Source organism: Eleutherodactylus coqui, chromosome 6, assembly GCF_035609145.1.
Source record: "Eleutherodactylus coqui strain aEleCoq1 chromosome 6, aEleCoq1.hap1, whole genome shotgun sequence".
NCBI lineage: Eukaryota > Metazoa > Chordata > Amphibia > Anura > Eleutherodactylidae > Eleutherodactylus > Eleutherodactylus coqui.
The window spans coordinates 68,155,572-68,219,134 of record NC_089842.1 but is presented as its reverse complement, the minus strand read 5'-3'; the positions used below and the strand labels follow the sequence as shown (position 1 = coordinate 68,219,134).

General features: G+C 47.0%; 1 protein-coding gene across 2 annotated transcripts; it reads right to left on the bottom strand.

Moving 5' to 3' along the window:
• Positions 1-5,707: 5,707 nt before the first annotated feature.
• On the bottom strand, positions 5,708-61,194 carry LOC136631331 (indolethylamine N-methyltransferase-like). 2 transcript variants are annotated; one of them, XM_066605591.1, is made up of 4 exons: positions 60,979-61,194; positions 11,509-11,706; positions 8,808-9,015; positions 5,708-6,431 (listed from the first exon to the last, which is right to left on the bottom strand). In XM_066605591.1, exons 2-4 carry the CDS (start codon positions 11,654-11,656, stop codon positions 6,002-6,004), a joined length of 786 nt encoding a protein of 261 aa, XP_066461688.1. In that variant the 5' UTR covers positions 11,657-11,706; positions 60,979-61,194; the 3' UTR covers positions 5,708-6,001. The 2 variants fall into 2 exon arrangements, with proteins under 2 accessions (XP_066461688.1, XP_066461687.1); XM_066605590.1 differs by lacking the exon at positions 60,979-61,194 and adding an exon at positions 48,723-48,938.
• Between the last annotated feature and the right edge of the window lie 2,369 nt (positions 61,195-63,563).

The window sequence follows — 63,563 nt, the reverse complement described above, 5'->3', positions numbered from 1 at the left end:
CAGTGGGTGAGGATGATGATGAGACACAGTTGTCTGTCAGTGAGTTAGTAGTAAGGGCAGTAAGTCCAAGGGAGGAGCGCACTGAGGATTCGGAGGAAGAGCAGCTGGACGATGAGGTGACTGACCCCACCTGGTTTGCTAAGCCTGCTGAGGACAGGGCTTCAGAGGGGGAGGCAAGTGCAGCAGCAGGACAGGTTGGAAAAGGCAGTGGAGTGGCCAGGGGTAGAGGCAGGGCCAGAGCAAAGAATCCCCCAACTGTTTCCCAAATTACCCCCTGGCCGCAAGCCTCCGTACAGAGGGCTAGGTGTTCAAAGGTGTGGATGTTTTTTTGTGAGAGCGTGGAAGACCAACAAACAGTGGTGTGCAACCTGTGTTGCACCAAGATCAGCCGGGGAGCCACCCCTACCAGCCTCACCACCACCAGCATGCGCAGGCATATGATGGCCAAGCACCCCGCAAGGTGGAACAAAGGCCATTCACCGCCTCCGAGTCACACCACTCCCTCTTCCCCTGTGCCCCAACCTGCCACACAGATCCAATCCCCCTCCCAGGACATAGGCACGAGCGCCTCCCGGCCTGCACCCACACCCTCACCTCCACTGTCCTCCACTCCATCCAGCAATGTCTCTCAGCGCAGCGTTCAGCTGTCACTAACACAAGCATTGGAGCGAAAGCGCAAATACACCGCCACCCACCCGCACGCACGAGCTTTAAACATGCACATTGCCAAAATGTGCCGTCCTAGCCCTACACCAGCACGTCTCCCGCAACATAACTCGTGCCCTCACCAACGTGGTTAATGGGAAGGTCCACTTAACCACGGACACGTGGACAAGTACTGGCGGGCAGGACCACTATATCTCCCTGACGGTACATTGCGTGAATTTGTTGGAGGCTGGGACCGAGTCAGAGCCTGAGACCTCTCACGTCCTACCCACAACCAGAATGCCTCTGTTCTGGTATCTGTGGCGTTTTATGCCACCTCCTCCAAACCCTCCCCCTCCTCCTACTCCGCCACCTCTAGCTCTCAATTAAGAAGTGTGAGCACGTCGCCAGCAGTCGGTAGCGCGCGGCAGCACAGCGGTGGGCAAGCGTCAGCAAGCCGTGCTGAAACTAATCAGCTTAGGTGAAGAGGCACACGGCCCCCGAGCTGTTGCAGGGTCTGACAGAGCAGACCGACCTCTGGCTTTCGCTGCTGAGCCTCCAACCGGGCATAATTGTGTTTGACAATGACTGTAACCTGGTGGCGGCTCTACAGCCTCACACACGTGCCATGCCTGGCCCACGTCTTCAATCTGGTGGTTCAGCGGTTTCTGAAAAACTACCCCCACATGTATGACCTGCTCAGCAAGGTGTGCAGCATCTGCGCACATTTCCGCAAGTCCACCACGGACGCTGCCACCCTGCAACATTGGTTTAATCTGCCAGGGCATCGGCTGCTGTGCGACATGCCCACACGGGCATACGTTCTACGCTCCACATGTTGGCCAGGCTGTATGAGCAGCGTAGAGCAATAGTGGAATACCAGCTGCAACATGGGCGGCGTAATGGTAGTCAGCCTCCCCAATTCTTTACTGAGGAGTGGGCCTGGATGGCAGATATCTGCCAGGTCCTCGGAAACTTTGAGGTGTCTACCCCGATGGTGAGCGGCGATGCTGCAATCATTAGCGTTACCATCCCGCTGCTTTGCTTGCTGAGAAGTTCGCTGCAAAGCATAAAGGTCGTCAATTTGCAAGTGGAACAGGAGACGGGGGATGAGAGTATGTCACTTGATAGCCAGACCACTCTCATGTTTATAGCTCAGCGTGTGGGAGGAGGAGGGGGAAGAGACTGCTGGGCACACTGCAGAGAGTACCCATGCTGCTTGCCTCTCATCTGTTCAGTGTGTATGGGCTGTAGAGGAGGAGGATCCTGAAAGTCATCTTCTTAGTGAAGACAGCGATGTACTGGTACCCTGGCACACATGGCTGACTTCATGTTAGGCTGCCTTTCTCGTGACCCTCGCGTTAGACGCATTCTGGCCAACACTGATTACTGGGTACCCACCCTTCTCGACCCACGGTATAACAAGAACCTTTCCACTCTCATTCCCAAAGAGGAAAGGGGTACAAGAGTGATACAATACCATAGGGCCCTGGTGGAAAAAGTATTGCTAAAGTTCCCATCTGACAGTGCTAGTGGCAGAAGACACATTTCTGAGGGCCTAGTAGCAGGGGGAGGCACGGAGATCAGGCAGCATGTCCAGCGCAGGCAGGGGAACGCTCTCCAAGGCCTTTGCCAGCTTTATGGCTCCCCAGCAAAACTGTGTCACCACTCCCCAGTCAAGGCTGAGTCAGAGGGAGCACTGTAAAAAGATGGTGAGGGAGTACGTAGCCGATCGTACCACCGTCCTCCGTGATACTTCTGCTCCATACAACTATTTGGTATCAAACTGGACACGTGGCACGAACTTGCGCTGTACGCCCTGGAGGTGCTGGCCTGCCCTGCCGCTAGCATCTTGTCAGAGAGGGTGTTTAGTGCAGCGGGGGGGGGGGGGGGGGGGGGGGGGGGGATCATCACGGACAAGCGTTCCCGCCTGTCAACTGCCAGTGCCGACATGCTTTCACTCAAAGATGAGCAAAGCCTGGATTTCCCCAGACTTCTTTTCTCCACCAGTGGAGAGCAGCAGAACCTAATGATTCTTTTCGCTGCAACCAGATGGGTGGGTGGGGGGGTGGGGGGTGGGGGAGTGGAATTAGCTATGTCAATCACTCAGATATTACTCCTCCTCCTCCTAAAACAGCATGTCATCACACTGAACTGCAAATTTTTCTGCGGCCCAAAAGGCTCTGCTTACAATTTTTTTTACAATTTTTCAAATTTCCAAAGTATTGTATTGATAGAGCAAGCTGTATCTTTAAAAATTTTTCGGCCTTCGCCTACACTAATGGTACACCAATGTAACTGGGGGGGGGGGGGGGGTCTGCCAATTCTTCTGGTACACAAATGTTACTGGGGGGGGGGGGTCTGCCTATTCTTCTGGTACACCAATGTTACTGGGGGGGGGGGGGGTCTGCCTATTCTTCTGGTACACCAATGTCACTGGGGGGGGGGTCTGCCTATTCTTCTGGTACACCAATGTTACTGGGGGGGGTCTGCCTATTCTTCTGGTACACCAATGTTACTGGGGGGGGGGGGGGGGTCTGCCTATTCTTCTGGTACACCAATGTTACTGGGGGGGAGGGGGGGGGGTCTGCCTATTCTTCTGGTACACCAATGTTACTGGGGGGGGTCTGCCTATTCTTCTGGTACACCAATGTTACTGGGGGGGAGGGGGGGGGGGTCTGCCTATTCTTCCGGTACACCAATGTTACTGGGGGGGAGGGGGGGTCTGCCTATTCTTCCGGTACACCAATGTTACTGGGGGGGAGGGGGGGGGTCTGCCTATTCTTCTGCTACAGGAAGGTTACTGGGGGGGGGGGGGGGGGGATCTGCCTATTCTTCTGCTACAGGGATGCTACTGGGGGGGGGGGGGGGTCTGCCTATTCTCCTGCTACAGGAATGTTACTGGGGGGGGGGGGGGGGGGTCTGCCTATTCTTCTGCTACAGGAATGTCACTGGGGGGGGGGGGGGTCTGCCTATTCTTCTGGTACACCAATGTTACTGGGGGGGGGGGGGGGTCTGCCTATTCTTCTGGTACACCAATGTTACTGGGGGGGGGGGGTCTGCCTATTCTTCTGGTACACCAATGTTACTGGGGGGGAGGGGGGGTCTGCCTATTCTTCTGGTACACCAATGTTACGGGGGGGAGGGGGGGGGGGGGTCTGCCTATTCTTCTGGTACACCAATGCTACGGGGGGGGGGGGGTCTGCCTATTCTTCTGGTACACCAATGTTACTGGGGGAGGGGGGGGGGGGTCTGCCTATTCTTCTGGTACACCAATGTTACTGGGGGGGGGGGGGGGGGTCTGCCTATTCTTCTGGTACACCAATGTTACTGGGGGGGGGGGGGGGGGGTCTGCCTTTTCTTCTGGTACACCAATGTTACTGGGGGGGGGGGGGGGTCTGCCTATTCTTCTGGTACACCAATGTTACTGGGGGGGGGGGGGGGGTCTGCCTATTCTTCTGGTACACCAATGTTACTGGGGGGGGGGGGGTCTGCCTATTCTTCTGGTACACCAATGTTACTGGGGGGGGGGGTCTGCCTATTCTTCTGGTACACCAATGTTACTTGGGGGGGGGGGGGGTCTGCCTATTCTGCTACAGGAATGTTACTGGGGGAGGGGGGGGGGGGGGTCTGCCTATTCTTCTGCTACAGGAATGTTACTGGGGGTCTGCCTATTCTTCTGCTACAGGAATGTTACTGGGGGTTTGCCTATTCTTCTGCTACAGGAATGTTACTGGGGGTTTGCCTATTCTTCTGCTACAGGAATGTTACTGGGGGGGGGGGGGTCTGCCTATTCTTCTGCTACTGGAATGTTACTGGGGGGGGGGGGGGGGGGGTCTGCCTATTCTTCTGCTGCTGGAATGTTACTGGGGGGGGGGGGGGGGGTCTGCCTATTCTTCTGCTGCTGGAATGTTACTGGGGGGGGGGGGTGGTCTGCCTACTCTTCTGCTACAGGAATGTTACTGGGGGGGGGTCTGCCATTCTTCTGCTACAGGAATGTTCCTGGGGGGGGGGGGGGTTCTGCCTATTCTGCTACAGGAATGTTACTGGGGGGGGGGGGGAAGGGGGGTCTGCCTATTCTGCTACAGGAATGTTACTGGGGGGGGGGGGGGGGGGACTGCCTATTCTTCTGCTACAGGAATGTTACTGGGGTCTGCCTATTCTATGGGTGCGCAAAGACTTCCCATAGCGGTGTTTTACCTGTCTGGCACAAATACACTGACTGACTTGGGTAGGGTGCAGATGGCTTTCCCCTTGCGGTCTTGATTGAGCTATCTGACACCTACACAGAATGAAGTGTGGGGCACCTGGATTCCCCATTGCTATGTCACTCGCGGACCCTTGGGTCACACAAGGTGTTTGCTGGGACCGAGCCTGACCCAGGACCCGCTCACATACTTCCCACACAGACTATAGCGGGTGCTGGTCTTGTTTATCATTTTTTTAATTCCACCTCCCCCTTTTTTAGCTTAGGGGATTAGCACTGGGTAACATGTATTTTCTCTCGTGTTACCACAGTTGGGCTTGTCCGAAGTAAAAATTGTTGTGGTTTAGTGGGAACTGGGAGCCTCAGATGCAGCCATGCATGCTGCCCCTGCCCTTCCCTATCCGTTTCTGTGGTGTTTCCATGACTTGCTGATGTTTTCCAGAGTTTCACAAGTCATCAGCTGTGCAGAGCATCGGTCCCATACAAAAATGCGCGAGTCGCCCATTGACTTCAATGGGGTCCATTACTCAAAACAAGCTCTTGAGTATTGTGAAAAGTGCAACTCAAGCATTTTGGTGCTCCTCATCTCTAGTAATCACTATTACTGCATACAACTGGTATATGGGAACTGCATTATTTAGAAGTATACCAGACCAGAGTTCCTGTATATACGCCTGCTGTGTTATTGATATGCTGTTTCTATGGTGTGTATTTGGGTAGAAGGGCAACTGTGCATTTTGCCTTTGGGGCCCCGCTTCTATGCATGTTCCTGGTTTGGTGTCATACAGGATCTACTGTTACCATACAGGTGTGCATGAGCCCTTAAGAAGTCCAGGAGAGAAAAAAAAAAAAGTTCATACAATTCTTGTTTATTAGAGATTAAACTACCGCATGTCATACAAATAAGCAAAAAGTTTTTTGTTGCGTAAATATTAAGATCAGATGTTAAAGATTTCTAGAAAGCTTAGACACAGTAAATCTGGTGTCTCAGTTAACATACACAAAGCAGTTTGGAGGTGCACCTGTGTTTGTAGCACCTTGTATATAAAGTATAATGTAACATTGTACGTGTAGAATTTACCCAGAGTATAAACTATGCATTGTAGGCACAGAGCTCAGGCACTCGTATTGGTGCATGGAAGCTTCAGTTTACTCTGGTTTTCGAGCATGAATATAATAATAAGCTTTATAGTCACAAATATCCATTCTTGATGTATCATTACGCGGAGCATACACAGCTTTTTCAATTTCATAGCCTGCCTCTTTAAAAGCCGCCTCTAGCTCATCCTTTCTTGTGGTCATGCTGGAAAAGTATTTTTTACCAACATAGTAAAATGTAGCATCCAATATACTCAAAATCAATAAGTGACCTCCAGGTTTAATCAGAGCCTTGAAATTTTTCAGAACATTACAGAATGACTTTATGTCTTCACAAGGCGCTTCAAGGCAGAGGCAGGTAAGTAGGCAGTCAGCAGGTTGCAGAACAACAGGTTCGAAAGGGTTACTTTTCAGAGCATCACATTTCAGGACCTCCTTCACTTTACTACGGAGTTTTTCAGCCTTTTTCTCCCAATTCTCCCTAAAACATACAGAAATGTTATTTAACTCCATATTATTAAAGAGAAAGTTATGTCCTCAACTCAGTAGGGCCAACTGTATAGCCCTGCTGACTATCTTATCCCAGTTTCAAGTCCCATTAGTAGGTTATGCAAAATGAACCCTCAAAAGCCATCTTTTAAGCGATCATCTTTGTGCCTAAATGCACCTCTATAGAAAATCTGCTTCCAATAGGTGGAAGGAGCCCTTGTTTCATCTCCTATTTACATAGATATAATGGTTACTCATCTATCCTGTCTCAGTGCCATATAAAGTTGTTCACCTCTTTGGACTGTCATTGGTAGGAGATAATGTAATAAGAATGCCTTTCTTTACGGCACATCAGTGCTGGTCTTATCTTCTGCTCTATCACATGGGTTAACAGTGCAGGTGAGCTTAGATGGACAGAGAACCGATCACCTGACGCTATCCGTCCTTTCAGGATGGGCTCTGCGTTTAACAGTTTCTTTTTTTAGACTGGTTTCCACATGGCTGAGAATCACACAAAATGTGAACTCTAATCATGACTGATGATTTGGGCGGGCGGGGAGAAGCATACAGTCGGTCGGCTGCTTTTACGCCAAAAAAAAATATATAGTTAAGGACCTATCTTTTGGGCTGGAATATGGCGGCCAGTCCCATAGACTCCTATGGGAACGTATGAGAGCTGCCGGCAAAGGGAGGTGGAAGGGAGCTTAGCAGCATCTCCCCCTATCCCCTTAAGGGCTCCCACACACTGAGATTGCGTTTTTTTGTTAACACAATTGTCAATGGGACTTTCTATTGTAAAAAAAACCCAACGCACGCAACTGCGTTTTTGGTGCATTGTGTTGCGTTTTTAACATTAGAAAGTCCCATTGACAATCGCATTAACAAAAAATGCAATCGCAAGTGTGGGAGCCCTAACTCTCTCCCTCCACTCAACTGTATCCCAGGCTTGGCGCATGCTTGCCGCACTGAGGGCTGTCTGAACGGGCGCATAAATAGGAGATACAGCTGTGACTTGATCACAGCTGTCGCTCATTAATAAGATTTTCAGCCGGCCGAGAATTACAGCACCCATGTGAAAGAGCCTTGAGATTGGAGATGAGTGAGCCTACTCGGCCACGCCCCTTTTTTTGCCCGAGCACCGCGATTTTCGAGTACTTCCGTACTCGGGCGAAAAGATTTGGGGGGGGGGGGGGCGCCGTGGGTGAGTGGGGGGGTTGCAGCGAAGAGTGGGGGGGGGGGGGGGTTAATGGGGGAGAGGGCTCCCCCGTTCCTCACTGCTACCCCCCCGCTACGCGACGCCTTCCCCCGCCCCCCCGAATCTTTTCCCCCGGGTACTGAAGTACTCGAAAATCGTGGTGCTCGATCGAGTAAATACTCGAAACGAGTATACTCACTCATCTCTACCTGAGATACATATACAGAGTAATCTAGGTCTCATTCACACCGTTTTGCTCTCCATTCTGTTATAGGACAGATCCTGCTAAGAATCTCAGGTGGACCCCATTGACTAATATGGGGTCTGCCTGACTTCCGATATGCCCTGCAGCATGTGCAATTAAAGGGTTCTTCCATGCAAAAAATTACTATTGATGTCCTATCCCTATGATCGGCTGGGATCCTGGTCTATCAGCTGAGTGGCTGCCCTCTGTCAGTACTGTGATACACAGGGGTGTGAGTGGAATCCATGGCTCCAAACCCTGTAGTGGCTGGCACAACAGTTATTGAAATCAGAGGTTGGAATGATGTGCTTCAGCTCCAACCCCATTGTGTAGCGGCACTGACAGCAAGCACCTGATCAGACGGGATCATAAGTGGCAGACCACAGGTGATAAACTATTGATGACCTGACCTGAGGGTTGGTCATCAGTCTTTTTTGCCTGGAAAACCTCTTTAAGGGTTTATTCAGATGTGTGTGTATCACACCCGACCGATATACACTGTCCCTCCTACTCATGGTCTCTCTGCTTCTCTTCTCCCCTTTGAGTGGTTTGCAATGGAAGTGGGTGGGGTGGGGCAGAGCTAAGCTCCGGCCGGCTCCCATTGTCCATAGCCAGCAATAGCAGTGGGTGGGACAGAGTGGAGCTCATCTCTGCCCCCTCCCATTGTAAGCAGGAGTGGATGAGAAAGGCACAGAGCATGTGAGTGGGAGGGAGGGACCCGTTTAGATGGAAGCATATATCGTCCGGCTGTGGAAACGCAGGCCGATATACACTCGTAGGAATAAGCCCTAAGCCTGGGATTTTCAGACAGATCTGCATGAGAGGCTGCAAACGGAGCTTATGGCAGAGATGGGAATAAGCCATAATTTACTGCCATTAGTTGCAAAATATCAGGTTATCACAGACATGTAAAATAACTGCTTTAATACCTGTTTCCTTCCAGCTCACACACAGCTTTTATAACTGCAGTCCAGTCAAGAGCACCAGGATCCTTCTTCAGCCATTTTTGCAATGCATCTCGGTTTTGCTCAAGGAAATCGGAAGTGATGATTTTATCAAATACTTCACAAGCTGAGAGAAGGTGATAAATGGTGGGTCCAGCTCCAAAATCAAGCAGAGTATCTCCTTTTACTCCACCTTAGAATATAGGAAAAGACTTGCAATATTGGAGGTCAGAGAAAAAGCAACATTAGGAATACTTCGATACAGACACCTAAAAGGTAGCAAACTCCACTTGAAACTTGCTCAGTTTGGTACTACAGTTTATGGCCCTACTGTGGATCAGCTGCATTACAAAGCACAGCCAGTGGACAAACAATCCTATTAAGAAGCAGTCTAAGGGCTCGTTCACATGTGTGATGTTTCAGGCTGGCTATCTGAGTGTTAAATCGCGTAAACAAATACTAGCGGTGAGCATGTCACGGCTAGTATTCACAAGTAAGCCGCTCCTCCTCCCTCTGTTGGACAGCTCACACAAGACTTCCATAGGAATCTATTGGAGCCTCCTGCATTGTGTTGTCAAAAGATTGGGCAAGCCGTATCTTTTGACGTGAGAAATATTGGTGTTTAAAAAAGCCCATTGGGGTATTTTTTGATGCACAATTTTTTTGTCATGTCAAAAAAAAAAAAAAAAAAAAAAAAAAATTGTTTGTTTGTCTGCAAAAAAACCCATAGGAAACCATTAGTTTTTAGATGCAATGTTTTTCTGTGTTAAAATGACGCCCATGTGAAAGAGGCCTAAGGGTCTTTACACAGGACAATTAATTCTTCTGTGCTGTCATACAGCAGTGATATTCAGTGAATAGAGGTGGAGTTAGAGTGAATTTAGCCTTACTTGGAAAATCTTCCAATTCCAGGTTGGTCTAGAACAAGTTAGAGGTGGGTTATAAGTTTAGAAGCTCTGTGCAGTCACCCATTCTCTGTGGGTGGACTTTCTGTAGAGTTGCTTATCTTCCTTATTGTGCCGGAGGGAGGGAGGGAAATCCACTGGCTTGCATTGTAAAAATCCTTGTATACATCCAAAGCATTGTGCTACAGTAGACCTAGATGTAGTTTTACCACTGCTATAACTTGTATGATTACTGTTTGCGCATGCTAAACTGTAGCCATTTATCCATCAATTCAACCAGGGGTTCTTAATGAGTACTTGCCCTTTCACGCTGGAGCACTTGTGCTTCATTGGCCTTTTTTGGCTCCTTCTGGCATTATTAGCACTCTACGGGGCTGACTTCAGCTGCTGAAAGGAGCCAAAAGTGGCCAATGGAGCAGGAGTGCTGCTGTCCAAGCTGCAGACAAGACGTTATGTAGCAGAGAAGATTGATGAAGTTTTTGAAAGATTCAGTAGAACTTGTACTTAATTCCTTTACCTCTACACTCACTCGTTCTCAGTTTAGAGGTCCAGAGGGCGGTCCGATCACTGATTCACAACCATTTCTGTATGCACAGTCATACATAGCGGCCAATCACTGATAGGACTACTTACTATACAGGTTCTCTTTAAAGCATAGGCATACCGTTTGTGGTCACAATGGCGATGCGGCACCTACGGTGAGGGGGCCCAGAGGCCGCCATATACATATTCAGTGCATTACCAGCTGGTCATGCTGCACTGAGCTGAATTTTTGTATCCGGGCCCCTGAGTCTTTAGGTACGCCCGTGGAGTTCATATTTGTGCATCTCACGACACACAAATCTCTTGATTTTCATCTGAATGAAGCCGGCCTTACACTGCCTACCACAGCCAAATTGCTCCCATTATATGACCATCAACAGTACTCCCATAACAGCAGTATTTTATAAAACCAGTCAAAGAAGTTGTCAGCTACTTTGAGCTCATAAGCTAAGCTTATGGACACAAAGTAACTGAATTGCTGAGTCCAAGGATTTTTTTTTTTTACACTTTCCTCACCATTCCCCTATTGTACTCAATACATTGAGGTGTGCCACAAGTAGTCTTCCCAATTAATGCATAGAATGGGAGGACTACTTAGCAAATGTCATAAAGTCCAGTGCATTCAGAGAGGGGTTTTCAATGTTGAAAACAGGGTAACAGCATAGAAGGCAAGTATAAAAAACTTACATCCCCACAGTGAGTTAACTATTTGCAGCCATAAGCTAAGTTTATAAATCTGAAAGCAGACAAGTTCCTTTTAACAGCACTGGCTACCTGTCTTAATCTATTATGTGTACTCTACTGCAGGGACGTAGCTAAATGCTCATGTGCCCCTGTGCAAAGGTTTATCTCTCCCCCCTCCAACTATAAAGGTTTATTTATAGTACTGGGCTCCCTATATGGGGAGGAGAGGCCTTGTGGGCCCCTAAGGCTCCTGGGCCCGGGTGCAACTGCATCCCCTATAGTTATGCCAGTGCTGTAGTGCATTCAAGGAGCTGCCACATGACTATAGGAGTTGCAGTTGACCCTGGAGCAACATATATGACGACACCAGTACAACAAATAACAGATTTTGCATTAGATCCCAGGAGCTTCATGTTACACCTCTGACAGGACATTTCATTACTGGATACAGTTTGTCAATCTCTCAATAGTAATAGTGATGAAACTGTAGCAGTTGTATGGTTTGTGGTATAATGACATTCATGTAATAACCGACCCATTATTGTATCATTTACCTGCAGTAAATGTTTCATGAAGGTTCTGTAAGACAAAGTTTGTCCATTCTCCAAGAATTCCTTCCCCATCTACATAATACGTCTTAAAGTAATCGGAAGCGCTGAAGTCATCTATGTAAGTTTGCTGACTGGTGAAAGGAATCTCCATGATGTTCTGGTCTCAGTATTAATGTCCTTCAGATGCTTCACACAAGAATCCTGCATGTAAAATAAAATTATATTCTTACTGTCAAAGTATATGTTCAATGGTTAACAGGATTTTTAAAGCAACTTCAGTTTGCTCAAAATGCTGTATATTGGGGGCGTGGCTAAGCCTGCAACGAGGTCGTGTGTGCAGGGAACGAGCACCTCAACTGGACTCTCTGGAACTTGATATTTAGGTGTCCCAGGCTCTGATTACTACTGAGGATAAGTAAGAAGATCTCCAGAGTTTGCCAAGCTACAGGGAGAGAGTCTTACAACCTTCCCCGGCTGCTCAGAACACCCACAGCTCTGTGGGCCCAGCATAGCAGGGGGCCGGGGGCTGGATTTTGGAGGAGGCAGGGCAGACTGCAAAAGAAAAAGCTGAAAACAAGCTGTGTGGCAAGCGCTGGGGCTGCGGATAGGAGAGGCCACTTACCGAGGGAGAAACTGAGCCTCCTGTCCGGGCACTGACATCAGGCAGAGGTAAGGAGGCTAGAGGTGGTGTCCGTTATCCCCTGCACTGCACTGAAGCCCCGGGAGCATAGAGTGCTGTCACTACACAGAAGTGCTGCAATTCCCCTGCTGCACATAAATCTAAAATGGCACATGAAACCCCGTCTAACCAAGAATCAGCTGAGTCAGATAAAGAATGTGCATCCGCTAACTCTGACCAAGAGGAGGACCAGGATAGGGGCCCAATTTCTCGTTCTTTCATCAAGAAAATTCTGTCCCAGTCCCTTTCCCCAGTTATGCAGGAACTTGCCGATATTAAAACAGATGTGAAAACACAGGCTGCAGGGTGGAGGAATTAGAGAAATCCCAACAAGAGATATATCAACATAGTGGGGCATTACAAAACAATTTCCTGGCTCAACAAGATCACCTAAATCAAGCCCTCCTTCTGACTGAGGATCAGGAAAATAGGAGTAGGAGGAAAAATATCAGATGTAGAGGCCTCCCGGAATCCACAGCAGCGGAAGCCCTTAAGCCAACGGCCGTACAAATATTCAAAACTCTGCTAGGAGATGAGAGTGGGAAATATCACCATTGAACTTATACCCAGAGCTCTCCGCCCTAGACCTGCCCCTTCACCCCCCCCCCCCCCCCACGGGATGTTATATGCGGGCTACTCAGTTATGTAGATACTGCAGCTATCCTTCAGAAAACACGCGAACTCCAGGAAATTCTATTTGAAAACAAATTACTGCTCTTCCAAGATATAGCACCAAGCACACTAGCTAAAAGGCGCATATTGAAGCCTCTCACAGATGCCATGAGGGCAAAAAGACTCCCAGGTAAATGGTTGTTCCCCTTCGGCCTGGCTACATTTAAAGAGGGACAACAAACCATTAGAACCCCGGAAGACCTGAAGGGGGCATGGAAAAAGATGGACATTCCTTCAATGGACATCCCCTCTTGGCTGCCAGTCCAGAGTCATCAACCAATGCCCCAACTCACAAAACTTGAGAACTGGAAGATTAGCTCCAAGTTTAGACCATCTAGAAACAATAAACACCTGAACAACTAGCATAATGTCTCCATATTTAATGGACAGGACATCCCATCAAGATGGCTCTTTTCCATGGACAATGCTTTCCCCCCCCCCCCCCCTTTTCTCTCCCAATATCTAGGAGGAAAGAGTTGGCCTACATTCATGGAAAGGATCTTACAGAAGAGGGAACAATGGTGAACAGTGTCGCTGGATGTATCAGACTTGTGAGTTAAAGCCTGCCTCTTACATCAACACTACAGGCTCGGGAAAAAGCAGGACATTAAACAAGACAAACATCTACTTGCCCTCCCGCTGGTTTGTGGCCCCCAGTTTAACTTGCATACCCCCCAGCCCTTTGTAGAGAGGCGGGATGGATGGGGCCCCCAGCCAGTGGGACAAAATGTTTCAAAGAGACCGTGTCAGCCCCAAAAGGGGGCATAGGAGGACATATGCTTTGGTCCGTGTTTGATAAAGTTTGGAAATGTTTAAAAATTGTTACATACTTTTACAACTTACCTTCTACAAAGCCCATAATAGATACAAACTTTCTATTATAAAAGTCTCGGTGGTCTACTCAAAACTCATGGAGTGCATCCGACCACCCCTCCAAACACAGGTGGAGAGTGTCGCCATGGGCAAACCTTTGGCTTTCCCAGATTACCTTGGGTGCCAGGGGGTTTGTCCAATATTCACTGGCACACTCCCCATCTGGGTTTCCTTAAGATGTTAATCTCAGCACAAAATGTGGCGAGCATTGTAAATAGTTCCCTTTTGGTCAACGAGATGAGCTGTCAAATATTAGAAGCGTCACAAGTAGGACTCAGATCCTTAAAAAAATAAAAAATAAAATAAAAAAACAATATATGTCATGGCTAATATTAGATATACATCCTTCAATGTAAGGGGGATGAATACTCCCTAAAAAAAGATGTCAAATATTTTGCCTTTTAAAAAAAATAAAATCTGAACTGGTGTTCCTACAAGAGACTCACATACGGCTAAACCACATACCCAAGCTCCCCTCCTATATATACAATCAATGGTTCCATAGTACATATTCTTCTGCTTCAAGAGAAGTGTCTATTGCTATAGGGAAAAATATTCCATTTGTCCCAACACTTCAAGAAATAGACCCTGATGGCAGATGCATTTTCATCAAGGGCATGATCGCTAACAGTAAAGTGTCTCTCGCCAATCTATATGCCCCCAACAGAAATCAGGTCCCGTGGCTCATCTGCATTTTAACAAGATTCGCAGACTTTGCGGAGGGACTGGTAGTAGTGGGGGGAGATTTTAATCTAGTATTGGACCCTTCCAAAGACACTGCATCAACTTTGCCTTTGATTCCATATAAGCAGACCCGTAGACTTAAGAGCGCTCTATCTGAGCTGAATTTACAAGGCACATGGAGAGTATTACATCCTGAAAACAGGGAATATACGTACTTTTCCCACATGCACAAGACCTTTCATAGAATTGATTACATCCTAGTGTTTGGTAAGCACATCCAGTGCATAAATGAAGCAGATATAGGCCCGATCACAATTTCAGATCATGCACCAATCTCGGTTTCAATCACTCTGCACAATCTCCCCATTAGAGAATGGACTTGGTGTCTAAACTGCACTTTGATAAGCGACAAAGAGCATTGCTCTATATTATCAGAATTCTTTAAGATAAATGATACACCAGACATCTCCACACCAATCCTTTGGGAAGCTCATAAAGCTTTTATCAGAGGAGAACTTATAGCTTTAGGCTCGAGGGTAAAGAAACAAAGAAGGAGGTTGATTCACTGCTAGCACAGATCTCTAGCCTAGAAAAAAAATTCATAAACACTTATTAAAGAACGAGACCCTTCAGGAATTGAAGAACCTTAGAGACAAACTCAAAAATGTCCTTAACAGCAGGATATATGACGGTGGTTCGTGCCGTACCTTCTCAGCGGTCCCCCCTATTGGGGGGTACCCCATACACATAAATATGACCTAACATAAGCAAACAAGCCTAGAATACGCCTCTGGAGATGATTGATGTACAGAGGAGAGGACTTGATCACCGCACCAAGAATATAGACAGGAAACACTGAGTCTCGTGGGTCAAACACCTGGGCAACCTCGGATGCCAATCACCTCACCCCTCCCACATCTTCTACCCTCCCCCTGTCCACCCCACATCCACAACCCCCCACCCCACTGTCTTGTCTATTAGTCTACCATACACCAAGAACTATATAGGAGAGATAATGTAATACCCGGTGTAAGGGTACAAGTTGGTGCTAAAAACTAAACTATATGTTTTCTCATAGTTATTTGTTACGGCTCTTATACTGCTCCTAGCCCAGTAGGACTAGGCATAAAACTGATCTATATATGCCAAGTTACATGTATGTTTATATAATGCAACAAAAATCAAATAAAAACTGATTTTCAAATATATATATATATATATGTCCTTAACATAAGAGCAGCAAAGACCCTTCTTTTTGCCAAGTATAAAATATATATGCACGGTGACAAAGGATCAAAAACTGTCAAACCTCATTAAGAAGCAAAAAGAAAAAGCATTCATACACAAAATAAAAACGTCATCGGGCGACACTGTAGGATCCACAACCAAAATTGCTATAGAGTTTGAAAAATTTTATAATAACCTATACAACCTTACTAATAACACCCAAAATAAGAGAAACAAGCAATCTAACAATATAACGCAAGCCTTCATGGAGACCCTTAGATTCCCTAACCTATCTGAGGATGACAAATCCAACTTACTAAATCTGTTTACCACCTCTGAGGTTGAAAAAATTCTCACATCTATTCCCAACGGGAAAAGCTCGGGACCAGATGGTTTGCCAATTTTATACTAGAAGACCTTTTCTAAACAATTCCTTCCAGCCCTCAAATTGGTGCAACTCACTTCTGTCAGGCGCAAATCTCCCCAAACAAGCTCTTGAAGCATTCGTCACTTTGATTCCGAAAGAAGGGAAAGACCCAGAACAGTGTAGCAACTATAGACCTATATCCCTGCGAAATGTGGACCTTAAAATCTGGGCAAAACGTCTGGCCCAACGTATATCACCTCTACTCACTAAATTAATTCACCCTGACCAGGTGGGATTTGTGACAGGCAGGGAGGGGAAGCTCAACACATCTCGCATTATCAAAGCTATTCACTACGCTAAACATAACAAAATACCACTGGTCCTACTAGGAACAGATGCCAAAAAGGCTTTTGACAGAGTGAGTTGGGACTTTATGGAAAATGCTCTGATGAAGTTTGGCTTCCCTACCCAATTTATAACCGCAATATTCACACTGTATTCAAAGCCCTCTGCCAGAATCCATGTAAATGGAACCCTCTCAGACCCCTTCCTTATTACAAATGGGACCAGACAGGGTTGCCCACTCTCTCCCACCCTTTTTGTTTTAGTCATGAAGACACTACTACAATGAATCAGACAACACCCAGATATAAAGGGGCTAAGGATTGGGAATCTTACACATACTACAGCAGCATTCGCGGACGACCTCCTAATACTCATGACCAACCCAGGCGAGGCCTTCTCTGCAATACTGGAGATCTTTGAACAATTTGGCAAAATTTCAAACTTTAAAGTTAATTACGAGAAATCCGAAGCATTAAATATCTCAACTCCAATTCACACAGTCAAGCACATTAAAAAAGAATACCCCTTTAAATGGCTGGCATCTAGCATTAAATACTTAGGCGTCACCTTAACTTCTGACCCTTCTCTTTTCAAAGCAAATTGCCCTTTTCTCCAATTATACACTTTACAAACAGTCCCAATAAAAGTACCTGGCCAGTTCTTTTCTAGCCTACATCAGATTTTCAGGAAAGTCATTTGGAACAAACAAGAGGCACAGATAGCATTCTCCTATTTAACACAAAAAAAAATCCACAGGGAGGCTTTGGTCTCCCAAATACCCTTTTATATTACAAGGCAATACATATATCCAGATGGATTTTCTTAGTGGACCACTAGAAAGGACCTTAATAGATCAAGTAGGGCAATACCTCCTATGGACAAGTAACAACTCCTTATGTAGAACACAAGCACTAAGTCCAACTAAAAGGGGCACAATCAAAGTTATATGCTCTTAGATCCGGTAGTAGGGACTACCACAGTTTAGCACCAAAGACACCTGCATCTTTAGTTCCCTCTATCTTAGCCAACAAGATACAAAAAACAGTGAACCCATGGACAAAGCTCAATTCACTGACAGTTCATGATATTATTAAAGGAGCCAAAATTGACAACCCTTCTCACATTGAGTCATTGCTGCCAGGGAATTCTTTGAATTTTCTGGAAACCCTGAACATATACTCCACACTCAAAAAATTTCAGGTGAGATACCGAACCGATCTGAGAGATCCTCTGTGGTTTGAAACTTACCTCTCCCTTCCTGAGAAGCCGCGAAAGCTTATGACACATCTTTACAGAGGCTTACTACTGGGTGCATCCTCTGATAAACCATGGTTCCTCAGGATGTGGGAAAGGGAATTGGGGGTCACATTTAATAAAGATGATATTAAGAGAATATTGAATAATTCCCACGGTTTCTCCAAGTGTGTCCGCATTCAAGAGAACTCGTATAAATTACTCACCCAATGGTATAAAACCCCAGTTTCACTTCATAAGACTAACCTTTCACAGGCGGATACTTGTTGGAGATGCGATTCAGAGAGGGGCAACCTATTACACATATGGTGGAACTATCCAAACATTAAACCCTATTGGCAGGCAATAACGGAATGAATAAATAAAATCTGTGGAGCCTCCTTTTCATTTTCTCCCGAGGAGGTTCTGCTCTGGAAACCTTCAAAACAGTTTATGCCTCAAAAACATGCCTCCCTACCACTTTGATCGCAGCAGCAAAACTCCTTATTCCTCGTTTTTGGAAAGAAAAACAAATACCTACAGTATTGATTTGGAGAGACAAGGTATCACAAATATATAGATTTGAGGAATTGGCTGCATGGGAAGCTGGATCCAGAACCACTTTTCTTGAAACCTGGACACCATGGCTGACACATATAAGGGTACACACCACATAAATTAGCCCATTTCACTTTCACCACTGTGATACTTCAAACTCACACAATAAGATTTTTTCCGATGACCCTCTCGTTGACCTAGTTTTAGTTCTAACTTTTATTGACCTGGTTTCTTTTACATTTTTCTTTATTTTACTTTTTCTCAGCTAGCATTTTTGCATAGACAGTACATTGCTGTGAAGCAAGCCACGGACGGTTTGGGACAGGGGACCTACAACAAACCCTATATATTTGATGTAAGAGTTGATAGCCCCGACGTGGGCAACTAACACTGAACTTCACGGACCATTAATGTTTCAACATTCTTATTTAGATACAGTGTCGACTTACAAGTCATAAGGTTCTGAGACTCAACGGTTCAGTTTAAGAACTCTAGACATAAGATTCAAGACAGTAATTGGATGAGCGCTTAACCCTCTTCAAAGCTCCAATAAGATTAAACTCGTGGTCTAAGTCATATATATATATAAAAAAAAAATGAAGACCTTTTGCTCCAATTGCCACCATGTTCTAAGAGATGGTCCTTACACTCGGCCCATACTGCTCACAAGAGGTTGGGATGGCCAACGTGAAATGTACCCTTCAGCTAAATCTGTAAGGAATGTCAATTTTTTTTTTGAATTGATAATCGTTGTCTCACAGCTGTATCTAATGTCTAAAGACACTAATTGTACATGTTTACTTGTATAGTACAACTCAGAAATGTAATCAACACCGATGGCTTTCTATGTAAGATTCTCATTCTCAAATTTGATATGCGAATAAAAATATTGTTAAAAAAAATGCTGTATATTTACTTGGAGAAATCTCTGTTAAGTATCAAAGGGGTCTGAACACTTTAGGCTGAACTCACAGGGTCGTAAAAAAGTTTGTGACACTCACACAATTCCGGTCTGAAAATTGGACCAAAGTAAGGCATGCTACATTTTTTTTTTTTTTTTAATTCAGACTGTCACATAGATGTGTTCCATTTATGTGGGATTTCAGCCAAAATCTCAGTCCAAAAATCATACAGGGAGAAGGGAAATCAGCCATGGGAATACAGCCTTAGGGCGAGCACCCACTGGCGTTTGCGTTTTCCGCGGGAAAAAAACGCAGCGTTTTCGCCGCGTTTCCCACGATTTTTCCGCGCGTTTTTCACGGCGTTTTCGCAGCGTTTCCATTAATTTTCATTGACTTTCATGGGTGCATTAGGAGAAAAATAAGGACACATATGCAACTGACAGTTCCTATGTTAAAAACGCAAACGCAACGCAAAAAAAACGCCAGTGGACAGGAACACATGTTATCTCTATGCCTGTGCAGGAAAACGCAAAACGCAAAACGCAGGTAAAAAAACGCCAGTGGGTGCTCGCCCTTATAGAGCCCCAGTATTCTGGAAATTAGTGGTCTGAGATAAGACTCAGCAATTTTCTGTCAGAGTTATCAGATCATTTTGGCAGCATTTCCCCTTCAATGATGGATATCTACTGATGGTAATTATTGCTGAATATAGATGGAAAAAAATATTGTATGTCTAAAATTATAAAAATGCAATGACACTGGATTAAAAATGTACGTTTTTCTGCCCTTAGGTAGATTTAATACAGTCAAGGAGGGGGAAAAAAAAAAAAAAAAAAAAAAAAAAAAAAAAATCGATGTGTTGAGGCACAGAAAAAAAAGGGAGTGGGGACTAAAAATGGGAGTGGTGTTGAAAGTGTAGAAGGAGTGGCTAGAGCCCCACTAGAGATGCCCCCACCTCCCCATAAAAGGGTTATCTAGGGTCTTACCTGAACACAGAGTTGGACCCACCACTTCCAGTTACCTTCTATCACTGCATTGGTCGTGAAAGAAAGAGGGCCTTGCTTAATTATTTTAATGAGCTGACGCCTATTGCTCTCCTATGATGTAACCAACAATGGAGGCCTTAGTACCACATGGATTTCTTGTCAGAACACAACCAGAAGGGAGTCTGAATCTGCACAGTCAGATAGGAAATTAAAAAGGATGCATAACCCTTTGAACTCCTTAATAAGACAGCCCCTTCCCCCCACATTTTAGTTTTTTCCTCCCCTCTTTAAAAAAAATAACTCCTTTATTAACCATCAACGTCGCTGTTTGAGGGCTTGTTTTTTGCAAGATGAGTTGGAGTTTTTAATGGTGCTATTTAAAGTGCCATATAATGTACTGAAAATTATTTTTTTTTAAATTCTAAGTGGAGAAAAAAAAAAAGACAACATTCCAGATTCTTTCAGTGTGTCTTGTTTCTACGGCAACAAAAGCGACATGATAACTTTATTCTACGAGTCAGTACGATTGCTATGATACCAAAGTTGCATAGTTTTTTTTTAACTATACTATTTTTTTCAAAGACATTTAATTTTTTCAGTTATTTTCTGCTGTCATCTTAAGCGCGCAACAACTTTTATTTTTCCGTCGACGTAGTTCAGCGAGGGCTCAATTTTTGGGAGATGTCCTGTATTTTCCATTAGTACTAGTTCGGAATACACAGACTTTTTGATCGCTTTTTATTGCGTTTTTTCTGGGAGACTGGGTGACTGAAAAAGTGCATTTCTGGCACTCTATTTTTTTTTTCAGATGAAGTTCACTGTGCAGGGTAAATAATGTGCTACTTTAATAGATTAGACTTTTACAACATGCAATGCTTTGATCGCTCCTGCAGTATGACGTAAAGCTATAGCATTAATGCATTCTTACAGGCAGCCTATCAAGCCACCCCACGGGGATGGCTTGATAGGCAGTCTCTCAAGGCAGCCCTGGGGCCTTTCAGAAGGCCCCCGGCAGCCATGACACCTGCATGGCTCAGCATTTAGAGGCTTAATAGCTGCGATCGGCCGATTGCAGCTATTGTCCGCGGGTGTCAGCTGTAGTAAACAGCTGACACCCGTGCTCTATGCAGAGAGGTCACGGAGCGACCACTCTGCATACATACCCTGATGCTCCAGGATGTAAATGTACATTCTGGAGCAGGAAGGGGTTAATACTGCATTGCTTGTTCAAGCTCCTTGGTGGCATGGCTAGCACACCACCTGATCAGAAGAGAAAAGGCATGTAAAAGTACCAAAGTAATGGCATAGCTACCACATTAGCACCTGCTATGTAGCCCCATGTCAAGGAGCCTGGCAGTCCTACCTCTGCTGGAATTGTGGTTACTGATCTCCTGGTATGGAGAAAAAACACACACACACACCTAGTAGAACCCATAATTTCCTATGGGAACTTTCAGATAGGTTCATTAAATTACCAGCAGGGTTGTTGATCAGGGTCTTAGGGTCAGGTAGGAAAATCCTGATCCAGCGATTTTGACTGCCAGTATATAGTGTCAAGAAGGAATTTTTCACCCCAAATGGGCTAAGTTAGCTTTTGTTTCATTGGGGTTTTTTTTTGCCTTCCTCTGGATCAATAAGGGCAAGTGGAAACAGGCTGAACTGGACAGACATAGTACGTTAGGCTGAGGGGAGACTATGTGTTGCGTCCTGACCGGACGTGCAACATACACAAATAAGCACAACTGTGTGCAACACAACCATACAACATAAATAGAAAATAAACTAAGGGAAATCCTTTCCTTGCAAACCCCTGTCCCAGGAGAGAGACCTGCCTAGTCACCAGGCCAATCACTTCCAACAGTCACAGACTCATACCTAGGCCACTACAAATCCTTACAAGGGAGCCCTGAACACATGAGGAGCAGTGCACAGAAATAAACAGCAGTACTTAGCCGGCTCAGGCATCTGTAGCAAAGACTGGCGCTGTAGAGCCTGAAATTGCTACTCACCAGCAATCCAGAAGTAAATGAAATTGACCAGTAGGAAGGTCAATTCTATCATAGCTTATGTAGGGCAGGGCCGCTCAGAGGCAGGTGAGGACTGACATCACTCACCCAAACACCACGCCCCTCAGCTCCGGGAAAGGCAGAGCCACTGATAAACCCTGGTCCGGCCTAAAAACAAGACGAAGACCCCAGAACAGCTGCAACACTATGTTACTATGTAAGACTTCTTTCATATGAGTGCATATCGGCCGGCCGTTTTCACGGCCGCCATATATGCTTTGTGATCTGATGTATTAGATTCCAATGTATCAGATCACATGGGCGTATTTCTGAGAGGTAAAAACACCCGGCCTAGCCAATATAGCGCCGGGCGTTTTAAAGTCGGGCCCAAAAGATTGTCCTGGAACTATCTTTTGGTCCGGAATACGTCAGCCGCTGCATGGGCTGATATGGGAGCCTATGGCAGCGGCCGTAGGTGGCAGGGAGTTTATCAGCGTCGCTGCTAAACTCCCTCCCTCTGTTCTCCTCCACCCCATGCAGGCTCACCTCTTGTTCCTCCCCGCTCATTCTGTGCAATGGGAGGGGGTGGAATGGGGCGGAGCTAAGCACCAGCCCAACCCGCCTCCTCCCATTGATGGCTATGGACAAGGGGTGGGGTGTAGGCAAAGCTAAGCACCTGCCCTCCCTCTGTCCCTTGCCCATAGCCATCAATGGGAGGAGGCAGGGCAGATCAACACTTAGCTCCGCCCCCGTACCACCCACTCCCATTGCACAGAACGAGCAGAGAGCAGCAAGAGAGGAGCAAAAGGTGAGCCTGCGATGGGGAGTGAAGGGAAATAGACGATGGCCTGGTGAGCTCGGCGCATTTGCGCCAGCCTCACCAGGCCAATTGAACGAGTGCAAAAACTTTTGATTTGTGCACCCATTCACCAGATTTTTTACTCCCAACATAGCGTATATCGGCCAGCTGTGAAAACAGTCGGCCGATATGCGCTCATATGAAAGAAGCCTTAGCCTGGGTTCACACAGGGTGTATTTACCGCGGATTAGCCGCGGTTTGGCATTGCATATCCGCACTGCGGCCAAACCGCTGCGTTTGCAGTGCAAATGTGTTTGGTCAAAAAGCTGTTCTCACAGGGTGGATTTTTTTCCGCATAGCCGCAGTGCGGAAAAGCAACTACGGTGCAGTTTTTCAAGACGCAGCATGTCCTTTTTTTCGACTTTTCCGCAGCGTTTTTTTTTTCCCATAGACCTCTATGGACGCAGCTAAAACCGCTATAAAATCCGCAGTTGCTTTTCCTGCTGCGGTTTTTGATAGCGGATCCGCAGCAGATTGTTTGTCAGGAGAAGTGAGCCAATAAAGTTTAGAAAACAGGAAATGTTTCTGCGGCCATTTTAAAGAGCAGAGGAAGCAGGAGAGTGGAGCCATTTCCAGTGGGACAGCGGGAAGTAAGAAGCAGGGACCAGGGGCTCCTAAACTTCCCCACTGGCAGCACCCCTGCCGACATCACAGGCAGTACCACAAACATCTCCCTGGCTGAAAAAGGTAAGATATCAGTATGCATTGTGTTTGCCTCCTTCTGTCTCCCTTGATGCATGGTGGTTTGTGTATGGTTGAAGTTTTTGGGGGGAGAGATTTTTTTTCCCATTTTGAAATGCTCCCCCTGCTGAATGGTGCTGTTTTGAATGAGCGGCCACGGGTGCCTAGTTTTTTGCATTTTTCATTTTTGCAAAGCTCCCCCAGCTGAATGGTGCTGTTTTGCATGAGCGGGTGTGGTTTTTTTTGCGTTTTTTTTTTTTTGGGGTTCCATTTTGCAATAATTCCTGCAGGTGCATGTTGTGATTTTGCAATTAGCGCGGCCTTTTGTCTTTTGGATTTTTCCATTTTGCAGTGCTCTTCCCTGGTGTGCTGGTGCATGGGCGCGGCCAAAGTTTTTTGGGGTTGCTTTTTGGGTGCATGAGGTTGTGTCACCGTGTGCATGTTGTGTTTTATCACTAGGGTGGCCTGACTAATAATATCTCCATATTTTCCCCCTCCCCCTCTCCAATATCCCCAGGCCGCAAGAGAATTGGAGGCAGGCAGGCAGCAACACTCGGAGATTGTAACCAAGACTGGCACACCTTCCCTCCCTTTTTTTTTATTTTATAATGGCGTGGTACTAGCGGATGGGGATAAACATGTCCTGCCTGATGATGTTGGTGAGATTATCAGCATCAGCCACTGTACATTTAACTTGCGCTAAATTATTGAATGCTATTACATGTTCTTTTCTCTTTCTGGTAGGTTGAGAGCAAGCCCCAAATCTGGGATCTGGCAGACGAAGGGTATAGCGATCGGGTTGTGAAGGCGGACGCCTGGCTGGCCGTATGCTCTGGAATGTACCCGGATTGGGATAATGCCACAGCTGCCGTTCAAACTGAGATATGTACGTAGATTGTGATCTGTGCCAGTTTTCCTGTGTCATCTGTTCACGTAGCAATGATGTGCTTGCTTTAACTTCATTCTTTATTGCAGCAAAAGATGTGATAAATAGTTGTTGGTCTTGTATTTTACCTCCATTCTTTATTGCAGTGAAAAATCGTTGACTGTCAGTTCGGGACAGATTTAAGAAACTTGAAAAGGACTTGGAGAAGAGTGGCGCTTCTCCATCCAAAAAATAAATGTGCCCATTATGACGAATTGACGTTTGTTCGAACAAGTAGAGAATTGCACCTGTAAGGTCATTTCCAAATTTACTTGCTTCTTTGGTGCCTGACTTGTGTTTAATGATTTTGTTACTATATCTAAACTTTTCCTCCTTCAATAGATCCAGTAGGAATGTTCAGGCGTCGCAAGTCTCAGAGGATGCTAAAGTTTGTGAAGGTACCCCAACCTTGGACGACAGTCAGCAGAGCATGCATGATTTGGATGCTTCTTCTGTAACCCCAGAAGTGGTGGAGCAAATTGCGTCGCGCAGCAGCAGAGCAGAGAGTAACCGGGAGGTCAGTTCCGAGCGGTCAGGGTGAAGTGCTGCAGCTCGGCCGCAGCGGAAAACTAACCAACGAGATGCAGCCCAAGAAGCATTTGCAATGTTGCGCCGTGCTGACACTGAGGATCAGTGGGATACTATGGGTGCGGCTTTGGCAGCCCGCATTTGCAAGTTAACTGCCAAGCGCCAGTGGGCAATTGTGCCTGTAACTTATGCAGTTCTGGAGGTTTTTGCATCACCCACGCCTATTGAAGACTGCTGCTATATTAAGGCCATAAAAACCTCAGCCTTTGCGTTGCTGGTGGCCACACGAATCTTGTCTCCACCCCAATCTTACCATGACCATCAAGAAAGGATTCCTAGGACACCTGGCTATCCCACCCAGTATGTCTCTCACGATACTGGCTACAGCATGACAGGCAGTTCCACTTCACAACCCTCTTTCATATCCCTGATGAGCAGCCCTTTGCCACAAAGAACGCAACCAACTTCTTCTGTCTTGTATTCTCCACCACCCAGTTCTCAATCTGGAAATTGAGAAGGGTTGTTCACGAGTTACACGACATTGCAGTGTTCCAAAAGCAAAATGCGGATCACTGCAATGTCATGTACTCAATCAGTGTGGACAATTTTTTTTTTTTTTTTTTTAATGCTGCCGACTCCTGGGACACTGCATGGGATAGCAATGTGTTCCAGTAATCTGCACTGATGGTCATGGGAAAGATTGGGGAAAATCTTGTATTTTTTGAAGACTAATACTCACTGCTCTGCTGCTATATACAAATGCAAACAGATTCCTCCCCTCCAGTTACATCACTTTGCTGGGTTCACACAGGGCTGATTTCAAGCAAACAATCTGTAAGGAACTGCAACCTGCGGCAAATGCACCAGTGACCGCTTATTCCAGGAATAGCTAGCCAATGTAGACAAGATTTCTCCAAAGCATCACCCTAATGGCACAGCAAATCCATAGCAGCAAGGACAGTCAAAGGCAGCGTTGCGGCACGCTCAAGTCGTCCGCAGAATGTTTAATTGGCCGCTTTGCTGCTTTGGATTTGCCGTCCCATGCGGCCAAGTAATTTTAGAAATATCGTCCACCTTTACAGCTGATCACGGGATTAGCACCCGCAGGTGGATTTGGCACGTCAAAATTCTGGGCGGAATTCCCGCGGCAAATCGGCCCCGTGTGAACCCAGACTAACTTTCTAGCTTGCGGCCATCACCCTCCTACTACGGAGTGCTGTCCTCAAGAGAAAGATGTGCAGCAAAGTCAATTCAAAGCACACAACTCAGTGCTGCGTGTTTTGAAGCTACACTTTGTCGTGTTTTACTGCTGGTGACCAAAGGCAAATTTGCTGTGGAGAATATAAAGTCTCCAATTGGGGTGAAACTGAACAGAATGGAATGTGTTAGTGTGGTTTTTTTTTTTTTGTTTTTTTTTTTTTATCTTGTTGGTGCTAATTTATTTTGTTTTTTAACTGGCTGGCTTGTCTTCCAAGGTTGGGGTTGCAAGTTCTCTAGTTCAATGCAAAACTTTTTTTTTTTTTTGTGTAGATGTACATGATCTTTGTAATGTAACAATATACAAGTTTTGAGTACATTTTTATTATATAAAAAAAAAAAAACACTGAACAAGTGTCTGATGGCTGCCTGTTCCTGTAGTATTTTAGCTGGCTGGCTCTCCGCAAAGGGTGAGGTTGCCACTTGTGTAGGTGAATGTGAACATCTTTTTTATTTTGGTGTATATGTACATCATTGTAGTGTAACATACAAGTTTTGAGTACTTTTTCATTACCCCAAAAAACACTACTGTGAACAAGTGCCTATTAGCTGCCTGTTCACTTAGTATTTTAGCACACTTTTTATTTTTGTGTTTCCATACATGGTTGTTTGGTACAATATTAGTGTACATTTGTAAATCGTCAAAAACTTTATAAATACATTGATGTGAAAAAATTGTCTTTAAAGGCCAGATTTTGTAACTTGAACAGTTCTATGTAGAATAAAGTGGTAGATGAAAAAATCATTCAAGATCTTTGTAATACAAGTAACAAATTTATTTTGGTACAAAAGTGCACGCTGGTGTGAAGACACCATCATATGTCATGAAGCGTTTCAGATTTTGCCTAAATAAAAAAGCATATTCTTGAACTAGTTTTGTGCGTTCTTCTGGCGTCTGTCGCTGGGGGATCAAGCTGCATCTCGGGCTGCACACCACCCACACAGGAGTACTGCCATGGCACGGTGCCTTCGGGACTAAGGAAATAGTCAGTTGGTGGTCCCTCATCTGCACAGCAGTAGCAGCAGGGCGACCAGCACCCCAGTTGATGGCCGTGTCAAAGGCAGGTTCGAGTTCTTCAACATCTATCTCGGGGCAATATTCCCAGAGATAGTTGTGAAGAATACAACATGCCTTGACAAGGTCCTCAACTGTTTTAGGGTCTACCATTAGGGTAGTGCCTAAAACTCTCCACTGACTAATCATAATCCCAAAGGCACACTCAACGTGCCCTGCTCAGCCTATAATTAAAAATCATTTTCCGGGCATTCGGTCCACTTCGTGGATATGGGTGCAGCAGGTTTGGCATTAGAGGAAAAGCCTCATCCGATACCATCACAAAGGGGACTGGATAGGTGGTTCCCGGCAAAGGTCTAGGGGCTGGGAGCGTTACACCATCTCAGAGAATTTGCATCCCAATCTGTGATGTTCGCAGCACCCGAGAATCTCCAGTACTACTGTAGGCGCCGACGCACACTGCAATTTTGTTTGCGTCGACATCAGCCACCGCCATCAGGACTACCGAAAAATATTTTTTGTAGTTATAAAACTTGGAGCCTGAGTGTGCTGGCTGAAGCACAGATACATGTTTGCTATCAACCGCGCCTAGGCAGTTTGGAAATTTTGGCTACAGTTTGAAAGCCTGCTGCGACACGGTGCCAAGCCTCCTCGGTTGGTGAAGGCATCACAATGGGCTGCAACTTCTGCCAGATGACGCTGCATGTACACCTCACAATTTCGGTGATGATTGATTTACCAACCTGAAATTGGAGATGCAGGGATGCATAGCTCTCTCCTGTGGCAAGAAAGCTGAAGGGGGAAAAAAAAATATTAGTATAATCACAATGGCAAAAGTATCACTAAGGTCATACACTCATCTTTTAATTTTGGCACAATAGAAGCCGTTTATAACGCTGGACTAGTAGGCATGATTTAGTGGCACACTTGCTATGTGCATTCCATCCTGGAGGAGCTCATTCTGAGGCTGGATTCACATGAACATATATCGGCTCTGTTTTCATGCCGAGCTGATATACGTTGTCCTCATCTGCAGGGGGAAGGATGGAGGAGCCAGGAGCAGGAACTAAGCTCCCGGCCCCTCTGCCTCCTCTCCACCCACTCCCCACCCCTCTGCACTATTTGGAATGAAAGGAGGTGGGATGGGGGCAGGGCTAAGTTTCGAGAATTATCCCTACCTGTGATCTCAGGTGCGGTTAGGTTGCGGCAAATCCGCAATAAGAAAACCGCGGTAAATCCGCCCTGTGTGAAGGCAGCCTTACTCTTATAGGAACACTGCAGCTGGCTCTATTATAGGGACACTGAGAGGGAGGGAGAGAGGGAGACACAGACGCCGGGACACTTGCTGAGCCTGCAAGGGAAAATGGGCAATAAGAGATTAGGCCCTAATCGCGCATAAGTGCACTCTGTGACAACAAACATTTGCAACAGGTATTTCTAGATAAGCCAGTGAAACACACATAATCAGAGGTAAAATAGCTCACCTTTTTTTCCCTTCTGATTCTGCATCAGGACTACCAGTAGAAGCAGTTTGTGCTGGTAGGACCGCCGGAGGTGCAGAGTGCAAGCTCTTTCCATCATGCCTTTCTTGATGAAACAGCAACACAAAATGGCCACAAGCCCTTTCCTCTTCCTTCCAAGGACAACAGTGGGCAGGGCCAATGACATCACTACAGCAAACGGTTTTTTTTGGGGGGGGGGGGGGGGGCAAGTCAAGATCTGCACGAGGGTAGATTCAGACGACCGTATATCGGCTCGGTTTTCACGCCGAGCCCATATACAGTGTCCTCATCTGCAGGGGGGGGTGGGGGTGGAAGAGCCAGGAGCAGGAACTGAGCTTCCGCCCCCTCTCTGCCCCTCTGCACTATTTGCAATGAAAGGAGGTGTGATGGGGCGGGTCTAAGTTCTGAGAATTAGCACCGCCCCCGTCCCGCCTCTCCCTAGTAAAAATAGTGCAGAGGGGCAGAGAGGGGGCAGGAGCTCAGAGCACCACTCCTGGCTCTTCCAGGCTCCCCCCCTGCAGAGAGAGACAACGTATATCGGCTGGGCGTGAAAACCGAGGTGATATACGTTCGTCTGAATCCAGCCTATAATCCGCACAAAAATCCGCACTTAAAAACACGGCTTTCATTAAAAAAAGCTGCGGTTTTTACCGCAGCACTTTTCATGCATAGTTCACTGCGGTAAAACCGCTGGAAAATACGCAGTAAAAACCATAGCACGATTATGACATCAGGTGCAGATTTGCCGCAGATGCGGTTAGGTTGTGGCAAATCCGCGTCAAAAAGACCGCAAGAAATCCGCGGTAAATCCGCCCTGTGTGAACCCAGCTTATATAGGGACACTTTGGTTGGCTCTGTTATAGGGACACTGTGGCTGGCTCTGTTATAGGGACACTGTGGCTGGCTCTGTTAAAGGGACACTGTGGCTGGCTCTGTTAAAGGGACACTGTGGCTGGCTCTGTTAAAGGGACACTGTGGCTGGCTCTGCTATAGGGACACTGTGGCTTGGTCTGTTATAGAGACGCTATGCCTGGCTTTGTTATAGGGACATTGTAGCTGGATCTGCTATGAGTACATAGCAGCTGCAACTGAACTTGAGCATTGGAGCTGTCTCTGTAGTTGAAGCACTGGATAAATCTATTATTACTTTGCTTTGTCTAGTTCGGTTCATGGTCTCTATAACTTGCATTGCTATACAGGCATCTGGAAATTATTTCTTTGGCATTGGTCATGCATGCCGTTCCTTCCCAACTTGCAACAGAAGCATCATTCAAAGTTACAGCATTAGTAATTAAAGGTAGCAGCACAGCCTAGTATGTTTTGCAATCATGTTCATAACTAATCATAGATTTGTGAGCAATGCAATTCTATTTAATAATGCATCCGCTTTTAACATTACTAATAAGTTAATAAAATTAACACTTTCAGATCCCCCTGGTTGAATTAGTTTTTTGTTTAGCACGCACAAATGCTTATTATTAATATAAGTTACTGTTATCTGGAAAGGGGATCCATGCTTCTTACTGAACTTGGCCCTGCTGACTGCCCTGTTCACATCGGCAGGGGACATACCAGCATCATGTTTAAACAGGAGGCCCAGCATAATTAGTCACCAGTGTTAGTAATTTTTGCACACAAATATATGTTCAACACCCCAGAGGAGTGACCCCGGACACTTGACTAACGTGAACAGCTAGGAGGGATAAGTGTGGACTTGCCACGGTGGCACTTACCAGACTCTGGCCCCTGAGGGATGACACACAGCCAAGGCCAGAGTAGGAACGCATGCCAGCTTCGACACCCCATGAAAGGGAATTCCAATAAACGGGATGGGAGGAGTAGTAGTACTGATCACTCGTGATCTACACACCGGTATGCCACACGGCGGAGAATAAGAACACAGAGACTTGGTCCCCAGGACCAGTTTGGGCCCGGTATAACTTTACTTGCAGAAATAAACTTTTAAACAGAGAGGTTTTAAAGGCAATGCAAGTACTATCACTGCTGGGGCAAATATTTGGGGTCACTATTACTGCATGAGTAATTATTGGGGTCACTCTTACTGCTGGGGCAATTATTGGGGATCACTATGTCTTCTGGGGCAACTATTGGGAGTCATTATCACTGCTGGGCAAATATTGGGGGTCATTATTACTGCTGGGGCAAATATTGGGTATCACTATTACTGCTGGGGCAAATATTGGGTGTCACTATTACTGTTGGGGCAAAAATTGGCAGTCACTATTACTGCTGGGGCAACTATTGGGGATCACTATTACTATTGGGGCAAAAATTGGTAGTCACTATTACTGTTGGGGCAAATATTGGGGGTCACTATTACTGTTGGGGCAAAAATTGTCAGTTACTATTACTGCTGAGGCAATTATTGGGGGTCACTATCACTGCTGGGGCAACTATTGGGGGTCACTCTTACTGCTGGGGAAATTATTGGGGGTCAGTATTACTGCTGGGGCAATTATTGGGGTCACTCTTACTGATGGGCAATTATTGGGGGTCACTATTACAGCTGGGGCAATTATTGTGGGACACTATTACTGCGGGGGCAATTATTGCTGGTCATTATCATTGCTGTGGCAATTATTGGGGGTCACTATTACTGATGGGGCGATTATTGGGGGGTCCCTATCACTGCTGGAGCAAATATTGGAGGTCACTATTATTGCTGGGGCAATTATTGGGGGTCACTATGTCTGCTGGGGCAATTATTGGGGGACACTCTCACTGCTGGGGCAAATATTAGGGGTCACTATTACTGCTGGGACAATTATTGGGGGGCACTATCTCTGCTTGGGGCAATTATTGGGGGTCACTCTTAGTGCTGGGGCAATTATTGGGGGTCACTATTAGTGGTGGGGCAATTTCTGGAGGTCACTATTACTGCTGGGGCAATTTCTGGTGGTCACTATTACTACTGGGGCAATTGTAGGGGGTCACTATTTGTGCTTGAGGAAATTGTGAGGGAGTCACTATTTGTGCTTGAGGAAATTGTGAGGGAGTCACTATTTGTGCTTGAGGAAATTGTGAGGGAGTCACTAGTTGTGCTATGGCAATTGTGGGGGTTCACTATTTGTGCTGGGGCAATTGTGGGGGGTGACTCTTTGTGCTGGGGCAATTGTGGGAGCGTTACTATTTGTGCTAGGGCAATTCTGGAGGGTCACTATTCGGTTTTGGGTGCGGTTCTGGTGCAATTTTGGGTGCAGTTTTGGATGCAAAGATGGATGGGTGGATAGGTGCATGTTTTTAACTTTTTTTGTACTAATGTTGTGCATTTATTGCAGTGCCAGGAAAGACGGACGAGGAGTTCAATGGAGGTGGGCGGGGCCAGAAGAGACTGCTTTTTTTGTTCTGCTGTCATCGGGAGCACGCACCCAAGGGGAAGGCACAGGGCATTGTGGGAACGCTGGAGAACAGCGCCATCTTTGAAACCCGCTTACAGCATCAGTTTACAAAGTAAATAACCGACATTATAGCTGATACTCTTGACTTCTATGAGGACCGTTGGTGTGCAAAGCCACACAAAGAAAGTGTGTGTTTTATTTTCTTGAGTTGTCAAAACTTTTTTGTACATGTGAACAAACCCATTAACATCAATGGGTTCTATCCACTGCGTATTGCACATGCAAATTTTGCCTGCATAAATATGTTCATGTGAAGCTGGCCTTGGACTGCTGTTATTGCTTAGCGTTTGGAGTTTCCTGTCAATTGCTGGACTGCATCTGTGCTTGCAGGCACATGCAAATAAATCCATGTGAAGCCAGCGTAAGCTTTACATGTACGCACCGTATAATAGCATGAATGATGATTTGCCACAATCGAGTCCTGATCGTTATTCGCATATTTTTAGCCATTCACACAGGCCACTGCTGCATGTAGGCAAAAAAATGACACAGAAGGCTGCCTTCATACGAGCGTTTTATTGCAGCAATTTTGCCGCAATGAAATCATGACCATCTGATGCATTGGATTCCAATGCATTTGTTCAGATGGGCGATTCTACGCTGCATAAAAGTGGCTGGCCAGAAAAGATAGCGCATACGGTGACTGTAACAAGGGGGATCCTCTACGTCTAGACAAAAGAAGGTTTCCATTAGAGATGAGCGAGTACCAAAATGCTCGGATTCTCGTTACTCTAGTCGAACTTTTCGTAATGCTCGAGAGCTCGTTTCGAGTAACGAACCCCGTTCAAGTCAATGGGGGCTTGAGCATTTTTCAAGCTAACCAATGGTCCGCATGGGGGAGGTTGTGTGAAACACCTGAAAACATCAGAAAGTCATAAAAACACCACAGAAACGAATAGGGGCAGCATGCATGGGTGCATCTGAGGCTCCCAGGTCCCACTATTAAGCCAAATTGGGGGCAAGAGCCTGGAGGTCACCCCTCTAACAATTTACTTGGGACAGACCATAAGCAGCAAGGCACACGCGCTGGCACATCTTAGCTAAGCACCACACTAGCTGCAACCAAGGCCAATCACTGCCTGCGGGTAACACCACTGCTTCTTTTCCTGGGTTAAATTGCTGTCCAACCACCCGCACGAGCCTGCGTCCACAGCGCACACAAAATTTTCCATGCGCAGCGTTCAGCTGCCCTCATGCCACACGCTGGCTTGATAGCCACACCACTCTCATGTCTATTTATAAGTATAACTGCAGAGGGTTCGCAGGGCCTGACAGTGACCCTCTTTGAAAGTATGGGTGGTAGCCCACAATGCTGATGAGAATTGATGATAAATTGACGTACGATCATAATTCCAATCCCGTGCCACCTCCGTCACAAAAATGTCAGGAGCCACAAACGTGGGCATAAAGGAGACTCGGATACTAGTACTTCTGCACATCTCCACAATGCAGCAATGCATTCTGAAACCAAAGATTGGTTTGAAGCAGGAGGTGTCACCAAAGCAGCCACCACAGGTATACAGTGACCCTGTGAAAGTCTCATAAAATCAGTCACGCTTCCTGTGAACATGCCAATCCAACATCTCGGATAACTGTGGTAATTTGTAACGCGAGAGATAATACATGCCGACCACCGCTAATCCCCAGACCCCACGCAGGAGGAGGAGGTGACATAATAAGTCGGAGAAACCGTGACCGAGGTAGGACCCGCAATCCTCTGTGTGGGAAGCATGTGAGTGGGCCCAGGGTCAGGCACGGTCCCAGCCTCCACCTTGTGTGACCCAAGGTGCCGTGAGTTACATAGCTATGGGAAACCCATGTGTCCTCACACGATTCATTTTGTGTATGTGTCAGATAGCTGAAGAACGCAATGGGAAAGCCGTCTGCACTCTGCACCCTACCCACGTCATTCAGTGTAGTTGTGCCAGATAACTAAAACACCGCTATGGGAAACCTTTGTGCACCCACAGCAGAGGCAAGCCCCTGAAACCTAGGGACAGTATGAAATATGAAGAAATCAGAGTGCCCAAATATGGCAGAGTTTCACTCTGCCTAGGACCTCGGCCTCTGCCCACAATTCTGCCCAATTCATTCTTTGTATGTGTCTGATAGCTGAACAACGCAATAGGAAAGCCGTCAGCACCCTACCCAAGTCATTCAGTGTATTTGTGCCAGACAGCTGGACACCGCGGTGGGAAACCTTTGAGCACCCACAGCATAGGCGAGCGCATGAAACCCAGGGACAGTATTAAACAGGAAGAAAAGAGAATGCCCTAACAAGGCAGAGTTTCACCCCACCCAGGACATCGGGCTCTGCTCACACTTCTGCCCAATTCATTCTGTGTATGTGTCAGATAGCTGAACAACGCAATGGGAAAGCCTTTGTGCACCCACAGTATGAGCGAACCCCTGAAACATTTCTGTTGCAATAGTATAGGCGAACCCCTGTAACATTTCTGTAGCAAGAGTAAAGGCGAACCCCTCAAACCTTTCTGTAGCAGGTGTATAGGCAGACCCCTGAAACATTTCTGCAGCAAGAGTATACGCAAACCTTTCTGTAGCAATAGTATAGGCGGACACCTGAAACATTTCTGTAGCAAGAGTATAGGCGGACACCTGAAACATTTCTGTAGCAATAGTATAGGCAGAAACATTTCTGTAGCAAGAGTATAGGCGAACCCCTCAAACCTTTCAGTAGCAAGAGTAAAGACGGACCCCTGAAATATTTCTGTAGCAAGAGTATAGACGGACCCCATAAACAATGGTGTACCAAGAGTATAGGTGAACACCTGAAAAAATTTGTTTACCAAGAGTATAGGCGAAGCATGGAAAAATTAGTTTGCTAAGAGTATAGGCGAAGGCCTGAAAAATTGGTGTACCAAGAGTACAAGTGTACCCCTGAAAAATTGGTTTACCCCAAATCAGGTGAAACCCATAAACATTTTTTAAAGATCGAGCTCGTTGTTGCTTAATTTGTAACAGAGCCTGGAGGCACCCTCTGAAAAAATTGGTTTTAACAGAGCCTTTTGCCCCGCAGACAAATTGTCAGTTCAGCGTGATGACATGCTGTTTTAGGAGGAGGAGTAAGATCCGAAAGGGATAGACCAAGCTACTTCTCCCCTTTTTGGGGGTTAGAGAGAGAATGCATATTTCTCCTGTTGCAGCTAAAAGAATCTTTATGATCCGCTGCTTTCCACCAGTGGAGAAAAGAAGTCTGGGGAAATCCAGCATTTATTCATCTTAATAAGTGTAAGCCTGTCGGCGCTGTCAGTTGGCAGGCGGGTACGCTTATCTGTGATGATCCCCCCCAGCAGAACTAAACACCCTTTCTGATAAGATGCTAGCGGCAGGGCAGGCCAGCGCAAGTTTGTGCCACGTGCCCAGCTTTGACACCTAATAGTTGTATGGAGCAGAGGCATAATGGAGGACGGTGGTACGATAGGCTATGTACTCCCTCACCATCTTTTTACAGTGCTCCCACCGACATAGCCTTGACTAAGGAGTGGTGACATAGTCTGGCTGGGAAGCCATAAAACTGGCAAAGGCTTTGGAGAGTGTTCCCCTGCCTGCGCTGGAAATGCTTCCTCATCCCCCCGCCTCCCCTGCTACTTGGCCCTCTGAACTACATCTTCTACCGCTGGCGCTGTCAGATGGGAACTTTAGCATCAGTTTTTCCACCAGGGCCCTGAGGTATCGCATCACTCTCGTACCCCTTTCCTCTTCAGTAATGAGAGTGAAAAGGTTCTCATGGGCACCATGGGTCGAGAAGGGTGTACACCCAGTAATTCGTGTTGGCCAGAATGCGTCTAACACGAGAGTCACAGGAAAGGCAGCCTAACATGAAGTCAGCCATGTGGGCCAGAGTCCCAGTAGGCAACACATCGCTGTCCTCACTAGGGGGATGACTTTCATGATCCTCCTCTTCAGCCCATACACGCTGAACAGATGAGAGGGAAGCAGCATGGGTACCCTCTGCAGTGTGGGCAGCAGTCTGTTCCCCCTCCTCCAAAACTCGCTGAGATACAGATGTGAGGGTGGTCTGGCTATCAAGTGACATACTGTCTTACCCCACCTCCTGTTCTAACCGCAAAGCAGCGAACGCCTCAGCAGGCAAAGCAGTGATATGGTAATGCTAATAATGGCCGCACCGCCGCTCATCATTTGTGTAGACTTCTCAAAGTTTCAGAGGACCTGCCAGATGTCTGCCATCCATGCCCACTCTTCATTGAACTACTGCGGAGGCTGGTTACCACTTCTCTGGCCATGTTACAGCTGGTATTCTGCAATTGCTCTACGCTGCTCGTGAAGCCTGGCCAACATGTGCAGCATAGAATTGCAGCGCGTCGACATGTTGCACAGTAGTCGGTGCTCTGGCAGCTGGAACCGATGTTGCAGTGTCGTGAGGGTGGCAGCATCCGTGGTGGACATGCGGAATTGTGCGTAGACGTGGCGCACCTTGCCGAGCAGATCAGACAAATGGGGGAAGTTGTTTTTAGAAACCGCTGAACCACCAGATTGAAGATGTGGGCCAGGCATGACGTGTGTGAGGCTGCCAAGATGCCCGGTGGAGGCTCAGCGGCAAAAGCCAGAGGTCGGTCTGCTTGGTCAAACCCTGTAACAGCTGTGGGGCGGTGTGCCTGTTATCACCTAAGCTGATTAGTTTCAGCATGGCTTGCTGACGCTTTCCCCCGCTCTTCTGGCAACGTGCTCAAACTTCTTAATTGAGAGGTTGAGGTGGTGTAGGAGGAGAAGGGGGGTTTTGGAGGAAATGGCATAATACGCTATCCTCGGTGTGGGTAGCACGTGAGCAATCCCAGGCTCAGACTCGGTCCCAGCCTCCACCAAGTTCACCAATGTGCCGTCAGGGAGATGTAGTGTCCCTGCCCACCAGCACTTGTCCACGTGTCCGTCATTAAGTGGACCTTCCCAGGACCCACGTTGGAGAGGGCACCGTTTATTTTGCGGGAGACATGCTGGTGTAGGGCGGGGACGGCGCATCGAGAAAAATAATGGCGACTGGGGACCGAGTAGCGCGGGACCGCCGCTGCCATCATGTTTTTGAAAGCCTCCACTTCCACAAGCCTGTACGGCAGAATCTCCAGGCTGATTAATTTGGCAATGTGCTCATTTAAAGATTGTGCATGCGGGTAGGTGACGCCGTATTTCCGCTTTCGCTCCAACACTTGTGTTATCGACAGCTGAACGTTGCGCTGGGAGACATTGCTGAAGGCCATGGACAACTGTGGAGGTGAGGGTGTGGGTGCAGGCCAGGAGGCGCTCGTGCCTGCATCCTGGCAGGGGGATTGGATCTGTGTGGCAGGTTGTGGCACAGGGGAAGAGGCAGTTGTGTGACCCGGAGGCGGTGAATGGCCTTCGTCCCACATCATGGGATGCTTGGCCATCATATGCCTGCGCATGCTGGTGGTAGTGAGGCTGGTAATGGTGGCTCCCTGGCTGATCTTGGTGCGGCACAGGCTGCACACCACTGTTCGTTGGTCGTCCACGCTCTCACTAAAAAACATCCACACCTTTGGACACCTAGCCCTCTGCACAGAGGCTTGCCACGAGGGTGTCCTGTAGGAAACGGTTGGGGGATTATTTGCTCTGGCCCTGCCTCTCCCTCTGGCCACCCCACTGCCTCTTCCAACCTGTCCTGCTGCTGCACTTGCCTCCCCCTCTGAAGCCCTGTCCTCAGTAGGCTTAGCAAGCCAGGTGGGGTCAGTCACCTCATCGTCCAGGAGCTTTTCCTCTGAATCCTCTGTGCGCTCCTCCCTCGGACTTCCTGCCCTTACAATGACCTCACTGAGAGACAACTGTGTCTCATCATCCTCATCCACAGAAAGCTCTTGAGACAGAGCCCTGAAGTCCCCAGCCTCATCACTCGGACTCTGGGAAATTTCCAAAGGTTGGGCATCGGTCACGACAAACTCCTCAGGTGGGTGAGGAACCGTTTTTTCTGACTCTGGGCGGGGACCCGAGAACAGTTCCTGGGAGTCTGCCTGCTCAGAATCTGTCATTTGCCTGGAGTGAGGAGGCTGAGAGGAAGGAGGAGCAGCCAGTGGATTCAGAGGTGCAGTCCCTAGCCCGGTAGTAGTGGACTGCGTGGAAGACTTGGGGTTCGATACATTGCTGGATGCATTATCCATGATCCACGACAGGACCTGCTCACACTGCTCTTCTTGTATTAAAGGTCTACCACGCGGACCTGCAAATTGTGATATAAAGCTGGGGAGTGGAGAGGTGCGGTGCTCTCCTAATCCCTCAGTAGCAGGCTCTGATTCACCACACCCAGGACGTCGGCCCTTGCGCCTACTCTTCAGCATGACAAATAAAGGATAGAACTGGGCCCAAATAAATTAACCTACTTTTTAGCGCTGAGAACTGGGGTTAATTCACCACACACGGAGACTTGTAGATACCAGAGGCTCTATGCTGTGACAGAAAAAATTAAACCATTGTCTTGCACTGATACTGAAGGGACAAAAGGTTTCAATAGTGACTTATGAAAAACCCTATGAACCCTCCATGTAGCTGGCAAATCAAGTTCATAAGCAAGCAGATTTACTACCTGCATGATGACAAAGGGACCCACGTAACGCTGCGCCAGTTTCAAAGACGGAACCTTCAATTTGAGATTTTTAGAAGACAAATATACCTTCTGTCCCACCCTGTAAGGTACAGATACTGACAGACTCCTCCCACTACGCAACTGCATACGAGCACCCGTTGCTTCAAGGTTCTTCTGTACTTCTTTCCATACCCCCTGTAGCGCATCTGTGGCGACATCAGCTGCAGGACAGGCAGACGGAGTAGAAATAGCTGTAAGGAAGCAAGGATGCTGGCCATATACACAAATGAATGGATATACCCCAGTGGAAGAACAAGTACGGTTGTTTAGCGCAAACTATGCTAACGGCAGGAATTCTGCCCGCTAATGAACCTTTTCGATAGCAAACAACTGTAAATATTGCACTAAATCCTGGTTCTTCCGCTCAGTCTGACCATTAGTTTGTGGGTGGAATACTGACAAGAAGGAAAGCAACGTTCCCAGGTTTCTACAGAAGGCTCACCAAAATTGCGCAACGAACTGAACACCACAATCAGATACGATGTTCTTGGGAACCCCGTATAGACAAATGATTTCTTTTACAAAAATCTTGGAAAATTCCATCGCAGAAGGTAGCTTCTTTAACTCCACAAAAGGTGCCATTTTTGAGAAACGGTCTACAACAACTAGAATAGTGGTGAACTTCTGAGACCAATACATGCGGCCACGGACAAGAAGGTACCGGTAACGGTCTCAGAGGCCCCTCTGGATGGCGCCGCCGACTTTTACTGTGTGCACAGACAGAGCATCCCTTAACAAAGTCGCGGATCTCCCGAGACATGCCTGGCCACCAGTAGTGTCTAGTACGAAGATCCAGAGTCCCCTCAACCCCTGGATGGCCTGCGAGAACAGATGAGTAAGACTCTTCAATGACTCTGAGACGCAAGGTCTCTGGTACAAACTATCTGCCCTCCGGCACCCCCGAGGGAGCATCCTGCTGACAATTTTGTAGATGAGGAACGAGATCAGATTCTACAGCTGCCACCACCACCCCAGGTGCCAAGATATTCTCTGTGAGAGGGCATCTGCCTTCACGTTCTTCTGCCCTGGAATATATGGAATAACGAGCTTAAACCTAGTGAAAAACAACCCCCACCTGGCCTGACTAGCTGTGAGTCTCTAGAGACCACTTAATCGCCAATAACTCATGATTACCAACGTCGTAGTTACGTTCCGCCGAACTGAACTTCTGCAAGAAGAACGCACAAGGACTATACACAGATCTACGCTGACTTCCTGAGACAATACAGCCCCTGCCCCCACCTCAGACGCATCAACCTCAATGAAGAACGGTTGCCGCGCGTCAGGCTGTACTAGCACTGGGGCAGCAGTAAACACCCTTTTAAGATGACTAAAAGCCTCTAGGGCCTCTGGTGACCATCTTACTAAGTCGGCACCCTTCTTGGTAAGATCGGTCAGGGGTTAAGTAACAACTAGAGATGAGCGAGCACCAAAATGCTCGGGTGCTCGTTACTCGAGAAAAAATTTGCGCGATGCTTGAAGGTTCGTTTCGAGTAACGAACCCCATTGAAGTCAATAGGCGCCTCGAGCATTTTTGTATATCGGCGATGCTCGCTAAGGTTTCCATTTGTGAAAATCTGGGCAATTCAAGAAAGTGATGGGAACGACACAGCAATGGATAGGGCAGGCGAGGGGCTACATGTTGGGCTGCATCTCAAGTTCCCAGGTCCCACTATTAAGCCACAATAGCGGCAAGAGTGCCCCCCCTCCTCCCAACAATTTTTACTTCTGAAAAGCCCTCATTAGCAATGCATACCTTAGATAAGCACCACACTACCTCCAACAAAGCACAATCACTGCCTGCATGACACTCCGCTGCCACTTCTCCTGGGTTACATGCTGCCCAACGCGCCCCCCCCCCCCCCCGCACGACCCAGTGTCCCCAGCGCACACCAAAGTGTCCCTGCGCAGCCTTCAGCTGCCCTCATGCCACACCACCCTCATGTCTATTTATAAGCGCATCTGCCATGGGGAGGAACCGCAGGCACACACTGCAGAGCGTTGGCACGGCAAGGCAGCGACCCTCTTTAAAAGGGGCGGGGCGATAGCCCATAATGCTGTACAGAAGCAATGAGAAATCCAATCCTGTGCCACCTCCATCAGGAGCTGCACACGTGGGCATAGCAATGGGGAACCCATGTGCCACACGATATTCATTCTGTCAAGGTGTCTGCATGCCCCAGTCAGACCGGGGTTTTTTATAAATAGTCACAGGCAGGTACAACTCCGCAATAGGAATTCCGTGTGCACCCACAGCATGGGTGGCTCCCTGGAACCCACCACCTGTACATAAATAAATCCCATTGCATTGCCCATCACAGCTGAGGTAACGTCAGGTTTAATGCAGGTGGGCTTCGGCCCACACTGCATGCCCCAGTCAGACTGGGGTTCTTTAGAAGTGGACACATGCAGTTACAACTCCGTGTGGACCGACAGCATGGGTGGCTCCCTGAAACCCACCGGCGGTACATAAATATATCCCATTGTAGTGCCCAGTACAGCTGAGGTAACGTCAGCTTTAATGCAGGTGGGCTAAAAATTACTAGGATTACAATGTAGGCGAGGGCCCACAAATATTGGTGTACCAACAGTACAAATGTACTTCAGAAAAATTGCCCATGCCCAGCCAAGAGGGCAGGTGAAACCCATTAATCGCTTTGGTTAATGTGGCTTAAGTTGTAACTAGGCCTGTAGGTGGCCCAGTTAAAATAAAAATTGGCTCAGGTGCAAGTTTCAACGCTTTATTGAATTGAGAATTGAAACGTATAAACATTGTTTACAAAAGTTATATGACTGAGCCTTGTGGGCCTCAGAAAAATTGCCCGTTTGCCGTGATTATATGAGGTTTCAGGAGGAGGAGCAGGAGGAGGAGGATGAATATAATACACAGATTGATGAAGCTAAAAGGTCCCAGTTTTTGATGGTGATAGAGAACGATGCTTCCATCCGCGGGTGCAGCCTACGTATTGTTTAGGTATCGCTGCTGTCCGCTGGTGGAGAAGAGAAGTCTGGGGAAATCCAGGCTTTGCTCATCTTTATGATTGTAAGCCTGTCGGCACTGTCGGTTGACAGGCGGGTACGCTTATCCGTGATGATTCCCCCAGCCGCACTAAACACCCTCTCTGACAAGACGCTAGCCACAGGACAAGCAAGCACCTCCAAGGCATACAGCGCGAGTTCAGGCCACGTGTCCAGCTTCGACACCCAGTAGTTGTAGGGGGCAGAGGCGTAACGGAGGACGGTCGTGCGATCGGCTACGTACTCCCTCACCATCCTTTTACAGTGCTCCGGCCGACTCAGCCTTGACTGGGGAGCGGTGACACAGTCTTGCTGGGGAGGCATAAAGCTGTCAAAGGCCTTGGAGAGCGTTCCCCTGCCTGTGCTGTAAATGCTGCCTGATCTTCGCGCCTCCCCTGCTACCTGGCCCTCGGAACTGCGTCTTCTGCCACTAGCGCTGTCGGATGGGAATTTTACCATCAGTTTGTCCGCCAGGGTCCTGTGGTATAGCATCACTCTCGAACCCCTTTCCTCTTCGGGTATGAGAGTGGAAAGGTTCTCCTTATACCGTGGGTTGAGCAGTGTGTACACCCAGTAATCCGTAGTGGCCAGAATGCGTGTAACGCGAGGGTCACGAGAAAGGCATCCTAACATGAAGTCCGCCATGTGTGCCAGGGTACCTGTACGCAACACATGGCTGTCCTCACTAGGAAGATCACTTTCAGGGTCCTCCTCCTCAGGCCATACACGCTGAAAGGATGACAGGCAAGCAGCATGGGTACCCTCAGCAGTGGGCCAAGCTGTCTCTTCCCCCTCCTCCTCATGCTCCTCCCCCTCCTCCTTCTCCTCAACGCGCTGAGATATAGACATGAGGGTGCTCTGACAATCCAGCGACATACTGTCTTCCCCCGCCTCCGTTTCCGAGCGCAAAGCGTCTGCCTTTATGCTTTGCAGGGAACTTCTCAAGAGGCATAGCAGAGGAATGGTAACGCTAATGATTGCAGCATCGCCGCTCACCATCTGGGTAGACTGCTCAAAGTAAAGAATTGAGGAGGCTGACTCCCACTATGCCGCCCATGTTGGAGTTGGTATTCCACTATAGCTCTACGCTGCTCATAGAGCCTGGCCAACATGTGGAGCGTAGAGTTCCACCGTGTGGGCACGTCGCACAGTAGTCAGTGCACTGGCAGATTAAACCGATGTTGCAGGGTATGCAGGGAGGCAGCGTCCGTGTTGAACTTGCGGAAATGTGCGCTGAGCCGGCGCACCTTTCCGAGCAGGTATGACAAGCGTGGGTAGCTTTTCAAAAAAAGCTCAACCACCAAATTAAAGACCTGGGCCAGGCATGGCACGTGCGTGAGGCTGCCGAGCTGCAGAGCCGCCACCAGGTTACGGCCGTTGTCACACATGACCATGCCCGGTTGGAGGCTCAGCGGCGAAAGCCAGCGGTCGGTCTGCTCTGTCAGACCCTGCAGCAGTTCGTGGGCCGTGTGCCTCTTCTCTCCTAAGCTGAGTAGTTTCAGCACGACCTGCTGACGCTTGCCCACCGCTGTGCTGCCACGCCGCACGACACCGACTGCTGGCGACGTGCTGCTGCTGACACATCTTGATTGCGAGACAGAGGTTGCGTAGGAGGAGGAGGAGGGTGGTTTAGTGGAGAAAGCATACACCGCCGCAGATACCAGCACCGAGCTGGGGCCCGCAATTCTGGGGGTGGGTAGGACGTGAGCGGTCCCAGGCTCTGACTCGGTCCCAGCCTCCACTAATTTCACCCAATGTGCCGTCAGGGAGATATAGTGGCCCTGCCCGCCTGTGGTTGTCCACGTGTCCGTTGTTAAGTGGACCTTGGCAGTAACCGCGTTAGTGAGGGCGAGTACAATGTTGCGGGAGACGTGGTTGTGCAGAGCTGGGACGGCACATCGGGAAAAATAGTGGCGACTGTGAACCGAGTAGTGTGGGGCCGCCACCGCCATCATGTGTTTGAAAGCCTCCGTTTCCACAAGCCTATACGGCAGCATCTCCAGGCTGATCAATTTGGCTATGTGCACGTTTAACTCTTGAGCGTGCGGGTGCGTGCCTGCGTACTTGCGCTTGCGCTCAAACACTTGCGCTAGCGACAGCTGGACGGTGTGCTGAGAGACATTGCTGGATGGGGCCCAGGACAGCGGAAGTGAGGGTGTGGGAGCAGGCCGGGAGACGGTAGTGCCTGTGTCCTGAGAGGGGGGTTGGATCTCAGTGGCAGGTTGGGGCACAGGGGGAGAGGCAGTGGTGCAAACCGGAGGCAGTGAATGGCCTTCGTCCCACCTTGTGGGGTGCTTGGCCATCATATGTCTGCGCATGCTGGTTGTGGTGAGGCTGGTGGTGGTGGCTCCACGGCTGATCTTGGCGCGACAAACCTTGCACACCACAGTTCGTCGGTCGTCTGCACTCTGTGAAAAACTGCCACACCTTTAAGCACCTTGGCCTCTGCAGGGTGGCATGGCGCGAGGGGGCGCTTTGGGAAACAGTTAGTGGATTATTCGGTCTAGCCCTGCCTCTACCCCTGGCCACTGCACTGCCTCTTCCAACCTGCCCTGCTGATGCACTTGCCTCCCCCTTTGAAGACCTGTCCTCAGTAGGCTTAGCAAACCAGGTGGGGTCAGTCACCTAATCATCCAGCTGCTCTTCCTCCGAATCCTCTGTGCGCTCCTCCCTCGGACTTACTGCAATTACTACTACCTGAGTGATAGACAACTGTGTCTCATCGTCATCATCCTCCTCACCCATTGAAAGCTCTTGAGACAGTTGCCGGAAGTCCCCAGCCTCATCCCCCGTACCCCGGGAACTTTCCAAAGGTTGAGTATCGGTCACGACAAACTCCTCCGGTGGGAGAGGAACCATTGCTGCCCAATCTGGGCAGGGGCCCGAGAACAGTTCCTGGGAGTCTGCCTGCTCCTCAGAATGTGTCATTGTAATGGAGTGAGGAGGCTGGGAGGACGGAGGAGCAGCAGCCAAAGGATTTAGACTTGCAGCAGTGGACGGCGTAGAACTCTGGGTGGTCGACAGATTGCTGGATGCACTTTCTGCCATCCACGACAGGACCTGCTCACACTGCTCATTTTCTAATAAAGGTCTACCGCGTGGACCCATTAATTGTGAGATGAATCTGGGGACGCCAGAAACGTGCCTCTCTCCTAATCCCGCAGCAGTCGGCTGCGATACACCTGGATCAGGAGCTCGGCCTGTGGCCACACCCTGACTTGGGCCTCCGCGTCCTCGCCCGCGTCCACGTCCTCTAGGCCTACCCCTACCCCTCAGCATGGCCAGTAGTAGGCCTTAAGTATTTTGCTTCTATTTTTTTAAATGCTAAGCTGATACAGCAGACAGATACTGTAGGCAGCATATAATATTATGTATACTGTTTCCCTCTGGCGGGATGACGGCGGTGATGTAACGGCTACAGCAGAGCCAGGAAACAATTTTGCGCACGCCTGCACTGAGACGTAGGTGCGTATGACTGAGCTAGTGGAATTCACAGCGCAAAAGCAGTCAAGTGGCCAAAGGCCAGTAGTGGGCCTTAAGTATTTTGCTTCTATTTTTTTAAATGCTGAGCTGATACAGCAGACAGATACTGTATGCAGCGTATAATATTATGTATACTGTTTCCCTCTGGTAGGATGACAGCGGTGATGTAACGGAGACAGCAGAGCCAGAAAACAATTTTGCGCAAGCCTGCTGTAACGCTTAGCTGCTTATTAATTAGAACTACTACCCCCAGCAGACACGCAGTAAACTGAAGACGGTCGCAGGCAGCCCAAATATAGTATTTTTCCCCAATTTGTTTGAAAAAGCCCACTGCCTATATAGCCTGTATATATCTTTCCCTGCCTCACCAGTACTGGCCCTATACTCTGTACAATGACTGCAGACTGAGGACGCAATGCTCTGCATGCCCGATATACAAAAAAAAAATTGTGCAACACTGCTCACAGCAGCCTCAACAGTACTGCACACGGTCAGATGTGGCCCTAAGAAGGGGTTCTTCAAGCCTAAAATAACTCCTAACGCTCTCCCTATAGCAGCAGCAGCATCAGCAGCACTTTCCCTGATCTCTGTCAGAATGCATCTGTGGCGAGCCGCGAGAGGGGCAGATTTAAATACTCGGGTGTCATCTGATCTCCCCAGCCACTCACTGCAGGGGGGTGGAATAGGGCTGGAACATCACAGGAGGAAGTTGTAATGCCTTCCATGTCTTTCTATTGGCCAGAAAAGCGCGCAAATGTCTCAAAGATGAAAGTGAAAGTAACTCGAACATCGCATGGTTCGTCTCGAGTAACGAGCATCTCGAATACCCTAATACTCGAACGAGCATCAAGCTCGGACGAGTACGCTCGCTCATCTCTAGTAGCGATCTGTATAACACCTTTGTTTTGTTTATTATTCCTGTGCCGTCGCTTAGCGATGATGCCGGTACTCGCAGCCCATACACAAAGTAGTTGCATATGGGCCGCAGGTATATCCGTGACCATATAGTACAACGTGCTCTATGTTGCGGATATCTGCGGTAAAATAGAACATGCTGCGTTCTGTTTTCTGCAAGTGGATTACGTAATTCCAACTTGCTAATGTGAGCGGAATTGTGTAATTCAATGCATTTGATTGATCCGCGGATTACCGCGGATCAAATGCATGCGGAATCCGCAATTCCTATCCGGTCGCATGAGACCGGCTCAAGGTAGATCGCTTTCTTTTTATCACATGACCAGGGACCACTCAATGAGGCCACCGATCACTGCTCCAGGGAGTTTTTACATTTTGCGCATGTGTCCAGCATTTTGCCGAAGAGTGCGTGCACAGAAGCCAGGGAAAGAGGGAAGGAGGATTGCGTCAGGGTTTAAATGTGGAGGCCTCTAGTAAGAAGTTTCATCTTTTCTCATTTGGCGTGCGCAGAAGACGGCATCAGGTCCTGAAATGATCAGAACGCCACAGGACATCGCAGAGGACGGGGGTGAGTACATTCAACTCCCCTCATGAATCCGATCTATGAGGGGAGCTGAAACAATAACTTTATTTTACTTTTTATTCACTTTTATGCGATCACCGTTATCCATCGGATAACGGCGATTGCATGACTGGGGGTTGCACATTGTAAGCCCTGATGACAGCTCCAGGCTTTCGGCTACCTCCGGCAGCTGATAGTAGGAAGCTGTCACCCGCACAGACCCAGGGGCTTTATTCGACAGCGAGGCCGTCAATTGACGGCCATCTGGAATAAGGCCCATCTAGTGAGTCCGTCAAAAGGGGTATCGGCGGTCACTAAGGGGTTAATAAATAGAGACAGGTAATTACGCAAGGCCCTCTTTCTATGACTAGGATGCAGTGATATAAAGAGGGCCTTGCCTAATTATTGTAATGAGGTGACAACCCGTTGGTCTACTATGATGTCACCAACAGTGGAGGCCATAATACCACTTGACCTCTTGTTGGAATGCAATTGGAAGTGGCTGGTCTGACTCTGGTAAGAAATTTAAATTGCTGGATATAAGCCTTGCATAATCCTTGTATGTGTAATTTGTTTGAATAATGTGAATGATATGTTGTTATCAGTTAAATAGATTGTTCCATCAGGACCATCCTATCAATATTATAAGCATCAGACCTCTCTCTCTCTCTGTAGGACTCCAGGCTGTCCATGTAAATGGCCACCATGTGATATAATACTATATTTTACGTGCAGCAAGAAGAATCTTTCCCTGCCAAATTCAGCTGTTTCTCAGAATTGCTTTGAAATTACAGGAGTTCTCAGGGAAGAGAAAAAAGAGATCACTTAGTAATAAGTTGAACAGTAGATAATAGTTTTGATTTATATCTTTAATAAAATGAGAGAAATTGTGATCCCACTGTATAGAGTTCTGGTGAGACTGCATCTAGAATACTGTGCCCAGTTCTGGAGTCCTCACTTACAGAAAGACATTGATAAAATAGAACGAGTCCAAGAATGGGTTAAAAATGGTGTAAGGTCTTAAGTATAAAACTTATCAAAAAATACTTAAATGACTTAATTTGCATTTATTGGAGAAAAGAAGTGAAAGAGGGGACACGATAAAAAAAACATTCTATATGTTACAGGAGGAAGAAGGGAAAAGGGGGACATGATGTAAACTTTTATATAAATTGAATTTCTTATTAAGTTTCTGGTGAAAAGTTTATTTATTTGGAAGCTAGACACTAGAACAAGACGGCAAAATCTGAGATTAGTTGGGGAAGATCAGAAGCAACGTCAAGGAATAATATACTGAGTGGTGCAGCTGCTTGTATTGCTGCTGATAATCTTAAACTTGTACTTGTTCTATTCCTAAGGAGGGGAGAAAGGAGACATACTAAAGTGACTTTGGACCCACAATTTGTCATCTGCTCTCTGCGTGACTAAGAAAGGACCCAGATGCCTTAGATTGGAACATTATGGAAATGAAAAACCTAAAATCTAAAATTGTTTGAAATTATAATAAAGTACAATGAAGCCATATGCTGTTAAGACGTTGTATGCAACAAGTTGCTGAAATAGAAAAGCCTTTTTGAGCTTCTTTGTTTGTTGCTATTCAAAGTGAAGCTGCTCTGAGGGGTCATGGTATCTGACTTGGGGTTTCCCCCATGATCTGGGACAGTGTCTGTAGATTGGAGGCTCAGGGAATAACTCACATAGGGTTTGGGAACCGACATGTATGCTTTCAGTAACAAACTTAAATAAGCCGTAAAAAGAAAACAGATAAGCAGTATTAGTCCTGTCTTGGGGTGGCTCACAAGCGTGTACTGGTAGGCTATTACAGATGATCCATGTTAGTGGTATTACATAAAAAGTCCAGCACCCATATAACTGGCCTTTTAAAAACCTTACCTTGTAACCAGAGTTTCAATCTGAGTCCTCTTTTTTCCTGTATAGTGGGTTACTCAAAAGTTCATACCAGGTCACCAGTAACGAAGGCTCCGACAGCTCTGTAGTACATCAATGTTGTTGAACAGAACGAGAACGCAAAGGTCTTTCCAGTTGAGCTTGGCCTTTATCCAAAAAAATGTTTATCCTGTCAAGAAGCTTACACCCATACTGCTAATGCTGTATAGCACAGTTTGCTCCTTCTTGACTATAGGTGGGCACTTTTTACTAAAAAAGTCTGGGTGTGTATTTACCTAGTTCTCCTACAGATTACAGCTGATCATTATGAGTCCCTGGCCAAGACACACAGTGATGAGTTAATGTTCAGTGGACCCTTCTAATAAACAGAATGGTAACTAGTGGACAATTCCCTAAATTACAGCAAAATATTAGCTTCTAAACATGCCAACATACCAGTTTTACTATGGCACTGATAAGTGCACTCATCTAGATATCAGAACCTGAGAATAGTAATGTAAAAATATAGCTTTGGAATTTACAAGATAAGATCTTATTTTGTTGAGCATTTTTCTGTAGATAATTAGGTAATAAGTATAAAAGTAATCACAGTATACTGTATGTCTAAACTCTTTAGCAACAGTGAAAAAAAGAGATAAAAGGAATCAAAGTATACTTTATGTGTAAATTCTTTAGCAACAGTGTAAAAAAGAAGAAAAGTAACCAAAGTTTTGAAGTGTGATGTATTTGTGAAGAAGCCATATGACCCTGTGCCCATGCCAGAAGCTGACTGTCTGATTAGCTGTCTCTGCTTAGAAGCTCCATGTAGAGACGCGGAAGACTTCACCAATGCACTAAAAACGTTTCAGGAGCTACTTAAACCCGAAGGGCACAAATATAATCAGAGTGTTCTAAACTGTACATTCTACTACGGTATGTTCGTAGTAAATAGTTCGCCTGTCTGTCCTTAACAAAGAATGACCTGGAAAGAGCATTTGAGGCTGGAAAGAGGCCAGGTATGAAATTCCTAAATGAAAAGTGATAGCATGGAACGAATGCCCAGAAATAAATGTCAGTGATCAGGATAGTTACTACTCTATGCTTGTAAACTACAGAGTGAAGATCCATTTAAACCGCTAATATACCTCCATACAGGATACATACATATATATATTTTGGTTATGTGGTACACAGAATGCCCTGCAAGGGGCTGTAAACAGGTGCAAGTAAAGAGCAAAGAGGGCTGAGGAGAAACTGCAGGTGAAAAGTGAGTGTTACTGAAAGTTGCGAGATTTAAAGGACCAGTTACCCCCAAAATTTAAAAGGACTGGAGGAATGTCTTTGCTTCTTAAGGGCTCTTTCACATGAGCATACATCGGCCGTGTTTTCATGGCCTGTTGATACACGATATCCTTCTGATGCATTGGTTTCCAATGCATCAGTTCAGATGGGTGTATTCCCGATGTGTAAAAACGTCCATCTGCCAAAGATAGCTCATGCGGAGCGCATTCCAGACGGGCGTTTTTACACCGGCCAGAAAAGATAATTATGGAACTATCTTCAGCCATAATATGGCGGCCTCTGCCATAAACTCCCATGGTAGCTTATAACAGCTGCTGGAGAAGAGAGGTGACTGCCAAACTCCCTCTACTTTCTCTCTCCCTCTCTGCCCCTTGCTGGCTGTCTGCAATGGGACGGGAGCTAGTGTGCTTAACTCCTGCCCTGTCCCACCCCTCCCATTGCAGACACCCAGCAAGGGGTGGAGAGGGGGCGGAGTTTAGAAAACTAGCTCCTGCCCATCCCCCCTCCCATTGCAGCCAGCCAGCAAGGGGTGAAGAGGGGGAGGGAAGCAGGTGGGAGTTTAGCAGTCACACTGCTAAACTATCTTCTCCGGCAGCTCTCATAGGCTCCCATAGGAGTCTATGGCAATGGTGGTATCCTGCCTGAAGGTATCCCAGGCTTGGCATATTAGCAGGACCCAGGCCATCTAAATGGGCGCATAAACAAGAGATGCAGCCATGACTTGGTCACAGTTGCCTCTTGTTCTCGTAAGTTTTAGCCGCGCTGTGGCCATGACACCGCCGGCTGAAAATCGTCGCACCCATGTGAATGAAGCCTAAGGGTGACTATTAGAGGTAAGTGAACGTACTCGGTAAGGCCGAGTTCGCAATCAAGCACCGCGATTTTCGAGTACTTCACTACTCGGGCGAAAAGTACTCGGGTGCGCCGGGGGGCGGGGAGAGGCGTGGTGGCGCGGGGGGTAGCAGCGGGGAACAGGGTGGAGACCTCTCCCTCTCCCCCCCACTCCCCGCTGCAACCCCCCGCGCCGCCACGGCGACCCCCGAATTTTTTCGCCCGAGTACGGACGAAAAAGGGGCGTGGCCGAGCACGTTCGCTCATCTCTAGTGACTATCACTACAGTTTTTTTTCACTGCGAAATTCGCAGAATTTTTTCTTATGCAGAGGTCTATGGGACTTGTAATGTTAAAATCGCGATTGCACAAAATCGCAATTTACCGCGAAATCTGCAAAAATATATGTCTTTACTGAATACAGACCTTCAGATCTGGGCAAACTATTAGCTCAACGCATTTCACCTTTGCTTCCTAAATTAATACACCCAGACCAGGTAGGATTTATAACAGGAAGAGAGGGGAAACCTAATACATCCCATATTATTAACGCTATCAACCATGCCAAAGTTAACAAAATTCCACTGGTCCTCTTGGGAACAGATGCCAAAAAGGCTTTCGACAGAGTGAGCTGGGGCTTTATGAAGGTCACACTGCAAAAGTTGGCTTCACAAACCAGTTCATAGAGGCCATATTCAGTATGTACTCAGCTCCTACAGCTAGACTTCAAGTAAATGGAACTCTGTTAAGGCCTTTCACCATCACCAATGGGACCAGGCAAGGTTGGCCACTCTCCCCTGCCTTCTTTGTGTTAGTCATGGAGGTTTTGCTTTAGCGAATTAGACAACATTCCAGTATCTTGAAGTTAAAAATTGGGAATCTTTTGCAGATGACCTACTTGTGCTCATGACCAACCCGGAAAGGGCCTTTTCTGCAATCTTGGACATTTTTGAGCAATTTGGCAAAATCTCAAACTTTAAAGTTAATTATGAGAAATCAGAGGCTTTAACCCCTTAATGACACGGCCTATTTTGGCGTTGAGGACCAAGCGATTTTTTGGTATTTTTCCATCTCCATTTTTCAAAAGCCATAACTTTTTTATTTTTCCGTGGACACGGCCGTATAAGGGCTTGTTTTTTGCGTGGCGATCTGTAGTTTTTATCGGTGCCACTTTTGGGTATATAGACAATATCGTAAAAAAATTTTTTTTAATGATAACAGGGAAAACGCATCAATTCTGCCATAGATTTTTTATTTTTTTTTACAGCGTTAATCATGCAGCATAAATGACACACTAAATTTTTTCTGCGGGTCGGTATGGTAACAACGATACCAAAATTGTTATATTTTTTTTAGGTTTTTACACTTTTTTGCAATAAAACCCCCTTTTTTTTGGAAATCTTTTTTTTTCTCTATAGCTGCATTCAAAGTCCTGTAACTTTTTTATTTTTCTATGTATGGAGCTCTTTAAGGGCTTATTTTTTGCGAGACGAGCTGTAGTTTTTATTGGTACCATTTTGGGAAATGTACGGCTTTTTTGATCACTTTTATTGCACTTTTTGTGAGGCAAAATGCTAAAAATTAGCATTTTGCCTCTGTTTTTTAGCGTTTTTTTTTACGCTTTTTGTCGGACAAATTAAAAAGTGTGTTCAACTTTTTGTACACGTCGTTACGGACGCGTCAATATCCAATATGTGGGGTTTTAGTTTTTTTTCCCTTTTTTATGCTAATATTAGAAAAAGCATAAAAAGGGGGTTTTTTTACATTTTTTTTTTTACATTTTTCTTTTTTTTACACTTTTCTTTTCTTTTTTTTATACTATTTGAGTCCCTCTGAGGGACTTACATCACTGTGCCTATGATCGCTGTCATAAGGCATGGCAGAGCTACTGCTCTGCCATGCCTTATCGCTTGTACAGCGATTATAGGCACAGGCAATACAGGACGCCAGTGTCTGGCGTCCTGTGGCCATGGTGACAGGCCGGGCTCTCGCGATAACATCGCGAGTTCCGGCCGGAGACACACAGGGATCGCGATCCCTCTGTGAACTCTTTCCCTGCCGCGATCTAGTTAGATCGCGGCAGGGAAGGGGTTAACAGCGGCGGGCGCATCTCCGATGTCCCCCCGCTGTTGGAGCGGGACGCCGGCTGTGACTGACAGCCGGCTCCCGCTGCGGGATAGCGCGGGATCTTATGTGATCCCGTGCTATCTCCAGGACGTACCGGTACGTCCTTTTGCAGGAAGTACCAGGCTCCCGGGACGTAACGGTACGTCCTGGAGCGGGAAGGGGTTAAACAGCTCAGCTTCAATCAACATGATTAAACATATAAAAAAGAACTTCTCTTTAAATGGCCTGCATCTAGCATCAAATACTTAGGCATCACTTTAACCTCAGATCTCTTTCTCCTTTACAAGGCAAACTTTCCCCCTCTTCTCCAAAAAGTACAAAACCAGTTACAGAATATTAACACCCCTTTCTTGTCATGGCTCGGTAGGAAAAACCTGATATCAACTTATATCCTTCCGCACATTTTGTACGTTTTACAAACAGTCCCAATAGAAAGCCCTGGCAACTTCTTCTCTAGCTTACATCAGGTCTTCCGGAAATTTTTCTGGAATAAATGAAAACCACGGCTAGCATTTTCGTATTTGACACAAAAGAAGCCACAAGGAGGTTTTAGTCTCCCAAACATACTCGCATATTACAAAGCGATCCATATAGCTAGGTGGATTAACTTAGTCGATCACGGACTAGACTCCCCCTCACTCAATCTAGAAAGAACATTATTAGATCAAAACGGACAGCTCCTCCTTTGGATCAGTAGTCACTTCACATATAAAAAGTAAGCACTTAGCCAATGGTATAAGACCCCTCTATAAACTCAATCCCACACAGACAGGCAAGTGCTGGAGATGTGACTCTGATAGAGGAAATCTGTTACATATATGGTAGCACTGCCCAAAAATCAAACCTTACTGGCAAGATACCACAAATCAAATAAATAAAATCTGTGGTTCCTCTTATACATTCTCCCGTGAGGAAGTGCTGCTCTGGAAACCCTCGAAACAGTTTACACCCTCGAGAAATTGCCTTCCCGCCATCTTAATTTCAGCAACAAAACTTCTTATCTCACCCTTATGGAAGTCAAATCAAACACCCTCGATATTACACTGGAAAGAGATATCAAAGATATCAAAAATATACAGGTTTAAGGTACTAGCCGCTTGGGAATCCAATACGAGGGTAGCATTCCTCGATCTCTGGTCGCCATGGAGTAGTTTTTTTTTTTTTTTTTTTTTTTTTTTTTTTAACATGCTTTTATTAATCAACTCAGGACATTCATTGAGTATAACAACAATTATGCAGATTTTTGCATCGCAGATACATGAATTATCCCAACTTGCATTTTTCATAACAATTTTCTTAAAGTTAAAAGAAAATACACAAAATTTTAAATCAGGGTAACAAAAATATGGAAGGGAGAGGGAGAGAACTATAAACGAAAAGAAAAAAAAATACACTATATAAAGGGATATGAGTACAGTGCAAGTAATAGTGAGAATGAGCAATATAAACTATAACGGGAAGAAAGGGGAGGGAGGGTAAACACTTTAAACCGTATTCTTGACCTGTCTCAACAGCTGTTGCATTGGTTCGTTCACCCAGATATTGGAGATCTTCAAATAGAATCTTTTTTTTGGGAGGCCCCACTCGAACACGGCACGACCGATAGACCACCCTAAACCGGCATATCACCTATTGCTATCTGTTCCTGGAACCAGTATGTGTATGGCTCCCCAGGTGACATAGTCTTGCTGGGGAGTCATAAAGCTGGCAAAGGCCTTGGAGAGTGTTCCCCTGCCTGTGCTGTACATGCTGCCTGATCTCCGCGCCTCCCCTGCTACCTGGCCCTCGGAACTGCGCCTTCTGCCACTAGCGCTGTCGGATGGGAATTTTACCATCAGTTTGTCCGCCAGGGTCCTGTGGTATAGCATCACTCTCGAACCGCTTTCCTCTTCGGGTATGAGAGTGGAAAGGTTCTCCTTATACCGTGGGTCGAGCAGTGTGTACACCCAGTAATCCGTAGTGGCCAGAATGCGTGTAGCTACTCTGGGAACCGAGTAGCGCGGGGCTGCCGCCGCCAGCATGTTTTTGAAAGCCTCCGTTTCCACAAGCCTATACGGCAGCATTTCCAGGCTGATCAATTTGGCTATGTGCACGTTTAACGCTTGAGCGTGCGGGTGCGTGGCTGCGTACTTGCGCTTGTGCTCAAACACTTGCGCTAGCGACAGCTGGATGGTGCGCTCAGCGACATTGCTGGATGGGGCCCAGGACAGCGGAGGTGAGGGTGTGGGTGCAGGCCGGGAGACGGTAGTGCCTGTGTCCTGAGAGGGGGGTTGGATCTCAGTGGCAGGTTGGGGCACAGGGGGAGAGGCAGTGGTGCAAACCGGAGGCGGTGAACGGCCTTCGTCCCACCTTGTGGGGTGCTTGGCCATCATATGTCTGCGCATGCTGGTGGTGGTGAGGCTGGTGGTGGTGGCTCCACGGCTGATCTTGGCGCGACAAACCTTGCACACCACAGTTCGTCGGTCGTCTGCACTCTCAGTGAAAAACTGCCACACCTTTGAGCACCTCGGACTCTGCAGGGTGGCATGGTGCGAGGGGGCGCTTTAGGAAACAGTTGGTGGATTATTCAGTCTAGCCCTGCCTCTACACCTGGCCACTGCACTGCCTCTTCCAACCTGCCCTGCTGATGCACTTGCCTCCCCCTCTGAAGACCTGTCTTCAGTAGGCTTAGCAAACCAGGTGGGGTCAGTCACCTCATCATCCAGCTGCTTTTCCTCCGAATCCTCTGTGCGCTCCTCCCTCGGACTTACTGCAATTACTACTACCTGAGTGATAGACAACTGTGTCTCAACGTCATCGTCCTCCTTACCCACTGAAAGCTCTTGAGACAGTTGCTGGAAGTCCCCAGCCTCATCCCCCGGACCCCGGGAACTTTCCAAAGGTTGGGCATCGGTCACGACAAACTCCTCCGGTGGGAGAGGAACCATTGCTGCCCAATCTGGGCAGGGGCCCGAGAACAGTTCCTGGGAGTCTGCCTGCTCATCAGAATGTGTCATTGTAATGGAGTGAGGAGGCTGGGAGGACGGAGGAGCAGCAGCCAGAGGATTCAGACTTGCAGCAGTGGACGGCGTAGAACTCTGGGTGGTCGATAGATTGCTGGATGCACTTTCTGCCATCCACGACAGGACCTGCTCACACTGCTCATTTTCTAATAAAGGTCTACCGCGTGGACCCATTAATTGTGAGATGAATCTGGGGATGCCAGAAACATGCCTCTCTCCTAATCCCGCAGCAGTCAGCTGCGATACACCTGGATCAGGAGCTCGGCCTGTGGCCACAACCTGACTTGGGCCAACGCGTCCTCGCCCACGTCCTCTAGGCCTACCCCTACCCCTCAGCATGGTGTATTACGAGTAGAGCAGAAACAGAACGCTGTAATTAAATGTTCTGCTCATTGGCCTGTGGTTGGAGGCTGACTTCCCTTACGGAACGCATAGCAGAGCCAGGAAACAATTTTGCGCACGCCTGTAGTGAGACGTAGGTGCAGATGACTGAGCTAGTGGAATTCACAGCGCAGAAGCAGTCAAGTGGCCAAAGGCCAGTAGTAGGCCTTAAGTATTTTGCTTCTATTTTTTTAAATGCTGAGCTGATACAGCAGACAGATACTGTAGGCAGCGTATAATATTATGTATACTGTTTCCCTCTGGCGGGATGACGGCGGTGATGTAACGGCGACAGCAGAGCCAGGAAACAATTTAGCGCATGCCTGCACTGAGACGTAGGTGCGTATGACTGAGCTAGTGGAATTCACAGCACAGAAGCAGTCAAGTGGCCAAAGGTCAGTAGTAGGTCTTAAGTATTTTGCTTCTATTTTTTTAAATGTTGAGCTGATACAGCAGACAGATACTGTAGGCAGCGTATAATATCATGTATACTGTTTCCTCTGGCGAGATGACGGCGGTGATGTAACGGAGACAGCAGAGCCAGGAAACAATTTTGTGCAAGACTGCTGTAACGCTTAGCTGCTTATTAATTAGGACTACTACCCCCAGCAGACACGCAGTAAACTGAAGATGGTCACAGGCAGCCCAAATATAGTATTTTTCCCCAATTTGTTTGAAAAAGCCCACTGCCTATATAGCCTGTATATCTCTTTCCCTGCCTCACCAGTACTGGCCCTATACTCTGTACAATGACTGCAGACTGAGGACGCAATGCTCTGCACGCCCGATATACAAAAAAAAAAAATTGTGCAACACTGCTCACAGCAGCCTCAACAGTACTGCATACGGTCAGATGTGGCCCTAAGAAGGGGTTCTTCAAGCCTAAAATAACTCCTAACGCTCTCCCTATAGCAGCAGCAGCATCAGCAGCACTTTCCCTGATCTCTGTCAGAATGCATCTATGGCGAGCCGCGGGCGGGGCAGATTTATATACTCAGGTGTCACCTGATCTCCCCAGCCACTCACTGCAGGGGGGTGGTATAGGGCTGGAACATCACAGGAGGAAGTTGTAATGCCTTCCATGTCTTTCTATTGGCCAGAAAAGCACGCAAATGTCTCAGAGATGAAAGTGAAAGTAACTCGAACATCGCGTGGTGATCGTCTCGAGTAACGAGCATCTCGAACACCCTAATACTCGAACGAGCATCAAGCTCGGACGAGTACGTTCGCTCATCTCTAGTAGCGATCTGTATAACACCTTTGTTTTGTTTATTATTCCTGTGCCGTCGCTTAGCGATGATGCCGGTACTCGCAGCCCATACACAAAGTAGTTGCATATGGGCCGCAGGTATATCGGTGACCATATAGTACAACGTGCTCTATGTTGCGGATATCTGCGGTAAAATAGAACATGCTACGTTCTGTTTTCTGCAAGTGGATTACGTAATTCCAACTTTCTAATGTGAGCGGAATTGTGTAATTCAATGCATTTGATTGATCCGCGGATTACCGCGGATCAAATGCATGCGGAATCCGCAATTCCTATCTGGTCGCATTAGACCGGCTCAAGGTAGATCGCTTTCTTTTTATCACATGACCAGGGACCACTCAATGAGGCCACCGATCACTGCTCCAGGGAGTTTTTACATTTTGCGTATGTGTCCAGCATTTTGCCGAAGAGTGCATGCACAGAAGCCAGGGAAAGAGGGAAGGAGGATTGCGTCAGGGTTTAAATGTGGAGGCCTCTAGTAAGAAGTTTCATCTTTTCTCATTTGGCGTGCGCAGAAGACGGCATCAGGTCCGGAAATGACCAGAACGCCACAGGACATCGCAGAGGATGGGGGTGAGTACATTCAACTCCCCTCATGGATCCGATCTATGAAGGGAGCTGAAACGATAGCTTTATTTTACTTTTTATTCACTTTTATGCGATCACTGTTATCCATCGGATAACGGCGATTGCATGACTGGGGGTCGCACATTGCAAGCCCTGATGACAGCTCCAGGCTTTCGGCTACCTCCGGCAGCTGATAGCAGGGAGCTGTCACCCGCACAGACCCAGGGGCTTTATTCGACAGCGAGGCCGTCAATTGACGGCCATCTGGAATAAGGCCCATCTAGTGAGTCCGTCAAAAGGGGTATCGGCGGTCACTAAGGGGTTAATAAATAGAGACAGGTAATTACGCAAGGCCCTCTTTCTATGACTAGGATGCAGTGATATAAAGAGGGCGTTGCCTAATTATTGTAATGAGGTGACAACCCATTGGTCTACTATGATGTCACCAACAGTGGAGGCCATAATACCACTTGACCTCTTGTTGGAATGCAATTGGAAGTGGCTGGTCTGACTCTGGTAAGGAATTTAAATTGCTGGATATAAGCCTTGCATAATCCTTGTATGTGTAATTTGTTTGAATAATGTGAATGATATGTTGTTATCAGTTAAATAGATTGTTCCATCAGGACCATCCTATCAATATTATAAGCATCAGACCTCTCTCTCTCTGTAGGACTCCAGGCTGTCCATGTAAATGGCCACCATGTGATATAATACTATATTTTACCTGCAGCAAGAAGAATCTTTCCCTGCCAAATTCAGCTGTTTCTGAGAATTGCTTTGAAATTACAGGAGTTCTCAGGGAAGAGAAAAAAAAGATCACTTAGTAATAAGTTGAACAGTAGATAATAGTTTTGATTTATATCTTTAATAAAATGAGAGAAATTGTGATCCCACTGTATAGAGTTCTGGTGAGACTACATCTAGAATACTGTGCCCAGTTCTGGAGTCCTCACTTACAGAAAGACATTGATAAAATAGAACGAGTCCAAGAATGGGTTAAAAAATGGTGTAAGGTCTTAAGTATAAAACTTATCAGAAAATACTTAAATGACTTAATTTGCATATATTGGAGAAAAGAAGTGAAAGAGGGGACATGATGGAAATCATTCTATATGTTACAGGAGGAAGAAGGGAAAAGGGGGACATGATGTAAACTTTTATATAAATTGAATTTCTTATTAAGGTTCAGGTGAAAAGTTTATTAGGAAGATAGACACTAGAACAAGACGGCAAAATCTGAGATTAGTTGGGGAAGATCAGAAGCAATGTCAAGGAATAATATACTGAGTGGTGCAGCTGCTTGCATTGCTGCTGGTAATCTTAAAGGGGTTGTCCCGCGCCGAAACGGGTTTTTTTTAAAAAATTCAATAGGCCCCCCGTTCGGCGCGAGACAAACCCAATGCATGTGTTAAAAAAAACAAACGTTTAGTAGTTACCCGAATCCCCGCGCTGCGGCGACTTCTTCCTTACCTTAGTAAGATGGCCGCCGGGATCTTCACCCACGATGCACCGCGGGTGTTCTCCCATGGTGCACCGTGGGGTCTGTGCGGTCCATTGCCGATTCCAGCCTCCTGATTGGCTGGAATCGGCACACGTGACGGGGCGGAGCTACGAGGACAAGCTCTCTGGCACGAGCAGCCCCATTCACCAGGGAGAAGACCGGACTGCGCAAGCGCATCTAATGGGGCGATTAGACGCTGAAATTAGACGGCACCATGGAGACGAGGACGCTAGCAACGGAACAGGTAAGTGAATAACTTCTGTATGGCTCATAATTAATGCACAATGTACATTACAAAGTGCATTAATATGGCCATACAGAAGTGTATAACCCCACTTGCTTTCGCGGGACAACCCCTTTAAACTTGTACTTGTTCTATTCCTAAGGAGGGGAGAAAGGAGACATACTAAAGTGACTTTGGACCCACAATTTGTCATCTGCTCTCTGCGTGACTAAGAAAGGACCCAGATGCCTTAGATTGGAGACACGTTGTCAAGTTTTTATGTGAACTGGAAGGTAACAGGCACATTATGGAAATGAAAAACCTAAACTCTAATATTGTTTGAAATTATAATAAAGTACAATGAAGCCATATGCTGTTAAGACGTTGTATGCAGCAAGTTGCTGAAATAGAAAAGCCTTTTTGAGCTTCTTGGTTTGTTGCTTTTCAAAGTGAAGCTGCTCTGAGGGGTCATGGTATCTGACTTGGGGTTTCCCCCATGATCTGAGACAGTGTCTGTAGATTGGAGGCTCAGGGAATAACTCACATAGGGTTTGGGAATAGAGATGAGCGAACGTACTCGTTACGAGTACTTACGCACCCGAGCACCGCCATTTTCGAGTACAGCAGTACTCGCGCGTAAAAATATGGGGGGCGCCGTGGCGGCACGGGGGGTAGCAGTGGGGAGTGGGGGGGGAGAGGGAGAGAGAGAGGGCTCCCCCCTGTTCCCCGCTGCTCCCCCCCGCACCGCCGCGCCTCTCCCCGCCCCCCGGCGCCCCCCGAATCTTTACGCCCGAGAACTGAAGCCCTCGAAAATGGCGGTACTCGGGTGCGTAAGTACTCATTACGAGTACGTTTGCTCATCTCTATTTGGGAACAGACATGTATGCTTTCAGTAACAAACGTAAATAAGCCGTAAAAAGAAAACAGATAAGCAGTATTAGTCCTGTTTTGGGGTGGCTCACAAGCGTGTACCGGTAGGCTATTACAGATGATCCATGTTAGTGGTATTACATAAAAAGTCCAGCACCCATATAACTGGCCTTTTAAAAACCTTACCTTGTAACCAGAGTTTCAATCTAAGTCCTCTTTTTTCCTGTATAGTGGGTTACTCAAAAGTTCATACCAGGTCACCAGTAACGAAGGCTCCGACAGCTCTGTAGTACATCAATGTTGTTGAGCAGAACGAGAACGCAAAGGTCTTTCCAGTTGATCTTGGCCTTTATCCAAAGAAATGTTTATCCTGTCAAGAAGCTTACACCCATACTGCTAATGCTGTATAGCACAGTTTGCTCCTTCTTGACTATAGGTGGACACTTTTTACTAAAAATGTCTGGGCGTGTATATACCTAGTTCTCCTACAGATTACAGCTGATCATTATGAGTCCCTGGCCAAGACACACAGTGATGAGTTAATGTTCAGTGGACCCTTCTAATAAACAGAATGGTAACTAGTGGACAATTCCCTAAATTACAGCAAAATATAAGCTTCTAAACATGCCAACATACCAGTTTTACTATGGCACTGATAAGTGCACTCATCTAGATATCAGAACCTGAGAATAGTAATGTAAAAATATAGCTTTGGAATTTACAAGATAAGATCTTATTTTGTTGAGCATTTTTCTGTAGATAATTAGGTAATAATTATAAAAGTAATCACAGTATACTGTATGTCTAAACTCTTTAGCAACAGTGAAAAAAGAGATAAAAGGAATCAAAGTATACTGTATGTGTAAATTCTTTAGCAACAGTGTAAAAAAGAAGAAACACTCAGAAGAAAAGTAACCAAAGTTTTGAAGTGTGATGTATTTGTGAAGAAGCCATATGACCCTGTGCCCATGCCAGAAGCTGACTGTCTGATTAGCTGTCTCTGCTTAGAAGCTCCATGTAGAGACGCGGAAGACTTCACCAATGCACTAAAAACGTTTCAGGAGCTACTTAAACCCGAAGGGCACAAATATAATCAGAGTGTTCTAAACTGTACATTCTACTACGGTATGTTCGTAGTAAATAGTTCGCCTGTCTGTCCTTAACAAAGAATGACCTGGAAAGAGCATTTGAGGCTGGAAAGAGGCCAGGTATGAAATTCCTAAATGAAAAGTGATAGCATGGAACGAATGCCCAGAAATAAATGTCAGTGACCAGGATAGTTACTACTCTATGCTTGTAAACTACAGAGTGAAGATCCATTTAAACCGCTAATATACCTCCATACAGGATACATACATATATATATTTTGGTTATGTGGTACACAGAATGCCCTGCAAGGGGCTGTAAACAGGTGCAAGTAAAGAGCCAAGAGGGCTGAGGAGAAACTGCAGGTGAAAAGTGAGTGTTACTGAAAGTTGCGAGATTTAAAGGACCAGTTACCCCCAAAATTTAAAAGGACTGGAGGAATGTCTTTGCTTCTTAAGGGCTCTTTCACATGAGCATACATCGGCCGTGTTTTCATGGCCTGTTGATACACGATATCCTTCTGATACATTGGTTTCCAATGCATCAGTTCAGATGGGTGTATTCCCGATGTGTAAAAACGTCCATCTGCCAAAGATAGCTCATATGGAGCGCATTCCAGACGGGCGTTTTTACACCGGCCAGAAAACATAATTATGGAACTATTGTCAGCCATAATACTGCGGCCTCTGCCATAAACTCCCATGGTAGCCTATAACAGCTGCTGGAGAAGAGAGGTGACTGCCAAACTCCCTCTACTTTCTCTCTCCCTCTCTGCTCCTTGCTGGCTGTCTGCAATGGGACGGGGTGGGACGGGAGCAAGTGTGCTTAACTCCTGCCCCGTCCCACCCCTCCCATTGCAGACAGCCAGCAAGGGGTGGAGAGGGGGCGGAGTTTAGAAAACTAGCTCCTGTCCATCCCCCCTCCCATTGCAACCAGCCAGCAAGGGGCACAGAGGGGGAGGGAAGCGGGTGGGAGTTTAGCAGTCACACTGCTAAACTATCTTCTCCGGTAGCTCTCATAGGCTCCTATAGGAGTCTATGGCAATGGTGGTATCCTGCCTGAAGGTATCCCAGGCTTGGCGTATTAGCAGGACCCAGGCCATCTAAATGGGCGCATATACAGGAGATGCAGCCATGACTTGGTCACAGTTGCCTCTTGTTCTCGTAAGTTTTAGCCGCGCTGTGGCCCTGACATGGCCAACTGAAAATCGTCGCACCCATGTGCATGAAGCCTAAGGGTGACTACCACTACAGTTTTTTTTCACTGCGAAATTCGCAGCATTTTTTTCTTATGCAGAGGTCTATAGGATTTGTAATGTTAAAATCGTGATTGCACAAAATCGCAATTTACCGCGAAATCGGCAAAAATATATCTCTTTACTGAATACAGACCTTCAGATCTGAGCAAAACTATTAGCTCAACGCATTTCACCCTTGCTTCCTAAATTAATACACCCAGACCAGGTAGGATTTATAACAGGAAGAGAGGGGAAACTTAATACATCCCGTATTATTAACACTATCCACCATGCCAAACTTAACAAAATTCCACTGGTCCTCTTGGGAACAGATGCCAAAAAGGCTTTCGACAGAGTGAGCTGGGGCTTTATGAAGGTCGCACTGCATGTTACTACATGTAACAAAATACAAAACATACTAGCCTATGCCACTCTTGGGCAGCTGTA

Bases quoted from the DNA above. Each gene is read 5' to 3' on its own strand.
- LOC136631331 (XM_066605591.1), bottom strand. From the start codon at position 11,656: ATGGAGATTCCTTTCACCAGTCAGCAAACTTACATAGATGACTTCAGC. The intron at 9,016-11,508 runs GTAAATGATACA...CTATATTCTAAG, and splicing joins TCATGAAACATTTACTGCAG to GTGGAGTAAAAGGAGATACT. The intron at 6,432-8,807 runs GTATTAAAGCAG...TGTATGTTTTAG, and splicing joins TGTGAGCTGGAAGGAAACAG to GGAGAATTGGGAGAAAAAGG.